At 36.6% G+C, this 62,785-nt stretch overlaps 4 protein-coding genes across 6 annotated transcripts; 1 reads left to right on the forward strand and 3 right to left on the reverse strand.

Moving 5' to 3' along the window:
• Nucleotides 1-3,817: 3,817 nt before the first annotated feature.
• LOC137393519 (alpha-centractin-like) lies at nucleotides 3,818-12,184 on the reverse strand. The gene is made up of 9 exons (XM_068080103.1): nucleotides 11,988-12,184; nucleotides 11,314-11,378; nucleotides 9,856-10,057; nucleotides 9,402-9,526; nucleotides 7,368-7,584; nucleotides 7,034-7,126; nucleotides 5,743-5,917; nucleotides 5,132-5,193; nucleotides 3,818-4,579 (listed from the first exon to the last, which is right to left on the reverse strand). Exons 1-9 carry the CDS (start codon nucleotides 12,036-12,038, stop codon nucleotides 4,436-4,438), a joined length of 1,134 nt encoding a protein of 377 aa, XP_067936204.1. The 5' UTR covers nucleotides 12,039-12,184; the 3' UTR covers nucleotides 3,818-4,435.
• A 1,512-nt stretch (nucleotides 12,185-13,696) lies between these two features.
• On the reverse strand, nucleotides 13,697-15,736 carry LOC137406317 (protein CFAP276-like). The gene is made up of 4 exons (XM_068092881.1): nucleotides 15,522-15,736; nucleotides 15,032-15,264; nucleotides 14,580-14,698; nucleotides 13,697-14,103 (listed from the first exon to the last, which is right to left on the reverse strand). Exons 1-4 carry the CDS (start codon nucleotides 15,597-15,599, stop codon nucleotides 14,033-14,035), a joined length of 501 nt encoding a protein of 166 aa, XP_067948982.1. The 5' UTR covers nucleotides 15,600-15,736; the 3' UTR covers nucleotides 13,697-14,032.
• A 320-nt stretch (nucleotides 15,737-16,056) lies between these two features.
• On the forward strand, nucleotides 16,057-55,860 carry LOC137385863 (endosome/lysosome-associated apoptosis and autophagy regulator family member 2-like). 3 transcript variants are annotated; one of them, XM_068072441.1, is made up of 21 exons: nucleotides 16,057-16,171; nucleotides 17,061-17,187; nucleotides 20,943-21,141; nucleotides 22,189-22,336; nucleotides 23,308-23,403; nucleotides 23,492-23,594; nucleotides 23,809-23,922; nucleotides 24,083-24,204; nucleotides 26,607-26,742; nucleotides 27,942-28,097; nucleotides 30,164-30,184; nucleotides 36,898-37,112; nucleotides 40,074-40,312; nucleotides 40,718-40,936; nucleotides 41,138-41,285; nucleotides 44,344-44,512; nucleotides 49,137-49,250; nucleotides 49,469-49,637; nucleotides 49,860-50,012; nucleotides 53,164-53,335; nucleotides 55,358-55,860. In XM_068072441.1, the coding sequence occupies exons 1-21, from the start codon at nucleotides 16,094-16,096 to the stop codon at nucleotides 55,409-55,411; spliced, it is 2,952 nt and encodes a 983-aa protein (XP_067928542.1). In that variant the 5' UTR covers nucleotides 16,057-16,093; the 3' UTR covers nucleotides 55,412-55,860. The 3 variants fall into 3 exon arrangements, with proteins under 3 accessions (XP_067928542.1, XP_067928540.1, XP_067928541.1); XM_068072439.1 differs by lacking the exon at nucleotides 41,138-41,285 and adding an exon at nucleotides 42,505-42,688; XM_068072440.1 differs by lacking the exons at nucleotides 30,164-30,184; nucleotides 41,138-41,285 and adding an exon at nucleotides 42,505-42,688.
• On the reverse strand, nucleotides 55,795-60,530 carry LOC137401523 (uncharacterized). The gene is made up of 7 exons (XM_068087921.1): nucleotides 60,375-60,530; nucleotides 60,108-60,267; nucleotides 57,961-58,217; nucleotides 57,241-57,475; nucleotides 56,926-57,114; nucleotides 56,536-56,701; nucleotides 55,795-56,287 (listed from the first exon to the last, which is right to left on the reverse strand). Exons 1-7 carry the CDS (start codon nucleotides 60,470-60,472, stop codon nucleotides 56,061-56,063), a joined length of 1,332 nt encoding a protein of 443 aa, XP_067944022.1. The 5' UTR covers nucleotides 60,473-60,530; the 3' UTR covers nucleotides 55,795-56,060.
• Between the last annotated feature and the right edge of the window lie 2,255 nt (nucleotides 60,531-62,785).

The raw sequence follows: 62,785 nt of genomic DNA on the forward strand, positions 1-62,785 counted from the left end.
GAAATAAAGGGTACTTACACGCAATGGGAAATAAAGGGTACTTACACGCAATGGGAAATAAAGGCTACTTACACTCAATGAGAAATAAAGGGTACTTACACACAATGAGAAAGAGAAGTGGAACGAAGAGAGCCGAAAATAGCACAGTCAATGCCGGGCTAACTATTGCCATATTATTCAGAATCACCTGCAGCAGAGAAACCCTAAGTTTGTATGTACTGTATATCAAATGTAGCCAGTGAAACTGTCACAATGAAGTCAAATATTAGCACTTACTGGTACGACATCATCAAGGTTAGTCAAATCTAGCGTCATAGCCTGTGGATCATCGATATGCAGCAAGCCGTAAATATAACCTGAAACATTCAATAAAATCAACTATGACCAATGTGCCAAAACACTCTAGAATGCTGAAAAGAAGCAATGCCTCGCATTTAAATGATGCTGCTACTTACCCCATGGAAACAGTTCAGCATTGACATCCACCACAAAAAAGTTGGCAACATGACTAAATAGCGGCAAGTTGCTATAGTTGCGAGGTAAATCGTATCTGTCCCTTTTGTTCCAAAACTCTCGAAGGTCATAGGAGAAATCGGTGAAGCTCGTATTATACTCTGCTATCGCCTCGTTCAAGCTTTTGCCAGTTAGTGCCTCGTCCATCTTGTTTCTGTAACAATATAATTTTTAAATTTAAAATTCGAATAAATTTTAAATTCAAATAATTTCATTGCCTAGCCATCAATGGTATAATTACAAATTATCACTGTTACATTTACAAGCGTACATGTCTTATGTACGTATATTATAAGTGGTAAGAGTTATTTTTTCCTTAATATTCTATACATTGAGAGGGCAACTCTGTAGGTAATGAAATAGTTCTATATTCACAAAACAGTGTACGTGTACATGTAGAACATCTACAAGGCCAACTCAAAAAATGACTTTTGACCAAGACAAGACTCCTTTAAAAAGTAAAACTCCAAGACTGCTCCACATTATGGTAATCATCACCACTGGTCAATTAGGATTATGTACTACCTATTATGCCTGGATGTTTGTATATGCCTTCATCTACAAACTTTTTTATCTAGATCTTTATAGATGCATGTATCTATGAACTCTTTTACGTAGATCTTTATAGATGCATGTATTTATGAATGCTTACACAAAGATGTTTGTAGATGCATTCATCTACATGTATATCATTGATTTATGCCTATACCTATGCACTTATGTACGAATACACATGACAAGAAAGTTTAATAGATTCACATTTATAATGATACAATACAGTGGTATATATAAACAGATACATAACGCGTAGAACAAGGTAGAATGTGCAGAATAGGAGATGGGCTATGGAGAACAGATGGAGTACCCCTGAGCCACAGAACGACTACTCAATGCAGTCGTTGGAACAGGTTAATGAGACTAAAACTAATATGTGAAACATTTCCTACAGCTTACATGACAATCCACCAACTACTTTACAACAGTTTATAAGTAAAAATAATTTTTCATTATTATTTGTAGTAAATCATTATGCTTTGTAATACAACTAGCCCAAATATCCAATAACCACATCAACATCTTGTTTGTACATTTTTACATTGCCATTTAAAATAATGAAAATGATTAAGCCAGAGTCAAATGGCATAGAGATGATACATGGGAAGAATGACTGACACACAGCAAACTGATGTCACCTAGTACTTACCAGGCTGCATAGGAAACTGCTGTCACCTAGTTCTTACCAGGCTGCATAGGAAACTGATGTCACCTAGTACTTACCAGGCTGCATAGGAAACTGATGTCACCTAGTACTAACCAGGCTGCATAGGAAACTGATGTCACCTAGTACTTTCCAGGCTGCATAGGAAACTGATGTCACCTAATACTTACCAGGCTGCATAGGAAACTGATGTCACCTAATACTTACCAGGCTGCATAGGAAACTGCTGTCACCTAGTACTTACTAGGCTGCATAGGAAACTGATGTCACCTAGTACTTACCAGGCTGCATAGGAAACTGATGTCACCTAGTACTTACCAGGCTGCATAGGAAACTGATGTCACCTAGTACTAACCAGGCTGCACAGGAAACTGATGTCACCTAGTACTTACCAGGCTGCATAGGAAACTGATGTCACCTAATACTTACCAGGCTGCATAGGAAACTGATGTCACCTAATACTTACCAGGCTGCATAGGAAACTGCTGTCACCTAGTACTTACCAGGCTGCATAGGAAACTGATGTCACCTAGTACTTACCAGGCTGCATAGGAAACTGATGTCACCTAGTACTTACCAGGCTGCATAGGAAACTGATGTCACCTAATACTTACCAGGCTGCATAGGAAACTGCTGTCACCTAGTACTTACCAGGCTGCATAGGAAACTGCTGTCACCTAGTACTTACCAGGCTGAATAGGAAACTGCTGTCACCTAGTACTTACCAGGCTGCATAGGAAACTGATGTCACCTAGTACTAACCAGGCTGCATAGGAAACTGATGTCACCTAGTACTTTCCAGGCTGCATAGGAAACTGATGTCACCTAGTACTTACCAGGCTGCATAGGAAACTGCTGTCACCTAGTACTTACCAGGCTGCATAGGAAACTGATGTCACCTAGTACTTACCAGGCTGCATAGGAAACTGATGTCACCTAGTACTAACCAGGCTGCATAGGAAACTGATGTCACCTAGTACTTTCCAGGCTGCATAGGAAACTGATGTCACCTAGTACTTACCAGGCTGCATAGGAAACTGCTGTCACCTAGTACTTACCAGGCTGCATAGGAAACTGATGTCACCTAGTACTTACTAGGCTGCATAGGAAACTGATGTCACCTATTACTTACCAGGCTGCATAGGAAACTGCTGTCACCTAGTACTTACCAGGCTGCATAGGAAACTGCTGTCACCTAATACTTACCAGGCTGCACAGGAAACTGATGTCACCTAGTACTTACCAGGCTGCATAGGAAACTGATGTCACCTAGTACTTACCAGGCTGCATAGGAAACTGCTGTCACCTAGTACTTACCAGGCTGCATAGGAAACTGCTGTCACCTAATACTTACCAGGCTGCACAGGAAACTGATGTCACTTAGTACTTACCAGGCTGTATAGGAAACTGATGTCACCTAGTACTTACCAGGCTGCATAGGAAACTGATGTCACCTAGTACTTACCAGGCTGCATAGGAAACTGATGTCACCTAGTACTTACCAGGCTGCATAGGAAACTGATAACACCTAGTACTTACCAGGCTGCATAGGAAACTGATGTCACCTAGTACTTACCAGGCTGCATAGGAAACTGATGTCACCTAGTACTTACCAGGCTGCATAGGAAACTGATGTCACCTAGTACTTACCAGGCTGCATAGGAAACTGATAACACCTAGTACTTACCAGGCTGCATAGGAAACTGATGTCACCTAGTACTTACCAGGCTGCATAGGAAACTGAAGTAATTCTTGCCAACAAATTTAATTATTTCAATGGGAACGGTGAAAAGAATAAGAATAGTTTTTGGCCAACGTATCAAGTACCCGTGCTTACATCCCTATCCCTATGCGAAGATGATTCGCTACAGCTCTAGCCTAGGTGAACTGGATAGCTCTGTCATCGCTATAAATCTCAGCATATAAACACTAGATCTCGGCATTGCTTACCTTCTGTCTCTGGCAAATTCATGACTTTCCGCTAACAATTCAAAAATTTAACAATCCACAGAAATGCTACAAGTGAGGAAAAACTAGTCAACAAACAAGTGCACTGAAAAAGAAACTATATGCAAACGTCTTCTTGTCTGACTTTATTAAATTTTGACCTAGATTTTGTTAAGACATAAATGGTGGTAGAATACCTTAACAAAATCGTCTAGGTATTTGAGAAAAAACAAGTCGTCTAGCCTGAAACAGACGTTGAAATAAAGTCATCTCAGATTCTAAATGCTGGGAAGTGCCAAATTCTCTTTAAACATACAACAGCTAAATGACTTGAGATAAAAAATTGTTATAATAGATGCACAACACACTTCAACCACATACAAATTGATAGAGCTACCTGTCCATCCAAAGCCTGAGCAAACAACTCTAACAGGACACCAAAACTGAAATGTTTGTATAAAGTGTTTAGAATGTAATGCAAGCGGGAGTCGCCGTTTAGCTCTAGCACAAAAATAACTGATGCAGAATTGCGGGGCATCCGCAATACAACCCATTAAAATACATCTACCATCTATAAAATCCGACTGCGTCTTGGTAAAAATTGTGTCCTCAACTTGTTCAAAAAGAGACAGCAATGGCATTGGTGAAACTGGGAGATGCTTCCAGAAGAAATCGAGCGGTACAAGCTGATTGAGTGCGACTTGAAGACGGTCAATAGCACTGACTAGTGTACAGAGTGAATACCAAATATCCTGATCACAGAGTTTTCCTATGTATAGCCTTAGAACCACCTTCATCATATTCTCGCTTCGATACCCACATACGCTTGAATGTGTCTAGAGATGCTAATATGGACCCTCCTATCCATGTTGAGTACATCCTCTCCTGAGGAGCCGAAATCTATAGAACAGGAAAAGGATTGTTTCGGCGACCCGCAAGATAAATTATTACATCGACAGTAAACTATAATCGAATTTATCACCATCTATCTCTATCTCACACTATTAACTAAAAACAAATTTGTGTGGTGGACAGACATTCAGCCAACAGCTAGTATATTGAGAACTGACAACCTATAATAATGGCGTAAGAGGATTATATATTTTGTATTTGCAATGCACTGTGAGCGAATACACACATCCTCACACCACGCGCTCACACCACGCGCTCACACCATGCGCTCACACTACGAGCTCACACTACGAGCTAACACCACGGGTTCACACCACGCGCTGTCACACCACTAGCTCACACCACGCGCTCACACCACGCACTCACACTACGCACTCACACTACGAGCTCACAGTACGAGCTCACACCCCACGCTCACACAACGCGCTCGCAGTACGAGCTCACAGTACGAGCTCACACTCCGTGCTCACACCATGCACTCACACTACGAGCTCACACTACACGCTACATTTGCTAAATCATATTACTAACTATACTGACCTTAATCTTAACATCCTTTGGAGCCCCCTTCTTTATTTCGCTTACTAGCCTGTCTCCAAACCCTGCAAATGAAATTATGCGTAATCTTAATAATGTCATCTTCGGAGGTCAAGGTTACCATAGGCACTCTTAGCAATAAGTAATGGAATGCTAAGGCAATAATGTAAAAAGTAACCAGAAAGCATTGTTTTTCAAATTGATTACAGTTTGAGGTTAAATGTTTAGAATACTGACAGAGCTCAGCTGTCCTGACCCGTCATGAAGTTAAAAATAAATGTTGAAATAAAATTAATTTGTCAATTTACTTTTCAACTATGCCAGAGCAAATCGTCGCAGAGAAAAAACGATTCCATAATTTACAAATTTACACAATTCCTCCATTTTTGGCTCATACCCACATGACCAGTAAAGATGGTTTGCATCAAACTCTCAACATCGCTAGAAAAACAATACAAGCTGTTTGTAGAAACATGAGGTAGAGCTGTGAATGCTCTCAAGAACCTAACCAGCTGGTAATTTACCAAGTAAAGCATGACGTGAGCATTTCCTGACGCTAGTTGCACTAACGACTACGTGTAATCAATGTCAAGGACCAGTCATACAGATCAGACCTTTGAACAAGGTGGAGCCACCGGAAAGGACTATATTCTGGTAAAGGGTTCTCCGAAGGTCTGTGTCAGACTTAGCAATCGAGTATCCTAGTACATTGTGCACCCCCTCGGACTCATCACCGATCATCGCTGGATTGAAGAGCAATTCTGGAGCCCTGAACCTGCTCTGTCCCACCTAGAGTACAGAACTTACTGTAGATGGTAAAACACGATGGTACATCTCAATTAGCAACAGAGCAAGATGGTTGCTCCTTCTTTTACAGCTTGCTTACAGAGTTTGTAGGAAGTTATAGGCTATTCAAACTCTGATGTCTAGGCATGAAAATAGCTCAAGAGCTTTTTGAAAAGAAAATATGAGCCAGTGTCAGTAGAATCTTGCCAAGTCAATCAGATTTATTTTCAAACAACAATCACCAGCAAGATCAGATGAACAAAATCAGTAAATAATCCAAGGTCGGCGCTAGCATCATTTCTAAGCAATTCTCGAGACACTAACTAGAGCATGTAGTAGTAGTAGTAGCTAGCTGCCTCGCCATGTTCATCCCGACATGTATCAACGTATCACGCATTTGAAATATCATATGGGTGTTCAACTGAACACTGAATAAAACTGGCAGGACTTGAGTACGAACATCGGCGTAATAGTCATGAGCCAGTCATATTGGCATAACAGACATACATTTGTCTTGGTCAAGCTTTCGCATCCCTCTTGATCATTATAAATCTACACAGCACCTTAATTAGATGAGTTACATAGTAGTTGCCATTTTAAAATAGACTTTAAATGTCCCAAATGCTTTAAAATAACATGTATGTGCGTACCCTAGCTAGCCAATTATGCAAACATTTTCACAGCAAAATATCACATTTATAAGAAACGCATTTAGTCAATTAATATTCATGGTATCACAAATATACCTAAAACATGTTCCTCTCTGACTCTGATATATATATATATATATATATATATATATAAATATATATATATATATGATATTATATATATATGATATTATATATCATAACTGAGTATATTGAATAATGTTGACCGTGCAGCTGTCTGTTCTGCCATACAGACTGCACACAAAGTTTACACACCTAACTTGAAAAAAACTTGAACCATCATGGACACCTTAACCCAAGAGAACACAACACAGACTTTGTCATTATAGGCAAAGTCTGGCATAGTGTTAAGACCAGGTGCTCAGTGATAAGCATAACTTCTTAATGGTTTCCAGCAGAAAATGGGCTGAAAAATGTGATCATAGTCTGTATATTTAATGAGATCTACCTCGATCACACTGCCATCTGGCAGCATGTAGGAAGCATTTTCTGTTTTAGCATTTTCCTCCTTGGCAGGATTCATGGCAACATAGCATGTTCTCTGTAAGAAACAGAACAAATCTAGTTAGTTTGCTTCTACCATAGACAAGCAAGCCAAGTGACAAAACGCTGAAGTTTGTCTCACCTTTGAGACAAATTATCCCCATCACTGAAACACATCTGCACAAACTAGTAACAATATGTTAACTCAGGTTGGTAAACTAAACAATCTTTACAAAGGGTTGATTTAATACCATCTCTGTTAGACAAGAGAGCGACACATATTCTGGTGTTCAACTCACTTCCTTAATGGCTTTGATAATTTCAAACTCGGCGGTAGTTTTAAAGATCTTTCCTTCTCTGCGCAAGAGCAGCTTCATAAACTGTGTAACATCCCTGCCAGCGATGTCAGTTCTGCCAATGCTGTGCTGCAAGGCGAAGCCTTCGTAAATGGGCACGGCATGGCTGACTCCATCTCCGATGTCTAAGACGACTCCAGTAGTGCGGCCTGTTGCATATCTGCAAAGCGGTCACTGGCTCAGGCTGGGTGCATGATAACATGAAATGATGACTATGATGTAAATATATCCACAGAGTACTTAAAGAGAGGAGAGTATTAGTCACTAATACACTGTGAATATGCTAAATGAGCCTAACAGTGACTAAAAAAAAAGTAAGTCTACTTTATAAATTGTAAGTCTGTAGAATGCGAGCAAGGACGAACCAAGTTGGCACTTGTTAGAAATTGGATTAAAACTATAATCACATGTGACCTATGTGTACATATGTGTAATACATATGTACATATGTGACCTACATGTACATATGTGTGATACATACATCGTAAATAATGTTGCAGCGCATTGAGCGCTGGATCCCAACTCGGCTGCACTAGAGAAGCATGTTTTGAGGTTACATTCACCATCGTGTAATATGAAAGTTTTGTAAAAATATCAATACGAAACGTAGTTCCTGCCAATACGCTGCTATAATATCTCCTCACAAGTACTGATGTGACCATAGTAAAACTCACCAATTACTTTTGAAAAGTAAAGTTTCACATCACATTTATTGAAAGAAAAAAGGTAGAAAAAGGTCCATCATAAAACTAAGAGCTAAAAAAACAAAGAATGAAGGCTATCAGTAAAAACCGCTAACTTTCATTATTGGAGTTTTCTTACCTTCTCTCACAATTTCAACTTATTACTTAGACAACTCTATTGTTCTGAAATGCATTGAGCATTTATGACCTAATTGGCGAGTTCAAATGCTACACTAAAAGTCAAGCCTATTATCTGCGGTTCAGCAGTTTCAAACAGATTGTTTATAAACCATTAGCAAGCAGTGTGCTAGATTACTAGCTTATGTGAAATATGTATTGCCATTATTACACTGCTAATGTACAGTGCAACAAAATTTGTCGTTACCTCAACTTAAATGATGTTGCAAAATTGAAGCCGCTAGCTGAAATAACCATGCGGCAAGATATGTAGCTAGCAGTACTACAAGTTACGGTGACAAAAAAACTGCTTGAGAAATTAAGAAGTCATAAAACCACTTATGATAAAAGTTATTTAATGTATTTATTTTTATATTCATTATATTTAAATTATTTTAATAGTTATTTAATGTAGTTGAAATTTTATTCATTTGTTTCATAAATTTAAATACGTAGATCAGGCAGAGTTTCTAGATCTCAAGACTCTATAATTGCATTGATCAGGAAAACTTGAAGACTAATTTACAGGAGTTGCTTACACCTAAGTTAGAGTTCCCTAAACAATGTATACACACAGCAGTATTTTAGAGCAAAAATGGAGAATGAAACAACTAAATCATTTACTGCAAACTTTTCTACCCTAGGAAAGCCTTAGTACTATAAACTGCATAGCTTTTTAAATTGTTAGGCATTCAATGTAAACACTAATAGCACGAAACACAGATACTCCAAATGTATTTGTACTTGGGTAGTTATTGTACGCCAGTCAGCGCTATATATCTGTAATTGGTTTATATAATAAATTTTCTTCATGAAAAAAACTCAGTTTAATGTTCTAGAGAAAAGATAGCTGTAACATGGAACATTTATTCGCACTTTTAAGACAGCGAATTAATGGTATACAAGTAACATCCAAAAGAATATCTACATTTACACTAAAGAATATGGAAATTACTATTAGCTGATCTGAAAACGTCTTAAACTGAACATGCCTTTTAAAACGACCTGATGACAAGACAATTTCCAATATAAACAGTTAAGATAAGAAATCTTGATAATTTGTAAAGAGTATCAGAGTGTCAAACAGAGGAATATGAGATGAGAAAAAAGTACATACAGGCTCAGCACTGCTTGTGTTGAAATATAGAGTGCCGGAACATTGAATGTCTCAAAGAACAGTTCAGCTGCTTTCTCTTGGTTTCTTCGAGGATTCAAGGGAGCTTCAGTGAGCAGAACAGGATGCTATAGAACAGGGTACAAAACATACAACTAACCAAAATATAAAAATTCTAAACAACTCATTCAACAACCACATCAAAAAGTAGCCACAAAGAAATAACATATTAAAATGATTTAAGAAAAAGCACAACAAATGCACACCAAATAACAAACTGAAGTAAGCAGTCTGTATTATCATTTGATAGGTTTATGGTTCCACCAGCTGTACATAATTATTTTAAACCATAATGCACATTGTAATGGTATGGTGCAGCAACTGGATCACTCTATTAAATACAAATGTATCAGCAGCTCATCCCTTCATACTTAGACCCACACATCAAGGTTCATACCTCTTCTGAAAATGTCTGTAGCTGGTCCTTTGAGTATATATACTGCCATATCCTTTCCATATCATTCCAGTCTGTTACAATACCATGTTCCATCGGATATTTTATATTCAGCAGACCCCTGTATTCCTCTGCCTTCGGACCAATGAATATATCACCCTCTAATGCTCCTGCCATAACGCGGGTGTGCTTTGGCCGCCCAACACTAAACATATATTGTATGGCCTTAAACTATAGACATACCTTAGGGTTAAAAACCATGCTTTCCTTAAATGTGTTTAAAATCTGATCAACGAGAAGTAATGCAGACAATATTAATCTGCTTTTTCTCCAAGTAATTTGTCATGTTTCTTTTACCAACAAGTTGATATTTCAGTAAAATACATATTTAGACAACAGAACAATTCATATAAACTCCATTAAAATAATGATAAATTTTAAATCCTTGGGTAGCTGCAATAGCGAAAGACTCTTTTTTAAAACATGCCAATTTTTGTTTATGATTATACAGTTTGAACCAGCAATCTGTGTCTGCAAGAAAAATGACAAAAATTTTGCTGACTATGATGATGATCTATGCTTTAGACATGGAGGAAACTGAAATATTTTAAGAAACTGTAAAACTAAGGATAGTGAAGTACCGCCCAAACAAATTAATTAAAAATGTAAGTTCAATACAATGCAGCGGAATGCAATACCCACTTTCTTGTTTATCCCTATAATTCCTTTCAAATTTCATTAGTGCAAAATCAAGTTTTCTATTTATTTGCAGTTATTATTAAATGAACTATTAAAAAGTAAATCTTTCATTACTTTATGCTAGCAGACGTTTGTAAATTTGTTTAATGCTCAGGTCTGTGATCTCAGTTTGTGTTTCATTCCAAAATATTCTAAAACTCAAGACAGTTTTCACTCAAACATTTGGGACAAAGTTCGATGTGCTCACCAGTTGGAACAATCAAATGGAAAAACTGTGCCTCATTTAATAAAAAATAATAACTTTGACATGGTTAAGCGCAGAATTCATCCAAAGACATTTAGATTCTGCAAACTAATATACATGATTGTATGTCTCTTTCATGGATAGGATCATCTGATTAGTAGAAAGATTTGATTTTATAATCCTTGATATATCAGCAAATAAATTTTGTAACAGCGTTTAGAAACAGAAAAAATGATTGGAGATAAAAAGACAAAATCTTTTTGATAGATCCCTTTAAAAAATCTAATAACCATCAATAAAACACTCCCGCAAAACTCAGCTGTAACATTTCTATGTGCTTCCCAAGTCATCAGTCCTAATTTCCTAAAGATATTGAGCACTAAACACCTGTAATTGTTCTAGTTAGTTTTGACAGTCGCAATGTTGGGGTAACAAAAAAACAAAAACAAAGTGAATTTGCCAGTCTCTCACTTCATTTTTAATTGCATGAAACAATTTTAACTAAATTTGGAACTTACTAGTTTGCAAAGCAATGTTTAGGCACCTGATCACCAGCAAAACCTGCCTTTATGATTCCAGATCCCTGCAAAGTATAACTACTATAAAATGAGAAAATATAACATGACAAATCATAATAAAATGACAAAATATGTATTACATAGAGGTTACTACAGCCATGTCATCCGCTGTTAAACATAGGTGAAAACAGTCAGCACTGACAGAATGTCTCATCCACGCCTGAATTATGCACTGTTTTGTTTAATTGTTTTTAATCTTCTGTACGTCAATCATAAGAAATCTTAAATCCGACCTACAATCTGGAGGCTGATATTTAAAAGTGCTAACTACGATATGAAGCATGGCTAAAATATGCTTTCTTATTACCGATGAGTCACTGAAAAGTATCTAACATTGTTACACAAACCAGAGAAACACAGAAGACAGAGAGGCCACACAGACTTAGATTGATGACCGTGTTCCCAGCTTCAGACTCGATATTCAATACCTCATGCTTATGGCTACTGAGCTTAGTTGAGTGTCTAATAGACGCTACATCTAGATTATCAACAATACAAAATTAATAAGTAAATGGTAAACTAAATATAAACTAACAAAACGAGCTACAAAAATAATCATTAAACTGCTTTGTAAGCGATCTTGTTAGTGAAAGAACGGATTGGGACGGACTTACATTATCAATGACTATCGGTTGATTAGCTATAACATGGTCATAGCTATCCATTATTTCCTATCACAGTAAGTCGGCTTGTCGTTCAGCTATCCTCATACACAATGCAGCGATTCAACAGCACCGAGCAGTTGACTTTATTGTTGTAACAAGAAGTTATTAAAAACTAGTTTTCACTTTGAATTGAGTTGGCAGTGATTTCTAACTAAGTCGGGGCCCAATTTAAACCCGTCATGTAAACGACTATAGGAACTAGAGCTGTGTTCTACATTACCGTTTCCGGTTAACGAGCATGCGCAAAGATAATATTATGTGAACGACAGAAGTTATTTACTCTTGATAAAGTAGAGAGATAACTCCGACGCAATACTTTGATCTAATTCCATGCTAACATGTGAAATCGAAACCGGATTAGCTGTTAAGTACCAAAGTTAGCCACACAAATACACTTCTTTACCTATTTTAAACTTACTCCAATTTTTTCCAGCAATCCTTTAAATCTGATATGGCTGTTTACATGAGATTTTACATACATCTTAGAGAATCGGGAGAGAATCATCATTAAGAAATAGATTGGCAAGCAACAATTTAACTAAAATTGTAACTAACAACTGTAAAAAAATAATACAAAATGACATAAAAATTGCTAAATAATCTATAAACAAATAATATTAAACATTCTTATAGATGCAAAACTTTCAGCAATGCATAGCAAGAGAAGCAAGAGAGAGGGTCAGAAACAAAAAAATTAGGGATGGGAATAATTCTGTACAAACTTTATGGTACAACATCGGTTGTTATGAGAGTTTTTCCCAAGTTTTCTTGTAGTGATAAGGGTGTATGACTCTATTTATCTACTTGAGATTATCCACCCAAGACAAACCAATCCTAAAAAGCAGTTCACTTCTGCCTCGCCAGTATGTATAAGATTGCTTGAAATGCCACTTCTTGGCTAAATTGCAATTATGCGAACTACTGTAACTCTGTTTACTAGCACTAGCTATGATAGGCTAAACTGGTTTGTAAGCATGAGACAAAGTCATTGATACAGAAACTGCAACAACATACTATCCACTTCTGTTCTGCTGCTTCCACAACTAGCAATTTTGTTTATTATTGTACAAGCAATTGCAAGCACAGGCTACACACATGGAAGTTTTATAATGCTAAAATTAGGTGCGATAGCCATTACCACTTATGAAACCAAAAAGGGGATAAAAAAGGTGCTCAGTCTCTTACCAGTATTCATATCTAATCATGATTATATTACGTATGCTAGCGCTTTCACAAACTGAATTCTGCCACAGAATTGTAGCAACGCTGAAGATTCATCATGCATTGTTTAGTATGGCTTGTGCATTGATGACTTGTAAGTATATTCATTTTCTGGTGGTTTTGATTATCATCAGCATGAGCAAAACTATTCATAGAAATGAATCAATGAACTTTTTCATGTGATGGAATATACCATACACTGTAAAATAGGTTATGGTATAAGGACTGGTGAGCCTTTATTTCTCCTTTAATCTTGCACCAATAAATCTTGCTAAATGCTTTCATTGCAGAGCAATAAGAACATTTAGCATTGCTCAGGCTCAGCATAGGGAGAATGACTGATTTTAAAACAAAGACAGCTAAAACTAATTATATTCGTGATGGAGAACTCCTCAAACATGATTGAATTATCTAAATACATGTAGGTTAAAAGAATATATTGTCTATAGTCAGCACGAAAATACAACAATGAATTATTTAAATAATGAAAAATATTTCTTTGGCATTTAATAAAAAATATGCTCTGCTTGTTAAACGAAATTTACAGTAACTGCAGGGGAACTTTTAAATTTATTTTAGAAGTGTACGCACGAGTCGCCTGATGTATAAACCTACAGCAACAATTGAAACTTGTTCACATTTTCTGTCCCGTTCTTCACCACTCAAATTTGCTACCACTAGAAGACACATGATAGCGTGCTTTAGTCACAAGTGGCTACAAGTTGTAAACACACCAAGTTTATGCATGAAATCATTGCATATTTAAAAATAAGTTATATAGTGAAGTATCCTCCATCTGGTTTTCTAGAATATCCCCTGTTGGTTGTTTCAGCATGATGTCCGGCTAAAATAATGAAATAAAATGATGACTCTCAATACTATGGTTAACATTTGAAGTATTTTTACACCTTGCATTTTTGTTTGGTTTGTTATCACAGTTAAAAGTTTAAAGTATATCAGTGTTAAAAGTTCTAAGTAAAACCTTGATGAAAAGCAATTCTGGGTATAGAGCTAGGAACCAAGTAATACACCATAAGGAAATAATGATAGAACCAAATAAGTGTTCTATTCAGCAGTGAAGCATTCTTAAAATCACTCTACCAACCGAGCTTTTGTTGACAAAATTAAGATGAAAAGATGTTTTGGTGAAATGTTTATATTTTACTCACTAATAGTTAAAAGCCTGTTAACAGGTCATTACGCTTATTATCTGAATCCTGATATGTCTTTAACAAAAAAGGGATTTACCATTTTATTCAATAGCTAATTATATTCTGAGAGCCAATTGTATACATTGTAAAACACATATTATATACGTACAAATAGCTCCTTTGGCTTGGTTTAGGGATTTCTTTTCTTTTTGTTCACATTTCTGTAAAGGGTGACCCAGTGCCGGAGGTGGTACAACAACCTCCACTACTCTGTTTTTCAAAACTCGTCTGGAAAAAGAATATTTATAGCCTAATTACTTGATGCAGATTTAACCGCCAATGAACAATTGACTAAGGACTTCGAACACATAATAGCAAACTAAATCGGTGTAATCAAATGATGTAGTCAAACAACTTTACAAATAGTAATAATATACATGTAAATTTCTAAAATTTACATTTTAATTCCTTTGCTGTGCTAAAATGTCTACTCAAACCTTTCTACATAAAAAGGAAATGTGAGAAACAAATACATTGGCGATCTATTTTGAGATTGTTTCTGACTCAACAAGTATACTTGTCTGTTTTACAAGTAAATAGTAGAACTGTTTTAGCTCTCACCCCTCTGGGTTGCCCTGAGTTTCCTTTTGCATGTAAACATCAGCAGGACCACAGAGAAAATCGCCATGTTGATTATAAGTTGATTTTATGACAAAGTCAAGACTGTTTCTAGGGGCTTGCGGATCAAAATGAAATACTTCTCGCCTAGCACTGCTCAGGGTTGGTGTTTTGTGGAGTCGTACCCATGGATCTTTTTGACCTATAAGATGTTCTCCTGTGCCATACGGTTCTTTCTGAAACATGTACATAATTCAAATTGAATTAAACTTGCAAATCATGATAGTCACTACAACAAAATCTCAAATGATTGCTGTTAGTACAAATGTGGCTTTACCTAGACTCATATAGAGTGCTCTAGAGACTAGCCCATGGGCAAACACTGCTATAATTGCATAAGACATAATGATGAAATATCATCACAAAATTAGCAATTTATAGATTTCAACGTGATTCAAATTGACTAAAGTATAACGAAAAATCTCAAACTCACCCGCTCAAAAACTCCTCCTTGAAAGGTGTTGTCATTTTCATACAAGGGGTAAGGATAAGGGTCTCTTGTCGAAGCCATTTTACTGTGCACTGCCGGGAAACTGCAATGTATTTATAGTCAGTTGACACTAATTTTTTTGCTTCCTGTCAGAAAGGCATACAAATACAAAAACTCCTAAGAGTGTGAAGGCAGACAGATAACGTGCTCTGAATAAAACGTTTACTGTTGCACTCTCACAACACCGACAGTAGTTTGATGTTACCTAGCAACCAAAACTCCCTGACATTCGAACAACGAAAATACATCTTATTTCGTTTAAAAAAATTTGAAAATTGTGGGCAAATTTTTGTAAATTGATTAAAAAAAGATATATAATTAGATGTTGTGAAGTTAGGCAGAGAACAGTACTGTACATCATGCCGAATTCACGATTATCGATGGCTATTTGTCGGAATGCGTCTCAAACTCTGTTTCCGGTTTGATGCTTTTTTTCTAGAGTTTTTAACGATCTTAGCATAGGCTAGTACTGAATACAAACAACGGAAACGATTAACCCCTACACGAGTCACATAATGTGTCGTTGTGGTGTTAGCTTGCTTGTTCTTACAATATGTGCTTTTGGAAGTTATGGGATACCAAACTGTTCAGAGGTACGTCAGCTTCGTGCCTATGTAATACTTTGTTGGATATATGAAGTGACAGCGGTAGACACCGTAAGCCTATCGTACTAAGCAAAATGTAATAGAAAATTAGAAAGTTAAATGAATATAATTTACTGAAGTATTAGTAGCGGGTTTTTTCGTAATGATAACCAGTAGGCTACTGATCTCTTTCGTGCATAGGCTGAGCCTTTTTGTAACTAATACAATACTACTGTGGAAACTCTAGGACGATCTGTAATGAATGTTTTTTGAGCTACAAACACACACCTTATATACGTATACGCTGGCATAGCTGCGCATTTTTGTATTATTTATGTATTTTTTAAAGTAATTCCCCGACCAGTTTAGGTATGAAAAAGATAAATTGTTACTGGGAGGCTCTGTCAGGCATTATTTAGTTAGCACTGTTAACTATGATTTGTTTTGTTTAATCATCCATTTAGATTAATAGCAGCATGACTTGTCATATTTTACTGAATATTTGACTATTGATGCTTTTCGCTTAAAAGAGAATTAATGTTGAAGCATGGATCTCATCACAAACGAATAGATAAGGAATAAATCTTTTGCAATAACCCTGCAACGTTTGTTTTCTGTATCTTGAATATTCTTTTTTACAAATATTTTCTTGATTAGTCACTTTCTAATTAATATTATGTATCAATCTATTCTTTTTAGTGTTCTAACTTGTCAGAAAGCCATTTTCTGGCTAATTACCTTTCATTTAGCAGCATAATTTTTCATTTGAATGGTGTCACTATTTTTTATTATTTCAAGTTTGTCCAACTCAAAAATACATTGTATATAAAAATTAAGTGGTGATAGCTCAGCTAAAACCACCCTTTTCCTTCAAATATTAAAATGGATAATATTGCAGGAACAACTTCACTATAGATACACGGAGTGTGAAGCAGACAACTCTCGTTGGAGAGTGTCAGTTCCCAAACCCACTGAGCACTGTTCTGTTGCCAACTCCAATGTACCCGTGCCTGGACCTAAGTGTGGTGAATATAACGCCCCATACGTACTACAATATTGACAATTTTTTTGAGATATAGATAATACTAGCTGTACTATGCGGTGTTGCCCGGGTGATAAAAAGTCTTTGGACAGAAAAATTATTTGTAGGCTATTTAACATTAAACAACGTTTGCTATTCTAACTTTCAAACTACATATCATGAGAAAAGGGTTTCGTGTAATTGAAATAAATTAAGAGAGAAAATAAAAACAACTGTAAAGGTTTTCAAACATTGTCAAACAACTGGACCTTTTCGAACTTCATATCATGAAGAAAATGTTTCGTGCAGGTCAAATAAATTAAAAAAATAAAATGACTATAAAAGGGTTTAAATGTAGCCTAAATGTGAAATAATTAGCAAGTAATAGTTAAATTAAGTCCGTCTTGCTTTGATTGCAACAAGAGATGATTCGGTAATGATACAATTAATACGAACTGAGAAAACAAAATAAAAATTCTGAATATGTTGAATTAATAATAACAATTTTTGCATAGAAGTGTGTGTATAAAAAAGGTTACTGTTCCACCAGAAGCTATCCATGAAAACTCCGAATCCGGCGATGCTGGTACCTCTTGATACTGGTACAAATGTAAAATTGAAATATCTGTCTTTGTCTGACGGAACGGTGAGAGAGTGTAGAGACCATTCCTACTCGAGATAATACAATTGTTCACGTGAAAAGTATTGACCTTCACCGTGATTTAGCAAATAAACCTCACGATAAACCAAAAATAAAAGTTCACAAAAAAGCATCGGGTTTCATAGAGTTAATAGAATTCATAGAGTTTCAAATAATACGTCATTTAGCATGTGCATACGCTATACAGTATATAGTAATGTTTTTGATCAATACGCCATTCGTAGCTCAGCGGTAGAGCTCGTGGTTAAAAAAACTTGTAAACGAAATCTCCGTGAGATCAAATTCATCAGGATGCGAAATGTGAATTCTAAGATTATAATAGCAATAGCTGGACATACCGAAAGACAGACGACAGAAAACAGACGAAAAATTTGGAGAAAAAAATATATAGATGCTTGAAAAGAGTCATGGTTTTTAAAACAAAGTTATTTGAAAAAAATTTTTCAAATTTTTCGAATTTTTCATTTAAAAGTCTATCTTTTGATGTCTATGATTTTTTTGATAAATTGGATTTTTTCGCCCACTTTTGCTCATGTAATTTGTTTGTATTGTGCAATGCACATCAGAATGTTGGTGAACCAAATTTTCAGTATTGTGACCTACTGGTTGACTTGCAACAAAATTCACATTACCGTTATTTGATATGAAAAGATTCACCATGTCTTACTCTGTTGTGTTGTAGGTGCAAAATATGTGGAAAGGTGATTACATGCTCTTAAAAGCTCATAAACGAACAGAAAATCGCAGCCACACGAGACCGCCGTAGTTTGGATTCCCTTTCCAAAACGGCTCAAATGTGACACAGTTGTGAGAGATGGTTTCTGTTTACACTTTCATGCAATCTTACTCGTCGAAATATTTTCACAATTATACTTCACGCATTCAATAAAACCATGTCTGTTAACCATGTGTAATGCTGTCACTTTTAGCAGTGATATCTTATAACTTACCGTAAAAATTTGTTAAACAATTTAACCTTACCCCGAAGGTGTACATCTCATTGTCTGATAATCATGACGAGCCTGTTGGTCAGCTGTGATAATTGAAAAGTGCTGCAAAAATTATTTGCGAAGTATTGGGTCACATGGTCAGAGAACGACTTTACGATTGAATAATGCCGAACCAAAACTGTAAAGTAGCGAGCATCTCTTTTTGATACGGGTCTTCGATAAAACCCGAAGTGTTTGTCATAAACCATTACTACGATAAGTTTTATATTGAGCTTTGTATTGGCCTTTCAATTCACGTGAGAACATACGTGACAAGACGATAACCAAATTTTGTGGTTACGTCATCGAAATAAAGAGATTCCAATCTACGGCGGCATTTCGTTTTTGAGCTTTTAAGAGCTTGTAATCACATTTCCACATATTTGGCACTTACAACACAACAGAGTAAGACATGGTGAATCTTTTGATAGCAAATAACTGTAATGTGAATTTTGTTGCAAGTCAACCTTTAAATGTGACAAATTCTTATATATTGCTTGCATTCAACAGTCATATAGAATTATAATGTGCAAACTACGTGTAGGTTATTGGAGTAGAGTAACTAGTGGTTTCACACAAACTATGTGTAGGTTATTGGAGTAGAGTTACTAGTGGTTTCACACAAACTATGTGTAGGTTATTGGAGTAGAGTTACTAGTGGTTTCACGCAAACTATGTGTAGGTTATTGGAGTAGAGTTACTAGTGGTTTCACACAAACTATGTGTAGGTTATTGGAGTAGAGTTACTAGTGGTTTCACACAAACTATGTGTAGGTTATTGGAGTAGAGTTACTAGTGGCTTCACACAAACTATGTGTAGGTTATTGGAGTAGAGTTACTAGTGGTTTCACACAAACTATGTGTAGGTTATTGGAGTAGAGTTACTAGTGGTTTCACACAAACTATGTGTAGGTTATTGGAGTAGAGTTACTAGTGGTTTCACACAAACTATGTGTAGGTTATTGGAGTAGAGTTACTAGTGGTTTCACACAAATTATGTGTAGGTTATTGGAGTAGAGTTACTAGTGGTTTCACACAAACTATGTGTAGGTTATTGGAGTAGAGTTACTAGTGGTTTCACACAAACTATGTGTAGGTTATTGGAGTAGAGTTACTAGTGGTTTCACACAAACTATGTGTAGGTTATTGGAGTAGAGTTACTAGTGGTTTCACACAAACTATGTGTAGGTTATTGGAGTAGAGTTACTAGTGGTTTCACACAAACTATGTGTAGGTTATTGGAGTAGAGTTACTAGTAGTTTCACACAAACTATGAATGAGAGCCAAAGACAAAAGGCAGTGAGGTAGTGGGGGAAAACTGTGCCTGTTCCAGTTGCTACCTCACAATTAATCCTGCTTTAAGGTTTACTAAATAAACTTACAGGTTCTAACTTCAACGGTCTTTCTGTAGCATTAGGCTATATATGTAGTCAGTTATCCTTATCACACTTGCCAATTCATGTTAGAAGAGTGTTCACAGATTTGTTACATGAAGATCAAATCAAGATTGTTTGTCAAGAAACGCTGATCTTTGCAAATTTATGAAATAAATTGTGATGCTTTCAGAAAAAAATCATGGTTTAGATCAATAATTTAAATCTTTTGATTTTTTTGGCCAACTTTGATAGATAATAGTTTTATTTAGATTAAAGTTTTAGTGGCATTCATCTTGCTGAAGAATATGAACAAGTGTACCATTCAAATCATTCAGAAACCTGCTGGTACCACTATTTTGTGCCCGACCAATGTTATATTTGTGCTTGCCTATGTATCAACAGCTTCCATTTGCTTGCTCATTACAGCAGTTGGCGCTTGCGTTTAACTGATCGCATACTTTGCTTCATATGTGCAATTCTGGCATTGTTAAAGCTTTTGTCTTGCTATGAATCTACTCCAACAGAATTTAATAGCTTTGAGTTTTTAAAGTATTTGTTTTACTCTGTTAGACTGGAGTGCCTTGCTTTTATATTAAGCTCTCTTATCTACCTTTTGTAAACTTTGAGTATTGTTTTATTTTGTTGTTTTTGTTTTTTACCTCGAGTATGAAATGGCATCCTATTTGTTATAAAGGAGTAGGTAGACGTGGTCTTAACTGTAATAATGTTACAGGATCTTCCTGTCCAGTTGGTCAATACCTGAATATATCTGGTGACCAGACATGCAAGAATTGTCCAGCTGGTAGCTACTCGGTAGGCAATGGCATCAGGTATGATCAGTGGGAAACACTACCCGAGGACTTCTCCGTCTCTCCCTCTGATTCAATCTCTTCCCAGCATGAAGGCTTCAACTGTAGTATATCTTCTGCGGTGTGAGTATTTGTTAGCATATTGCTGGTACATGCATCAGAAATATTTGTAGTGAGTGATTGGCGGTGGTCTTTGCATCGAGTGTTGTGATAAAAACATGATTTGTAGCAGTTAGTAAATGTAGTAGTGGTCAATATATAGTTGACAGTAGTCAGTATATGGTTAGTATTAGCAATGATATACAGCCCCCCAAGGATAGCCGACGGCTATCATAAGGGCGGGGTTTATTGATGGAGCCCTGTTAGGATTGTGCTAGCCTGGGTTTCGGAGCAAACACGACTCTCGCGGGGCGGTCGCGTTGCCTTGTTAGGTTTTGGAAAACACGACTCGCTGTTATCGTTTCATTATCTCATTCAGTCAGTAGACCCCGCGGTTCACAATAGCAAACCCTGAATTTCTACAATGTAGGGGTGATACCTAACCAAAATAATGGAACCATGCAAAATAAAACATTTCAAATTACCTACTTTTAGTAATTTTAAAATTGTTAAAGGTCGTAGTATATGCTTATAGTTGAATATAATTTACGCGAAATTATCCGAACAACGGCCTTTTTTCCTAGTTTTTGATTAATATTTTGCTACCCCTAATATAAAATGACAATCTCTTTCATCGTTGTCACATTGTTTTACCTGGCCAATAAGATGGGACAGCAGGCAAAGCTGTGCAGTGTAGTTTTTATACTCAAAATCTACATGTAAATACAAAACCGAATTTGTGCTATTTTACCATTGTGACTAGTAATATCACGAATGCTTGCGAATGGCGACTGACTGATCGTAATGGTGACAATATTGGGATACTATATTTATTTGGCAACAAAATGAATTCAACAGACAAGTAAAATAACCACTATAGTTCATAATATTTATAAATTTACAAGGGGCTTTATTCAGTATATTTGTTTGTTCGGGTGCCATGTTTGGGTTCATCCCAACAGAGCTCCATCATTAAACCCCGCCCATATGAGAGCCGTCGGCTATCCTTGGGGGCTGTATATCATTGGTATTAGTTAGCACAGAGTTTATAGTATTGTTTATTGTTTGTAGTAAGACATGGGTGCCAAAGGGTACTTATTTGGAAGGTTTGCCCGAGACCTGCAATGAGGCTCTCCATCTCACCGTTGAGCTGATCACAGATGGGGAGTTCAGCATACAATACTTTCACACATACATAGGTGTTGTTGCCATGGCTCGGGTACGCGAATCTTACAATACGTTCACATGTACATTCATGTAAATATTGTTATTATGACTCAGGTAAACAAACCCTGGATTGGTGTCTCATCGCCCTGCTTCTTGTGTTCTATGACTCACTCATTGACATGCCGTCTTTATCTCATGCAGTAGATGACTTTCTCATTGCTATGTTACATGTTTGATACCAAGTAGACTCCCACTCGGTATATTGAGTGTTTGCAAAGGTATGGCTATATATCTCTTTACACACCCAGCTGTCACCAAGTCTGACACCATACATACATTTGTGATATTTGCTACACGGCAGTGAACAAATTTTAGTTCTATATAACAGTGCTTGAGAACATCGGAGACACCAATTTAGATGGTTTGTTGGCTTTATTGCAAACATATTCTATTAATGACACTCAGGGGAACTCCATTGAGTACTCTGATATAACCTAGCAAAGCAGCTGATAACATGATGTGTGACTATTGGCTAACTGAACTGACAAGTGCTATCATAACAAGCTAGAAGCTAGAAAATCATTGAATCGAAGTACTTGTTATAAGTGTTTTATTGGTTTTAGTTTAAAACAAGTAAGTATGTTTATCATAAAGTCTTAGATGCCAATGCTAATTCTTCAGTATATATGTACATCTACTAGTAACGACTAGCATTTGGATGGTGATTAGAATGATTATTCCCAATGGCCAATGCAGATATTTGTCTGTTTGTTCAGTTTATATATTGACACATAAATTAGGTAATATTCAGCTCATTGTCTGACAGTTGTATCGAAAGTTTTTACAAAAATTGACAGAACAGTTTTTTTTGCAAAAACCCATAAACAAGGTATTATTGTATTGGTGGAGATTTGTCCGCTGTTGATTGGCTTATGCAGAAACAAGTTTCTCTGTTTGTTGTGACAAATTCTTTTTGAAAAGCTTCATCACTTCAAGCAAAGCAACTGCTGCTTTTGTTGATAGGTGGAGAGCATGTGCCAGGCTGATAAGGCTGACCATGGCCTAGACAATTTCAAAGTTCTCCCTCCTTCTAAAGATGAGACTGCTAAAACTGTGATGGTACGTTCTCAGGTTTCTCATCTGGGTGTTACTTATCAGAATCTTCCCACATTTTACCAGCCACCATATTGGATTACCATATTTGTAGCTTAAGTTAACACCTGGGAAGAAGAGGCTGATCATATCTATAATGGGGTATCCAGGATCAGCACCCGGGGCTCGCTTCGCTATCAAGGCTATAGAAGTTAGAGGTAAGGACTCATCTTCCGCATCTGACATTGTGTGTTTGTGTGTAATGTTGGGGACCATTGATTTCTCATTCTTGAAACTATGTCGTGAGGTGTAATATGTTTGCTATTTATCGTTGTGTGCATTGTCCAATATAGCGGTGATATTGTATATTACACATGTATGTAGGAATGTGCACGCTTGTTCACATCAATTTCTTGGTTTTGTTTGTTGCAGGAATGCCGTTTGCTACCGAGTGCACCCTTTGTCGGCCGGGATACTATTCTAGTGCTGGTTCTGGTTTTTGTACCCATTGTCCAGAGAATACATACACCGCGAGTCAGGGTTCCAGTGAGTATTATCATCAGTTCAATAATTGCTGTCAGCTAGACAGATAAATGGTTTGTCTCGCTCATCTTCCTACAATGTTTAATGTTCGATTCACTCGTTTACTGGAGTTACTTGCTCTTGTTTGCTTCAGGCAATTCTTATTAAAGATTGTCTTATTTAGGTGGGTGCCTTCCATGCGATGCAAAGGATTTTGCTCCACCGGCCTCAGCAGGTTGTAAGCCACGGCCGGCATGCAAAATGAGTGATTACTACAAATCTATTGCTCCTTGTGAGAATGGAACTGTGAGTGTCTCATCTTTGGTCTCTGTGGCAAAGCCTTCTCTCTTTTCGAATCCATTTTTAGTGGTTTTTATTTTTTCGTAATCAGAACTTCCTGTTTATTAATATGGCTGTGTGAAAAAGTGTATGACACTATATTTTTCTTTAGATGCAAATTTGGTCAGAGTTTATTGACATGTACAATAGAAGCTCCTATAATGTAAAAAACCTTCTTATGATATAAATGTCACTTAAAAGAGAGAATTTATGTGAAATTTTTTATTCGTATTTTGCAAGAGATTCCATGTAATGTAAAGCATTAAGTCGCTGCGAATTCCCAGATTTGATCTGAATAATGACGGTCCCATAGATAGCCTTAAAAATATCGTTTTCCAACTTATCGCACTTGGGTTAGAAAAAGGCGTGCAGGGGTATCTCTATTATATATACTAGTACCTGGCACTCTAGTGTGTCGTGAGGGATCATCAGGTGTGTCGATAAAACGCAAAGAATGAGTAATTGTACAATTATTCAGAATAACCTATAGGCAGTTGATTGATGCAGATGTTAAAGTATCGGTCTACCAAACTGACTGTCACGAGTTAGTCTCTTTAAAATCTATCTTTTATTGTAACCTCTAACTCTGACACCCCTCGAACAGACACCTGTCTTATTATACTAAATATATAGTTTTCTTTTACTTTATTTTAGACACATGCAATATTTTCAGAGTCGACTTTCTTGTGTGAAAAAGAGAAAACTTGATTCAAATTGACCTTGAAGGCATGCCCTCCCCTTAATTTAACGTAAAATGATCGTAATCATGGATACTAAACCAAGTGAAAAAATGAGAAAAAAGGAGAAAAGTTGTCGATACAAACCACTAATACCACAGTTACTGTACAGTCATTGAATCAAAAAGTTACATTCAGTTTTTTTCCTTTTTGAAGAGCCAAAGGGGTACCTGTTCATAAATTTTGGAACAGATTAGGCTATTTACAATTATTTTACTGTTCGTATAATGCAAAATCCTTATAATGTAAACATTCCAGGAATTGATTATTTACATTGTAGGAGCGCCTACTGTACATTTATTTTTTTTACTTATTGGGATAGAGGGATGAGTGTGCAGTTGCGTCATCACATCTAGTGGATGACAACTTCATTATTTCAGTCGCACTATTTATTATAGACTTTATTGTGCCAGTGATTAATTTCTATTGACAACTAAACGATTCTTTGAACAGTAGATTTGTCAAGTCTGAGGGTTCTGATTTATCGGATGATCTTACCAGTCAAAGGCAACTTTTAAACCAATTATGTAAAGTTAGTCGTTAGAGTTACATGTGCAGGCGGGCGGATCTTACTTATAACTGCGATTTTTCATTGGTTCCTATTAAGTTTTCAAATGCAGATTTCATATATGTCTGATTTTTTCCCGGAGTCATTAAGTGACATTTTTTATAAAATCAATTGTTTGACTAGCCTTTAGGCATTGAATTTTTTTGTATTGATCAAAAGTTCTGTGTTTGTGTTCACTACAAACAAGGTTTGTAGTAAACACAAACGGTAAAAGTATTTGTAATTACAACAACGTTGGTAATAGGATTCAATTTAGTAATGAGTGTTTGTTGCTACTATATTAACATACAGAAATACTAAAGCACATGTTTTCAGTGAGTTTGTCATTGTTTCGATATAAAATGTATACATTGTTTATCAAAAGCTGGAATAATATAGAAAACAAATATTTTAGCAGTAGTTAACTAGGTCAAAGAACTGCTGTTACATTTAGTTGTTTTTAGTGTTTCATAAAGTTGTTACATTGTCTACATGAAACTTAGGCTAAATAATAGCTGTTTATAAAAAAGAAACACTTTACTAGTTCCTAATGATTAGATTTCTTTTCCGATTTCAATGAAGGCATCAGCGTATGATCTGTAATAGCTGGTTATTGCTCACTGAAATCTGATCATCAAACGATTGAAGACTCGCCTTCTAAACTTTCATCTGCCATACAGCTAAATATCATTCAGTCATATAGAAAAAATTGTTTGAAAACAATTTTAAGATAAAATATTAACGGATGAGAAACCAAAGGCTAAATTGTGTGATCGTACCCTTTGATTTACGATTTGATAGACTCGTATAGTAACAATAATTACAATTGTCAAACTTGGATGTTACTAGTGTGAATAATTATGGTGAGCAAATAGTGAAAGATAGATAGATAATTATGGCAACAAATAGTTTGGCTAGTCAATTATTTTGATACTCCAAGGAGTAAGATCGTGAAGCAGTACTCTTCTGTCTAGAACTAAAGTCTGTGCCTGTCTGAAGCTGTCTAAAAGTTCTCTGTTGATTTTCTTTTAAATTAAACTGGCTGAATAACCTTGTTTACTACTACAAATGTGTGCTTACTGCAGACCCATGTGAAGTTCAGTTGGCTTTCTCCTCAATACTGCAATGCTGACCATCCGGACAGCGTGGATCTTCCAGTGCCAGGTGCTGTTGAGGATTGTCCTCCTTGTAACCCTGGTCAGGAGCTGAATGAGACTACAGGTACGCTTTTGGGTTCTAGTCAATTTTGAGTTATGTTAGCTTTTGATGTATGTTAACAATGGTAGCCAGAGGTGATTCACTGTATATGTTAACAATGGATGTTAGCAATGGTACCCAGAGCTAGTACATTGTATGTTAACAATGAATGTTAGCAATGTTAGCCAGATCTGATACACTCTATGTGTTATCAATGGTACCCAAAGCTGGTACATTGTATATGTTAACAATGTTACCCAGAGCTGATACACTATATGTTAACAATAGTACCCAGAGCTGATACACTCTATATGTTAACAATGGTACTCAAAGCTAATACACTGTATCTGTTAACAATGGTACTCAGAGCTGATACACTCTGTACGTTAACAATGGTACCCAGAGCTGATACACTGTATATGTTAACAATAGTACCCAGAGCTGATACACTGTATATGTTAACAATGGTACCCAGAGCTGATACACTGTATCTGTTAACAATGGTACCCAGAGCTAATACACTGTATCTGTTAACAAGGGTACCCAGAGCTGATACACTGTATCTGTTAACAATGGTACTCAGAGCTGATACACTGTATATGTTAACAATGGTACCCAGAGCTGATACACTGTATATGTTAACAATGGTACCCAGAGCTGATACACTGTATCTGTTAACAATGGTACCCAGAGCTGATACACTGTATCTGTTAACAATGGTACTCAGAGCTAATACACTGTATATGTTAACAATGGTGTTACTATGTTAGCACGATCAACTTGTTTGTGTGTGAAACCAGCTGATCTTTTTGAGAGAAGTTTGATAGTTTGAGATTATTTACTTTACCTAGTTGAGATTATTTACTTGTTTCATGTCATCTGATACCTCAGTTTGTATTTTTACAAAACTAACTGCTTTTAATTTTGCTGTTGTGCTACGCTTTATCTCTGAACAATGGACACAACATCAAGGCATTTAATTATTGCAAAGTTTATTCAGCTTAAGATTAGGCCAAATGAGGTGTACATTTAGGCTTCCTCACAGCTGTAGGTTACACATATGGCATCTTCATGATTGCCCGAAGTTTCAGCATCATAAACCACCTGCTAATGGACCTTTGAAACTTAAATTAACTCAAAAAATATGCATAGGCAAAGTATCTATAAATGTCGTTTGTTAACAATGTAAAGCCAAAGGCTGTTATGAACCCCTTTTCTTACAGGCCAGTGTAGTTACTGTCTCGCCGGCACTTTTTCGGATGGTTCACAGTCTTGTGAGGTGTGTCCCCTTCATACGGAGGCCAGACGCTCGTTGGTATTCAACAAGTTTAATACACTCCCTGATCGCCTCACTACAAGCTGCGTCTTGGTTACTGATGGTATGCATTTGGCATCAGCTGTTTTCAGTAAGGCCTTTAAACTACAAGAATGGCAGGTGGCTGTCTATATAGAATATTTTGAGGGTTCCTCTGTATCACTGACTTAAAACGGTTTGTTCAATTAAGGTGTGTATTGCTTGAGGTTGACTCATTTCTTGTTCAGGTTAATGCTGACTGTCAACTACAACTTAAATCAGTGTTCTTCCATGCTTATGACTATAATTCTGGCAGCTTTTTCTGGTTGATTCACTTAGAGATTAGGGATTGTGCTGGTATGTGTGTATGCAGTCGTGTCAGAAATTATGAGGCTACCTCACATGTTGCGATACATTTGCTGGTAGCGATGATTTACTGCCTTAATTTTGCTAGAAACGACCACACCAATATAGATGCAGAATTTTATAATGATTACTATGGAGTGGATTTCTAATAAGCAGCAGTTTCTAAATAATTTTGTTTAATGAAAATGCGTAAGCAATTTACCTTGACAAAAATCAAAAGTTTGTTTAGTTACTTATTGCATTTTCAGCTAACTAATTTGGTTACACCGGCACAACATAGTTGGAAAAAACTCTTGTAATAATTGATGGCCGTGAATGGGCACTCAGGGTGTGTAAAAATGTCTAAGGATTGAGCTGGACGGGCTATATAGGAGGGTCTGAGGATTGAGCTGGACGTGTTATATAGAAAGTTTCAAGAATTGAGCTGGACGTGTTATATAGAAAGTTTCAAGAATTGAGCGGGACGTGTTATATAGAAAGTTTCAAGAATTGAACTGGACGTGTTATATAGAAAGTTTCAAGAATTGAACTGGATGTGTTATATAGAAAGTTTCAAGAATTGAACTGGACGTGTTATATAGAAAGTTTCAAGAATTGAACTGGATGTGTTATATAGAAAGTTTCAAGAATTGAACTGGACGTGTTATATAGAAAGTTTCAAGAATTGAACTGGACGCGTTATATAGAAGGATCTGAAGATTGAGCTGGACGTGTTATACTTGTTTTCCAGTTGGCAATATGCACTGAGGGTTGAATTTTTGAACTACCTCTTCTAGCTCATTCTCCAACAACTTTCTTTGTTCTGTTGAAGCAGCCACATTCACATCAGCTGACTTTTTTCACTCCCTACAGGCGTCAGTACTTGTTAAACGTCGGTTTTCGATGGACAGGCGTACCCAAGTTCGATGCTGGTATTCAGTGTTGGCTCACTTTTGTCCTCTTACAGATCTCTCTTTAAGGCTCATGGAATAAACCCATGAACAAACTGCATAACGCTGTGTGATGACAGAATGTACAACATAAAGTGATGGCCATGCGTTATCTCTAACACGAAGTATTGTAACACTAACAAGATTTGGGATCCGGCACTGAAGGTATATCATGATGACACAAATTCCATCACCTCCGCTATAAAATAAGATGAAAGGCTGTTTTGCTGGAACAAGGATAAATCTCTGCATCCAAGGAATTATGTTCTAGTAATTACATTGTAAATGGCTTAATATGCACTGTTTTCATGATGCACAAACTTGAGCCAATCTGTAAGTTAATTGCATCATGGAAACTTCATAAATCTGCAAGCTAAGTGAGTTTTGTGATTCGCAAAACTTTATCGATTCCATCACGCTTGCGATTAATGGAAACAGCACCTGCGAATGATGCGCATTAAACTACCGCGCCGGCTATTCGATTTTAGCTACGTTTGATACTTCCGTTTGTCCTCGTTGACGTTGTTGTGTCGCTAACACGTGCGTCGCTAATTAATAATTTACAGCGTACAAGTTCTTACCTATTTTCAACAAGGTGCCGTAGTCAATTTCTTCATGCGAATGTCCATAGAACCACTTATTCACACATTAAACAACTCCAAATCCTGGAGTTGTTTAATGTGAATGGGAACAATCATGGGAACATCGTGATGGCTCCAGCAAGGGTGCCAATATGAATAAAGGCGTGAATTATTGGCTGGTTTCATTTCTGACAACACTGCAGGAACGAAATTACATGTCTGACCAAAAATGTACATGTACCCTTGGTGGTTATTTGATTTCCTATTTCCTTTAGTTCATTTACCAATGATGAATAGTAAGTATGCTTCGTAGATTCATGGCTACAAGAGTATGTTGTAGCAGGTGATTGTTTAGGCATAGGTACTATTTAAAGAGTGGTTGTCTTGGTTTAGGAACAGGTGGTGGTTATGGTTCATATATGTAAGTGCATCTTGTCAGGTTTAATATTGGGATATACATGTATAAGGTGGTTGGTGAAGGGCATGGGCGGGTGTTGATAGGTTGGTGATCAACATCTAAAATAGTTTAATATATTTTGTATTATGTAGCTTATTGGCTCTAATAGGCCACCAGTATTAAATGAACACTTGAATCTGGTCTCAAGCATTTATGCTGACAGTTTCTAGATTCGTAATCAAATATGAATTATTATAAACCAATATTTAACTTGATGAATTACTGAAGCATTTAGCGCTGAGTGACTTATATGGTGGTAGAATAGTTTACCGGTGTTATTAAGGTTACCGGGCTGCTTGTAAGATCAAGTCTGTCTCATCTAGACATCGAGAGACTAGAATAGCAGAGTGCAATATGTTGAAAGAGACACCCATAATTGGAACTAGCAAAGTATTAGGGTTGGGAGTCCTTCTGATACAAAGTTTCAATTGGACTTGTCAGCTACCTCGGTTTGGGCTTAAATGTGACTGGAAGAGGGTGGTAGCGTTAGTGAATGAGATGCTGCTTTTTCATATACCTCATCTATGAGTGGCATTTACGGATAGACAAAATAATACATAATTGTATTTTTCTCAATCTTACAAATGAACAGAGTGCATAATAGGCTGAAAGCGTTGCAATAGAGAGGATGTAAAATAATTTTCAAATTGTTAAAAACAATGATTTAGAGCTAAAAAAAAGAGTGCAATTTATTTAGGTGTAAAAACCTACAAGTTTGTCGTACCTCTCACTCGAATGATAATATCGGCTGTGTGGCTATATATATATATCTGACTGTAAACTTGTGAAAAAGCCATTGAGTTGGCGCTAACTTGAAATATTTTTGTTTTGTATGCGGAATAGTCAGTATTAGCAAAAGGTACATACGCGTCTGATGTATGTGTTTACTATAAAGGTTATACTTACCAAATTGGTTTGTTATGGGGATATTGAATACTTAACACAGCAACTAGTGATTAGTATATTTTAAGACACAACAGACAACAGTCAAGGACCACTGCTTATGACATAGATCTTCATTTCATAATCCTGGGTCAAGTGCTGTTTTGGGCCTACTCTCGTATAGCTTCTCTGCAGTTGGCTCCAATAGCAGAAGCCACCCTTATGCAACAGGCTCGGAGTCTACTTGCCAGACATTAGGTATACATGTACTGCGTTGCTCCATTGAATAAACCTAGTCAGCGGCAAGTAAACAAACATATTCTTTTAGCCAAATTGAACCAACAGTAAAATGGTCTTTCGCAACTCATGCACAAACATCATCCTCCTTTCCAATTTCAATGTTGTGTTGTTGCCAGATCCCCACTGATACAGACTCAGTTTTCTGTGCAATGTCTCTATAAGTCCTTCAAAACTTTTCCCTGACGATACCAGCCCTTTTTAAAACTGACAAGAGATTGCCCAGACAGATCTTGACAGTCAACCTCAACTGCACAAACAGCATATTGCCATTCTTCTATTTTAGTCTGAGCACGAATTCTCTGACGAATGTTTTCAACTTTTTCTCATGTCCCTACTGCTTGTTTTCTTCCCATGGAACTGTTAGCTTTGTCATGATAACTTCTTTGTATGCCTCTCAGCAAAGGATTTGGTCTGGTCATTGTTTTTTTAAAGCCACATATAGAAGGACTTGTAGCCACACGCTTGTAGCTGCCGATCAAGGCCAGCTAGCATAATCTACTTCCCTTTAGGCTTAAGACCAATCTCTTTTTACCTAACATCATTGGCTCATACATATTAGTTTTGTTCACTTCAATGGCTTCTCTAAACAAAAGCCGGAGAATCTATATAGCACTTGATTACGGTGTCATTTTAACATGGATGGTGGATGCTCTTAAAATGTGCTTCAATATGCATATGGGCTCACTGCAGCACTGATGGCATCTTTCATCTCAAGCTACCTTCTATCCATTAAGGTTTGTAGGGCTTGGCAGCTGATCATATACTGAATTAAACAATAAACATCTTAATTGATTCAAGACTCCAAATGTCAGACTATTTGAGTGCCCAACTTTCTACTCCTTCCCATGTTGTTCAGCGACATTGGCGTGATGACAAAATAGCTTGTGCTTGTCATTAATCTTCAACACATCTAGCGTCATCTATCGCCATATTCCTTTTTGTTTTTAGGTACCTTGTAAAAATCCCCATGCTTTTGCCATCTCAAACCATGTTTTCCTGATGTAATGACCCACCTATTTCTCTGATCTGTAATTTCAAAAGAGCATCCCTGACCTTGCTACCAACATCCCACTCGACATCATTGGGCAGTTCTGATTGGTTGGATATTTAGGTTTTCTTGACATAATGGATAGCGTGATTTCATCAATTTTATATTCTTCCTCTAAATACCTCATTGAAAGTGAGATGGCGAGTTCTGCTACATATAAAGCATTTGTGTTGATATTTTGAGACACCTCTAGCCACTTTTTAACTTTAACAGTCATCATTTGTTCTTTTTACGATAGCGGTACACCATAAATTTGAATATTTAAAATAACAGACGCATATTTTAATTTGTGTTTCTTTAGTGAGGGAAAGTCATTGGAGGTAATGCAGTGTTTGTAGAAATTGATTAATGGGAGATTGCTGTACCTTGCTTTCAATTCATCATTGCTTTGGCTTGATGAATCATTGGATTACTTTAAGTAGCAACTTTTCAAAAGCATCGGCTGGTTTCACACTGAATGATATGGCAAAGACATTCAACTTTCCTTGCTTAGCTTTCACGTTCTGAAATCTTCGCTCAAATTCATTGAGCGTGCTGCACACTCATCAGCATATTTATATGTGCTTTTAGGAGTTTGATGTCGCATAGTCAGAAAATGTGCGGTGTTGTCTACTTTCAATTGCACTTACCACAGTTTTAGTTTAGCTTCAAAAGCTTTCACATATGACAGGAAAATACTAAAAAGTTTATTCGGCCCTTGTAGTTTTCGGTTCAACTAGAATAAGTGGTTTGTAATGTCAACCGTGAGGCAAGATCAATTGACCACTTGCTGTCACCTAGTTCCAAAAAAGCTTGCCTTTCATCTCCATAAATTCTTTGGTTTCTTACCTCGGCTTGTAAAAGCGATTCAGCATGCTTGTGCGACTCAACCATCTTATTTCACAATAATAAATAATGTCACTGTACTGTGACTCCAAATTATTGAGAAACTGTGCAAACTGGTGGTTAGTGAGGCCTCTACTTTTAATGAAATTTATGCAAGATAGTATTTTTGAGATACCATTGGTCATTTCTAGTGACTGAGTCCACAGATTCTCCTGATGTATAATGCAGTGGCACAATACTAAACCGTTTGGTTCCAGAATGAGATGAGATAGTTCTTTTTTTACATAAACAGTTAATCATTTCTGTTTTGTGACCTTTGCTGAAGCTCTATCCGTGGTAAGTCCACATAGTTTCTCCAATTAAGCTCAAATTTATTCATAGCAGCGACAAGCTTTTCAAAGATGTCCTCACCTTTCGCAGTACCAACAACTACTCGAATATTTTTAACTCATCAGTAATGCCACGAACAAATATAGCTAATTGAGCAGTATTTGTTGTCTGTTTTCTCATCGCAAGTCTGAGAATAAAATTAGAATTTCTTCATTGACTTGTCTAATGTTCTTTTAATATTATCTGCTGTATCAGTAATCCGATCTGAGCTGAGATTGTTCTTCCGAATAGGCTGATGTTCTTGAACAAATTTAATTTGTCTGGTGCCAGCAGTTCTGCAGCAGCGATAATGCACTTCTTCAAAAATTCTCCTTCACTGTGAGGTCTCAGCTTTTTTACAATTAACCCACTAATTGCATAACTAGTTTGAAGACAACTTTTATTCTCAATAAGAGGTCTAGTAAATGCAGCTTGTTGCGACTTCAAATGCTGTTTAAGAGCGTTGATCTTGTCCACTCATTGTTGTCTAGTCAGTTCAAAGAGTTTACTATGAGTTGTTTGGTAATGGCATTCCAGATTTACTTCTTCCATCAATACCATAATATCTCTACATACCAGGCAAAAAAGAATTTTGTTGTGTTCCACAAAAAAGTCATTAGTTCATTGTTGTAGAAACACTTGATGCTCTGCATCTACTTTTATTCATTTGGTTAAGGTAACCATTTTTTGCACACAGTCACATGATTTATAAATAGTGCAAGATCCAACAAAGATGACCGCTTCCATGTTTGGTCATCAATAACAGTAGCTTAATCACAGTTTTTTCTCATTCATCACGGATATACTGCATCTGGTTTCTTGATAGCCAGCAGTGTGAGTCAGTAAGTTAATAGTAATAGGTAAATATTATTATATTACTAGACTTTATCGTTTATCTTTCACTTATTATTTGCTTCTGTTACTACTGATTTTTTTCCTGCATGCTAAAGGGCTTGATAAATTAGCCTGAAGAGCCTGATTTGGCCCGTGGGCTGTAGGTTCCTCACCCCTGCTTTAAAGGCAATGAGGATTCCACCTTCTTGCCTCCTACTAGCATGTATTGGTTGTTGATTAACCTTGCTCTTCACACCTGAACCAAACTTTTCCAAACAACTAATGCAGTAACTTTGGTAAATACTGTGAAATACAGATCAATTTGTAGCACTGAATTGCTCAGCAATTTATTTGTTTCAGTTTCCTGATGCATAGTTGGTATGAGTGTTGATTGCATACCCAGTATGGTCTCCATTGTGGTGTATCAAATCATCTGCTTTACATGCTGTTGCACTTCAGTGCTCAACCACTTACAGGCACCCTCTCTTTGTTCTATGTATTCTCGTTCAGTTGTGAACTGTCGCTGACACACACAAGTTCATAAGCGTTCCAAGTCATCAACTGTAAAATCAGTCTGATCAGGACTATTGTTCTCTGCATGGTTCTAAAAATCCTGGGGTATTTTTCCTTTGTAAACCCTGTTAACTACAGTATTTAGAGGGTGATCTTGCAATAAGATCATTGGTAAGCAGGTTGCGAGCCCCCCACTCCCAGTGCGGTCTTTTCAAACTGTCAACTGCGAGACATAACATAGAGACAATAACATAACAAGAGACATAACATACATCAGTCAAGGACCACTGCTCATAACATTGGTCTACAGCTAGAGACTGTGGGTTGGATGCAGTTTTAAGTTCAACTCCGGGTCAGCTTCTCCATTAGTGACCCCAGCAGTAGAAACCATTCCCATGCAACTGGCTTCAGAGTCTACTTGTTAGATCTCAGTTGTACTGCATTGTTCATAACACATAGCTGACCGGCACAAGATGAGCAGGCAGATCCTCATGGCCAAACTGAACCAACAACAATATTACCTCTCACAACTCATGCACAAACCTCAACCCCCCTTTCACTTTTGAACAAATTTTGCTGCCAAATTCACACTGATGCAGCCTCAGCTTCCTGAGCGACTTGCATGTACCATAGCAATGAGTGGTCAAGATATTGAATACTTACCTATATTGAATACTGCCAATCACTAACTGCATTAGGATAATGAATACTTATCATAATAGTTAGTTATCAAGATATCAAGTTTCCTCAAGTGTGCAATGCCAGTTTTGCATCATTTACAAGTGTTATTGAGTATAAGACACAGTCTAGTATTCTACTACGAAGTTAGTAGCTGTGCTACCCGGCGTTGCCCGGGTAATAAAAAAGTCTTTGGTCAGAAAATTGATTTGTATTTAACATATAACAACATTTTCCATTCCAACTTTCAAACTACATATCATGAGAAAAGTGTTTTGTGTAGTTGAAATAGTTTAAGAGAGAAAATAAAAACAACTGTAAAGGTTTCCAAACTTTGTCAAAGAACTTTTAAACTTCATATCATGAGGAAAATGTTTCGTAACAGGTCAAATAAGTTGAAAAAAATAAAATAACTATAAAAAGGTTTAGATGTAATTGTGAAATAATTAGCAAGTAATAGCTAAATTAAGTCGGTTTTGCTACATATACAATAAACGATGATTTGGTAATGATACAATTAATACTGGGAAAACAAAATAAAAATCCTGAATATGTAGAATTAATAATAACATTTCTTGCATAGAAGTGTGTGTATAAAAAGGTTCTTGTTACACCAGAAGCTATCCATCAAAAATTTGAATACAATGATACTGGTACCTTTCGACACTGGTACAAATGTAAAAGTGAGATATTAGACTGTCTTTGTCTGATTGAATGGTGAGAGAATGTAGAGGCTCTTTCCACGGAGACGATATAATTGTCTGTGTGAAAATAATTGGCCTTGACCCCAGATATAGTAATTGAACCTCACAAAAATATTTCTTAACAGGGTCATCGTAAGGCGTGGCCGCATCAGTAAAATAATCAGTGTGCACTATAGCTATAGCCGGAATGACAGATCCACGGACACGCATACTTTGAGATATATATATATACGAATATATATGTAGTTTTGCAGTTCGAGTAACTGGCAATAATGAAGTATTTATACATTTATCTGTATCATGACAGTCGACTACGCTTTGCAAACTCGCTAAAATAATCTTTGTCTAACATGAAAACTTCAAAAATGAGCAACCATATCTGTCTAGCAATGTTTTTAGACCGTGACTTCTGCGACAGCCAGAGCTCATGGGTCCCACATGACAGCTATATGCAGGTGTCAGATACTGTCGATGATGACGCGTTTGCTGTTCTGCATGTGAATGTGTCTGGGTTCTCAAAGAGGAGCATAGATGGCCGAGTGTATGGCAGCCTGAAGTTTAGCTTTGAAATGGAATGTGAAGCTGAAGGCCTCTGCATTCTCTACGTCATGCAGGTGAGACTACGTAATAATCGTATTCTTGAGTGTCTGGTTATTAAACAGTACTTCTAATGCAACTATCATGAAATCAACATTAACATATGTTTTAAGTTAAAGTTTCCATGAAGATATGTTCCAAACTTGAAATCTTCATATAGTTTTTATCTGAAGATATATATATATATATATATTTGACTGTACATATATATATATATATACAGTCAAACATGGATAACTCGCCCACGGATAGCTCGAACACATGATTAACTCGAACGGTTTCTTTGGTCCGTTCCCACGTAATGATAAATTGCTATAGATAACTCGACCTCAACTCTGTTAACTCGAACAGTTTTTTGCCCAACGGCTACCGAGACAGTTGTTATCGCTTTAGAAAATCACTTTATTCCAAGTCATAGAGGTAAACCTCAACTTTTCGTAAATCATAGGCGTCGTTATTACCACCATCGGCAAAATATTTTTGTCAACGACTTTTCTAAAGGTTTGGTGAATGTTGATTTTTACCAAATATCCGCTTAGCAATCGCCTTTCGGAAGCATGGAAAAGTGAGGTGACCTTCGCATAAACTTCAAGAAAAATTGGCAAAATTGATCTCGGTTAAAACGTTCAAAAGAAAAAGATGTCTTTTCTTCTGAGCATTTCAACAACGATCAAGTTTTGCCAATTTTAATCTACAAATGTCCTGGCAATAACATCCCCTCAAACAGCAAAACAATCTCAAGTGATAGAAAAATCTCCTATACTTTTTGATAAAAAAGTTTTAAAATTTACATTAGAAGCATTTAATTTGAAACAAGCCATTTATGCTTTTGATTTCTATTATAGTTTGTATATGTGCATGTATCTACTAATAAATAAATAAATAAATACATGGACTTGTGACAGTGTTCTGATAACTTGAACGCTCTGATAACTCGAACACTTTCGCTCGGTCCCGTGAAGTTTGAGTTATCCATGTTTGACTGTATATATATATAGTTAGATATATATATATATATATATATAGATAACAATAATAGATAGTTATAACACTCCGCACTTTTTAGAGCGTAGAGTGTTGTTAGCAGTAGGCCTGACCACTTATCTATTATATATATAGATATATACTTTTATAATTGTCACAATTTATGTTCCTTTCCATTTTTTTTACCTTTTTAACGAAATCTGACAACTTAGTTGGAATCCAATACTCTGAAAAAGGGATATTTATGTCAAATATTCGATAGTACTCTGTAGACTCAAATAAAATATATTTGATCATGCATCCCTTGTAACAAATATTAAATACTCTTTTTGCGTCTGTTCACCATGCTTTATGTACAAAAGGCTTTGCAACAGGAGGGCAAATTAACTTTCAAAGTTATCAGCTTTTGCAGACTAGCCTTTGTGCTCTTACAACTTATTGCCCGAACCCTTTGAATAGCTTGAAGATATATTTCCGTTAAACGCTGATTTTTTCAGTAAATGGCTGCTTTCTCTGGGTTCGCCAATCATTGATGCTGCTCAAAAACAAAACATTTATTAACTTTCCACAAATTTACCCTCGCATGCCATGACTAGTATCGACTATCTATTAAAGACTTGGGGGTCATAAGGTCGGTTAGTTTAGCTAGTTATCTTGATTCCTCTCTGCATGGGTAAAGCATATCTTGAGTTTGCAGCTAGCCAATCATATCACTGATAGAGGTTCTTTGGTAATTATTTAGCCCTGAGTGTTATTTAATCCACACCCATATTTTGTTGCATGGATTTGGAAAGTTATATTTGTGAGAGGTCATGTGTTGCAGATACAAGATTTAGCATAGTTTTGTACAATACATATGTGCATGACGAAAATCTAAGACTATTGAAACGTTTTTTAAAGAGTTTATGTCATAGATTTTAGGACCAAAAAGGTCACCATATAAAAGAGGATAACTTCAAAAGTTAATTTGTCCCCTTTTGCGAAACTTGTATATTTTGGCATCAATATTTTTATTTTTGATATAGCAAAATAGTACATTTTCCGCAGAAGTATTATTCAGAACACATGCGCATAGAGAACTGCATATAAGTTTATTATAATTATAGCATTTGGTAACCATCAACTTCAGATTTAGCTCAAGTGATTAAAGTGTTGGCTATAATGCTTTTTTCTAACTAATAATTTCAAACTCGCACTGATACCGCAACTCAGTTGTGGTTCTTGCAGTACGCAGCATCTAAGTCAATGTCTTCAGCCAATTGCATCTTGGTGACTTACAACTGCTATAATAAAATTCCAGCATTCCGTAGACAGTGAAAATAAAAAGCATCGTGGTGTTAGACAAGGAGGTAAATTTGTCAACTGAGTACGCTGACCTTTATGATGGTCGTCTATGGACAGAAAAATCTCTCTTTATTATAAATATTCTCAACATTGAATTATTTTAAAATATGGATCCAACACTCATAGCTCCATTTGGCGGTGAGTCTGTAACATTAAGGTGATTTTTACTTAAATCAAACGCCTATTTTTTGCCAGTATCTAGTTTTCCGGCCAGGGTCTATAATGCGGAAATACTACTTGACATATTGTACAGGTTGGTGCAAGGAATCAAAACCATCCTATAGCAATGAGTCAAGTTGCTCGCAACTATCATGTTGGTTCAGGGTTATTACTGGTTTTGTCATGGTGTATTGTCAACCTTCTCAGTAAAGTCCTATCCTTGCATGACTATTTTATCATTGCTCATCCCTTCATGTTTGTAGGCAGCACTAAATCCACCTCCAGTTGTGCTGACTAGAATCAAGTCATAGAACTTCATATATAAACATACATGTATCTAAATTATGACAGAAAATGTGATTAGCGTCGGTGCGATGTCGGGGAGGTAACAACTGCAACTTGCAAATTCTGACTACTATAATCACAGGCTAGCCTCTAGTTCACTTATTATGGGACATGCACATGGTATTATCTCTGCGTATCTTTTGTAGTCGCCTTTTAAAGATGCGTCGTTATACAGTTGGAATAAGACAACTCCATACACTACATTTCTCTACAACTTCACTGACCCAAACGTGCAAGCAATTAATATTGCATATAGGAACGCCTTTAAGCGTGGAGATATACCGTCTAAGAGCACAGCTAAAGTTTATCAAATCGAGCTGTCCAACACAAAGGAAGGTGGTGCTTATGAGTGTGTTGATTGCATGCTCGGGGGAACTAAGGATGGGTAAGTAGCATGTCTTTCTTCAATATATAGTTTGCACAGCCAGTAGTTGCTTCATTTAGCTTTCATATAATAATTTAATTGCAAAATAGAATTGAATGGCTGTTGATTGTCACGCTGAAGAAAATGCCTATATTTTACTACGGGTCAGTGTTGTTACGATTTCACATCTTTAATGATTCTTTTTAGCGATTATTCTCTCTTTGATTATGTATACCGCTTCGATTGTATTTGAAAATTTGACTGAATATATTCATTTTAAATTTGATTAATAATTTAGCTAGAATTGCGTACTGGTAATTTATTCACAACGATTCATATTATCGCTCAACTCTGTCACGGACAGTCAGTAGTTTTGGCATTTCTGTTGCTCCAAGTTGTCCTAACAATAGATTTCTTTTATTTTAGTTGTCACAGCTGTGCAGCAGGTCAGATTATTGTAACAAACAATGTCACCAATGAGAAGTCTTGCAAGAAATGTCCAGCCAATCATATAAAAGTGGACAGTTTTACATGCGAGCCATGCGGCGAGGGTCTTGTAAGCAGTCCTGATTGGACAGAGTGCATAAGTAATTGCAGTTATACATCTCCTGATGGCATGCAGTTTGATTTCTCTAGCCTAGCTGGGTGAGTGTATATTTTCGTGCTTTTTCTTCTGTGGTGTCAACACATCTTCCTCTACTCGCAACATTGAGTTACCTCATCAACTACGCAGATAATAATATCTAATATAACATGTTTGAGTTACTTTCTGAAACAGCAAGTCCTTCTTTACACTGAATATTACTTGGGTACCTTAACTCTGCCCTATTTCCTCATGTGTTTCAGTTCTGAAGCTTTTAACAGTGCTGATATGTTTACTGCGGATGGGACGGTGTATCATCATACCTTTAATGCTGTGCTCTGTACATCTGGCTCCAAGGCTAACATTGCTTTCGCTACATGTGTTAACAATGCCACTGATTCATTCTACTGGGTAAGATCTGTATTTATGCTGCATGGATGGGATTAGTGTTGTGAGTGTGGCTGTAGTACTCCATAGCACTTTATAGCACTGCTGTTGTAGTTGGTGTTACCGCAGCTTTGATAGTCACTGTTATAGAGGGTGTTACAGCGGTGTTGATAGTAATCGTTACGGTGGATGTTATTGCAATGTTGGGACTATGCTACGGTTTAGGTTGCTTTTGGCTTGTATGATAAATATTCTAGAAGTTTTTTATTGTTCATAACAACATTGAAGAAGATGTGACATTAGCGTTTTAAGCTGTACAGCAATAGATTTTTCATGCTTGTATTTATAGGTAAACCAATTAGAGTTTTCCTCCCTTGGTCTGCCATTTTGTGTGCTGTTTTTGGAATAATCAAGTTTGCTCAAACGTAACAAAAGTTTAACAGCAATAAAATATGCTGATTTCAGCGTTTATTCGGTAGTTGTATAATATTGTTTGTGTTGGTAGACAGCAGCATATGCTAAACATAGATTCTCTAGCGATGAATATCCAAAAAAATTAAGTAGAATGACTATCAACGATAGGATTTGCAAGTTTGACATTTGTCAGGCTATCCTAAACGTGACAACCGAACGTGGCAGCAATGACGCGATGTCTAGAGCATTAGCGTTTTGAGTTAGCCGAATAAATAGTAATCTACATAGCTTCAATGACAGGACTTTCTGTTTGCCATTGACCTGTGCTACGCCTCATGAGCAGGCGTTATGAACAAATATAAATCGTTTTATGAGAGGATAATCTTAACCAAGGTTGTCTGCCCGTAACGGTTTTCACAAAACTCGCATACAGTACTTTGCTGCAGTCACATCTCCTGTAAGATTTCTTAATTGTGAAAAACCGCAACATCCAAGTGCAATTTTTGAGAGTAGTAAAATTATATAAGAAATAGTATTGGGATTTCTATTCACCTTGCATGTTTGTGGCTTCCTTTCTGTCATACATTGCGGGCTGGGGTTGACACCTGGCGCTTCGTGGCCTGATTAGCGCATCAGGTTGAAGATATTCTAGTTTAAATGTATCTTGTTATATGCATGCTTGGTTATAACTCACCGGTTGCCTTACCTGTAAAAATCGCATCCAATGTCGTAGATGGTCGCTACATGTTAACCTTAGCCCCTATTAGTTGTAGCCATTGCTCCTTCATTTTCACTTGTTGTGTTCTGTTGTTATCGTGTTGTGTTGCAGTATTCACAACTACAAACCTACCAAGTGCGACTTCGGCTACCTCTCTATCAATTTTACACTTTGCTCTCTCAACCTTGCTAGCGCTCTAAAACCTATCTGTGGCAGCAGTAGTGGCAGCCTTTTTAGCTCTGTTCACAATCTGCAGCGTAGTGAGAATATGAAGCTCTTCACTTCAACGGTGCAGGTGAAGGTTACTGCCGCTAGTGCTTATTTCATCAAAATTAGTTCACTTTGTTACAAGTAGGGTAGTAGGATGCATATAAATTTATCTTATTGTAGTTAGTTCACTTTGTTACAAGTAGGTACATATAAATTTATCTTATGGCAGTTAGTTCACTTTGTTACAAGTAGGGTACATATAAATTTATCTTATGGCAGTTAGTTCACTTTGTTACAAGTAGGGTACATATAAATTTATCTTATGGCAGTTAGTTCACTTTGTTACAAGTAGGTACATATAAATTTATCTTATGGCAGTTAGTTCACTTTGTTACAAGTAGGGTACATATAAATTTATCTTATGGCAGTTAGTTCACTTTGTTACAAGTAGGGTACATATAAATTTATCTTATGGCAGTTAGTTCACTTTGTTACAAGTAGGGTACATATAAATTTATCTTATGGCAGTTAGTTCACTTTGTTACAAGTAGGGTACATATAAATTTATCTTATGACAGTTAGTTCACTTTGTTACAAGTAGGGTACATATAAATTTATCTTATGGCAGTTAGTTCACTTTGTTACAAGTAGGGTACATATAAATTTATCTTATGACAGTTAGTTCACTTTGTTACAAGTAGGGTACATATAAATTTATCTTATGGTAGTTAGTTCATTTTGTTACAAGTAGGGTACATATAAATTTATCTTATGGCAGTTAGTTCACTTTGTTACAAGTAGGTACATATAAATTTATCTTATGGCAGTTAGTTCACTTTGTTACAAGTAGGTACATATAAATTTATCTTATGGCAGTTAGTTCACTTTGTTACAAGTAGGGTACATATAAATTTATCTTATGACAGTTAGTTCACTTTGTTACAAGTAGGGTACATATAAATTTATCTTATGGCAGTTAGTTCACTTTGTTACAAGTAGGGTACATATAAATTTATCTTATGACAGTTAGTTCACTTTGTTACAAGTAGGGTACATATAAATTTATCTTATGGTAGTTAGTTCATTTTGTTACAAGTAGGGTACATATAAATTTATCTTATGGCAGTTAGTTCACTTTGTTACAAGTAGGTACATATAAATTTATCTTATGGCAGTTAGTTCACTTTGTTACAAGTAGGTACATATAAATTTATCTTATGGCAGTTAGTTCACTTTGTTACAAGTAGGGTACATATAAATTTATCTTATGGTAGTTAGTTCACTTTGTTACAAGTAGGGTACATATGTATATATTTATCTTATGGAAGTTCATTTTGTTTTAGGAAGACCACATATCAAGTTCAATTGATATGAATACGTGGCACAGCAGAACTCTGTTTAATTTTTTTACCAATTCTAACAAATAATGCAAAGCTGCCTTAACAGTTGGCTTTTGTATAATTATTTTATGTTGTATTTAATTATAATGGATGACCTTCATACCAATGGTAGTCTAGAAATGTAGGGAGCCGTTATGTTGGCCAGTCCACTTTCTTTTCTCTTTGACATTTGTTTAAGCTTTCAAGTTTTATTTCACTAGCTGTTTCTTGTTCAGACTTTCATTTTACTGTCGTTGTTTCTCACCAACTGTTGTGGAGTCATACTGAAGTTGTTGTAGAAGGTCTTTGATTCAGTTAATGGTAAACTGATTGTCCCATCATGTTTAAATGTTTCTCCTAGGAAGATGAGCAATCAGTCAGCTCTCTCATCTGCAGAGAGACTATTCTTCCTGGTGACTCAACTATCTCACTTCAGCCAATGAACCTTGGTGACTCACTCTCCTCTATCACTACCAACAGCCGAGTGGACAGAATGCGACTCTCCCAAAAGGGTGGTGTGCAGCTCACAGGTTAGTAGCTCTATGAGTAATTATGCTCTCATCTTGTTAGCTCTATGGCTCAATGTACTGCATTCTGGTATTCTAATAGCTTTTTGAGGGCAAGGCCATTTTTGGCATGATTGTGACGCGCTGGACATTTGAATGCTTCGTCACATATTTTTCAGCCCAGATGTGAAAATTTGCTGTCATGTATGCTGTTTTAGGCAGCACTTGACACCAACTATTACTGAATGAGATTTTATCCTTGTCATGCAATGGATTGAAGAATTATTAAATATTAAAGCTGGTGTGACGCGCGGGACCATAATTTGACATTTAAAAACTACTCTGTGATCTATTGCAAAAAGCTTCTGAAGTTTTTGACTCATGACATTATTGTTCGACAAGCTAATATCTCTACTATCCTTCTACTAGAAATATGTACTGTTTTGTTTTCAGGCCCAAGTTGAATGATTTGTGAGGTTTAAACGAAGGCAACCACCTGTGACTCGCAGGACAAAAAACATGAAAAATCCAGCATTTTTCTACATTTTGCAATTGTTAGACAATAAATTGTCATGATTTGGAGTTACAGCATCCATATACATCGATATACATGTGGTAAACCAACCAATAATTTAAAATTAAGCTTACATGTATATTATACTTATTTTATTTAAGCATGAAACAGAACACATACAATTCAAAGATTGTCAGACTTTCAAGTGGTAAACCATTTTTTCTTAAAATCGTCATATTCTGCCATTATTAATTCCTCATTTTCTAGTAAAAAGTACCTCAGTGACCTAATAGTTCTCGCTGGTGCAATAATTGGAGATGTTTTAAGAAGACAGTTCCTGTAGGTGGTTGTTTTATTGTTGGGGTTTGGCTACATGAACCTCTTGCTTGCACGATGCATGCACTTTATAGTGTAGCTACTGTCATTGGCTTCCCCAGTGAAAATTTCTTCAATGGTGACTTCAGAGTCATAGGCCAATGTGACCAACTTTTGTGGGGAAAACTGTGTCAGTGTTTGTGAAATATTTTCTGTGGTTACCTCTTGATTTGGTTTGCTGCTCTCTGTGTGTGCAGAATTGGCTGCTAAAGGGAAGGACACCATTCCATCAGAACAACATCACTATCTTCTTTAATTACTATGTGATGGCACTATTGATGAATTAGAGGCACGGTGGACAAGCATTCTTTGCAGATCCACACAGTTTTCAGTAATCATATCTTCTGAGATGTAGAATATCTTTATTGGCTTCGCTGATTTGAAAGTTATTGTTATTGCAGCTTCTGCAAATGACATTGGCGAGTTTACGACATGCCTTTTCCCGTATACTGTCATTAAAGCCTGTTGTTTGATGCTTTCCCTCAATACCATCTATTGCACCTTTACCATGCGATGTATTTTTTGTAACCGTACTTAAAAACACACACACACACACCTGGTTCAAAGATTACCTCTTGATTTTATGGCATCACACTAGGTGTGTGTATCAGTAGAGTAATCTTGACTAATTCATGTTTTGAGTTACAAAACATTGCAAATTAATTCCAATCTTCATTTCTCTAAAAGAACCGGCTTTTTTGACTTGGAATATCCAGCATTGCTAGGAAGGATATCATTGCATGTAAGGATATCAAAGTGAAATCCCAAACAAAAAGCAGACATCATATTGTTAGAAATGTCCTGCGCGTCACAAATACTTCCACACGCCTATCAAACAGAGATGTGCTGTATTTTCAGCAAATTGTAGAGTTTGGCCAAGGCATAGCAGCCCAAAATCGAGTTGAAGATAAGATTTTTTTACCTCAGATAGCTTAGGAAGACCAGGCTGCAACTAAATGCACTAAAATTTTGATGCTCAGGACAAATTATTCTTTGCTCATCTGAATGGTAAGGAAAAACTGCATTTGCTAGGGAAAAACACCTGGGTTAAAAATCTACTTTTGTATTGATTATAAAATATTAGCAAGATTTATTTCAGAATGAATAGCACAGTTTGAGAGAACATGACCTATTGTCCGCGCGTCAAGTACCATACCCTAAAAATCTACTTGCATGCCCCATATCCTCATGAGAGAAGATCCCATTATAAAAATTTGCATCTCTGTATTTCTGAATATGTTTACTTACTAATTGACAGAAAATTATGATCGCAAAAGGTAGAAAAAAGTTGCCTATGTGTGTGACACTATGCTTGGCCTTGCTCAGTAGTGGTATAGTATTCAGGTAGCTCTAAAGTTAGTGATGAGGTGTTGAGGTAGCTCTATTTACTGTGTTATCGAATTATGACAGCTCAAAGGCCAGGTCTGTCCTCTCTCTGATAGCTTGTGACTAGCATTTGTAATAATCTTACTACTTTTTCAGCTCTACTTATTTGGTTACAATGTGGTTAATTGTGTGCATTCGTTCTGCTCATTAGTTTGATTGAAGTAGATATTAAAAACGGAAAACCTCAAAGGCCTGGCTAAGCACTCCGACCAAAAGCGTTGTTCGTCCAGCTGACACGTTGGCGACGTGTCGGCGATGCGTTGTCAATGCATTGTTGAACATATCAGCACTGTTAAAAGTTTCGTAATTAAAACCCATGAGGAAATGGATAGTAGGTAAGGTACCCAAGTAGTATTCAGTGTAAAGCATGACTTGCTGTTTCAAGGAACGTAACTTACATATGCTATATAATGTACCAGCATCTGCGCAGTTAATGAAGTAACTCTTTGTCGGTAGCGCATTGTCGATACGTAGTCTCAACGACCAGTATGTTCTTTAATGTGGGATTTTATGCAACCGTGATTAGTTGAAGTAGTTGATTTTAACAATGCCGATTCCATTTTTTTTCTTTCCAACAAGTTGCATTCACGAATGGCTTTTGACAATGACAACATTGCTTCACGCAAACAACTCTTTACACATGTAGAAAGATACCCTTTTTTAAAAGCTATATGGATGGCAGCTGTTGCAAATTAAAACGTTTCATAAAACATTTCAGATAACTCCTTTGGTAATTAAATAGGTTAAAATCATTTTTGTAATTTACTGTACGTCATAAGCATAGAGTATTTTTGCGCTCAGCAGTTCTGTCATTAACATATAACGTTCTTTTTTTCTTCAGCAAAATATAGCCATACAAATAATTGCACAAATGTTATTGCTTTCACAAATCTTCAATAATCCATATAAGATAATGAATACCTTGATGATGCTTAAATAATTTTGAGGGAAAATCCAGTAAGGGCGCCATTGACTTCACACGAATGAGGTTAATTCTCATTGGTCATTCTGTTTGTCAACACTTAGTAGCACCAGTGTGTGTATGTAGCCACAATAAATGTCAGCTCTTCACGGCAGCGATGCATTTTGCTGGTGTCTAGCCAGGCCTTAAAATTATTCTTTGTGTCTTAAGCATTCTCCTCTCTTATTGTTGCTATGCTACCACCCTCTTGGCAGTCATGACATAACTAGATGAATGCTCGGCGTAGTTTAGGTAATAAAAAAGTCTTGCGCAGAAAACGTATGTTTGTTTATCATATACAGCATTTACTTTTAAACTTTGTATCAAGAGAAAAGAGTTTTTGTGCAGTTCCAATAAATTGAGAGAAAAATAAACAATGAGTACGTGGAAGTGTGTTTATAAAAAAGTTACAGTTGCAGCAGAAGCTCGTTGTATTCAAAGTTTTAATGGACGATACTGGTACCTCTCGATACTGGTACAAACTTAAAATGAGATATCGGACTTTCTTTTCTGATACTTTGTCTGAGTAAATGGAGAGAGACTGTAGAGGCAATTCTTACTCCGTGTAATACAATTGTCCATGTGAAAAGCATTCAGCTTTTACAAATTTACTCAAAGTGGAAATATAAGTGTAACGGCACATTTAAAAATTAAAAAAATAGGTAATGGTAAAAAAATTAGCTTTCAAAAAATTTCAAAAAGTAACAAATGTAAAAGGTAATACTAATTGATATTACAAGTGCATGTTTTGAGTGTGCAATCGCTAAAAGGATATATTTAGTATGGGGTAAGATCGAGGGAAATAATATGTACGGCTGAGCCTTGTAATTACGCGTGCTGGTTAGTAGACTCGTTAGTAGACTCGATAGTAGACTCGTCAGTAGACTCGTCAGTCGACTCGTCAGTAAACTCGTCAGTAGACTCGTCAGTAGACTCGTCAGTAGACTCGTCAGTAGACCCGTCAGTAGACTCGTCAGTAGACTCGTCAGTAGACTCGCCAGTAGACTCATCAGTAGACTGGTTAGTAGACTCGTTAGTAGACTCGTTAGTAGACTGGTTAGTAGACTTGTTAGTAGAACAGTGATTTGAATGTCACGAGTTCAAATTCAGTATTCCAGTACGAAGTTGATTTTTCGCTGCTAAAACTTTATCGCCACAGCTGGACAGATCACATGACTGGAGAATTACATATATAGATATATTGTTTGCTAGTATTTATCTTTAAAAAAGGTGTTAATTTAAATTTTGACTAAGGTGTTTGTGAAAAGAAAACAAATTGTAGCTTTACCAACTTTTTGGATGCATGCTAGAATTGGCTTCCTACATTCATCACCATACCTTGGCCTAGACCATAGTGTTACTTTGTGTCCATTCTTCCTAAAGGTACTTATGTTAGGCTTTCTCATTCACAGACAATGATTTGACAATACACTACCACTATAAAACTTCCCAATCCACGGAGAATTGTCTCCATGGTCTAAATACAACCGTAACGCTGATATGTGACCCAAGAGAGAGCTTAAATGGTGAGCAAACTCTCTCTTATTATACAAATATGTAGTCTTTCTGACTGAGTATTCTTGGTTGCATATGCTAAGTCAAGTACCGTTATGATTTGAACTCTCAAGAAATTAGCTCTATTCAAACAATTTTAGCTTCTCTTCTTCAAGACCTGTATAAGCCTCTGTATACATTGGTGATGATGGTATATCAATATCTGGTTGAGTTTGGGTTGCTTCTGCAGGTACGAAATCCATACCAGCACTTTGTGTTAGTGGAACCTGTGATGGGTGTACATATGACCTTATATGGAAGACTATTGCTGCGTGTCCCAAATGTGAGCTCGCAGACTACGATAGGATAGTAGGAGAGTGTGTGGGTGGCTCCCAAACTGTGCACTATATTCCTCACAAGTAAGTTTGCAATGATTAATCTCTAGTTGGACATACCCTTTTCTCTGATGCGCCTATTATGTGAACTTGATGTAGCATTTCCAATGCTACATGAAAATGTCCAGCAATGAAAGATATAATGAAAGCCCTACTGTGTTAATAAGTAGTTCTACATCGAGGCTTGACAACAGCATGACTGGTTATTTATGAACAACTGTTTTGAGTTGTAATGTTTTATTCCAGATTTTGTCCTATGACCGATAAACTGAGGGCAATGAAGACAACTCAAGAATGCAGCATACTAACTCTTGAAATAAAGATTGCAGTTGGGGTCGCTTCTATAGTAGCTGTTTCGTTGTTAGCCTGTGTCATCTGTTGTTGGAAACGCAGCAAAAAGTGAGTCAAACTCTTGTGATTCCTTTGCTAATCCACCTTATTTACAACTGTGTACTACTCTATCATATTTACTACTATGTACGAGTCTATCATATTTACTACTGTGTAGTAGTCTATTGTATTTACTACCATGTACGAGTCTATCATATTTACTACTGTATACTAGTCTATCATATTTACTACTATGTACGAGTTTATCATATTTACTACTGGGTACTAGGCTATCATATTTAGTACTGTGTACTAGTCTATCATATTTACTACTGTGTACTAGTCTATCATATTTACTACTATGTACTAGTCTATCATATTTACTACTGTATACTAGTCTATCATATTTACTACTGTGTACTAGTCTATCATATTTACTACTGTGTACTAGTCTATCATATTTACTACTGTGTATGAGTCTATCATATTTACTACTGTGTACTAGTCTATCATATTTACTACTATGTACTAGTCTATCATATTTACTACTGGGTACTAGTCTATCGTATTTACTACTATGTACGAGTCTAGCATATTTACTACTGGGTACGAGTCTATCATATTTACTACTGGGTACTAGTCTATCATATTTACTACTGTGTACTAGTCTATCATATTTACTACTATGTACTAGTCTATCATATTTACTACTATGTACGAGTCTATCATATTTACTACTATGTACTAGTCTATTATATTTACTACTATGTACGAGTCTATCATATTTACTACTATGTACTAGTCTATCATATTTACTACTGTGTACTAGTCTATCATATTTACTACTGTATACTAGTCTATCATATTTACTACTGTGTACTAGTCTATCATATTTACTCATATGTACTACTCTATCATATTTACTACTGGGTACGAGTCTATCATATTTACTACTGGGTACTAGTCTATCATATTTACTACTGTGTACGAGTCTATCATATTTACTACTGGGTACTAGTCTATCGTATTTACTGCTGTATACTAGTCTGTCATATTTACTACTGTATACTAGTCTATCATATTTACTACTATGTACGAGTCTATCATATTTACTACTGGGTACTAGGCTATCATATTTACTACTGGGTACTAGTCTATCATATTTACTACTGTGTACTAGTCTATCATATTTACTACTGTGTATGAGTCTATCATATTTACTACTGGGTACTAGGCTATCATATTTAGTACTGTGTACTAGTCTATCATATTTACTACTGGGTACTAGTCTATCATATTTACTACTGTGTACGAGTCTATCATATTTACTACTGGGTACTAGTCTATCGTATTTACTGCTGTATACTAGTCTGTCATATTTACTACTGTATACTAGTCTATCATATTTACTACTGTATACTAGTCTAGCATATTTACTACTGTGTACTAGTCTATCATATTTGCTACTGTATACTAGTCTAGCATATTTACTACTATGTACTAATCTATTATATTTACTACTATGTATGAGTCTATCATATTTACTACTGTGTAGTAGTCTATCGTATTTACTACCATGTACGAGTCTATCATGTTTACTACTATGTACTAGTCTATCATATTTACTCATATGTACTACTCTATCATATTTACTACTGGGTACGAGTCTATCATATTTACTACTGGGTACTAGTCTATCATATTTACTACTGTGTACGAGTCTATCATATTTACTACTGGGTACTAGTCTATCGTATTTACTGCTGTATACTAGTCTGTCATATTTACTACTGTATACTAGTCTATCATATTTACTACTGTATACTAGTCTAGCATATTTACTACTGTGTACTAGTCTATCATATTTGCTACTGTATACTAGTCTAGCATATTTACTACTATGTACTAATCTATCATATTTACTACTATGTACGAGTCTATCATATTTACTACTGTGTAGTAGTCTATCGTATTTACTACCATGTACGAGTCTATCATGTTTACTACTATGTACTAGTCTATCATATTTACTACTGGGTACTAGGCTATCATATTTACTACTGTATACTAGTCTATCATATTTACTACTGTGTACTAGTCTATCATATTTACTACTGTATACTAGTCTATCATATTTACTACTATGTACGAGTCTATCATATTTACTACTGGGTACTAGGCTATCATATTTACTACTGTGTACTAGTCTATCATATTTACTACTGTGTACTAGTCTATCATATTTACTACTGCGTACTAGTCTATCATATTTACTACTATGTACTAGTCTATCATGTTTACTACTGTATACTAGTCTATCATATTTACTAGGTACTAGGCTATCTTATTTACTACTGTGTACTAGCCTATCATATTTACTACTGTATACTAGTCTATCATATTTACTACTATGTACGAGTCTATCATATTTACTACTGGGTACTAGGCTATCTTATTTACTACTGTGTACTAGCCTATCATATTTACTACTGTATACTAGTCTATCATATTTACTACTGTGTACTAGTCTATCATATTTACTACTATGTACGAGTCTATCATATTTACTACTGGGTACTAGGCTATCTTATTTACTACTGTGTACTAGCCTATCATATTTACTACTGTATACTAGTCTATCATATTTACTACTATGTACGAGTCTATCATATTTACTACTGGGTACTAGGCTATCTTATTTACTACTGTGTACTAGCCTATCATATTTACTACTGTATACTAGTCTATCATATTTACTACTGTGTACTAGTCTATCATATTTACTACTATGTACTAGTCTATCATATTTACTACTGTATACTAGTCTATCATATTTACTACTATGTACGAGTCTAGCATATTTACTACTGGGTACGAGTATCATATTTACTACTGGGTACTAGTCTATCATATTTACTACTGTGTACTAGTCTATCATATTTACTACTGCGTACTAGTCTATCATATTTACTACTATGTACTAGTCTATCATATTTACTACCGTGTACTAGTCTATCATATTTACTACTGGGTACGAGTCTATCATATTTACTACTGGGTACTAGTCTATCGTATTCACTACTGTATACTAGTCTCATATTTACTATTATGTACGAGTCTATCATATTTACTACTGGGTACTAGTCTATCATATTTACTACTATGTACGAGTCTATCATATTTACTACTGGGTACTAGTTTATTGTGCCGATTTGTGTAGGCTTGAATACAAATACATGAGGTTGGTGGAAGGAGCTCAAGGTAAGACTGGGGAGCTTCCAGCAGCGCAAACGTGTGCCTGGAGTGATGACGATGAGGAGGAAGGAGACCAAGTTGCCTTCAAAACAAAGGGAGATCAGCTGTTTGGCAAGCTTGGAAACAGAAAAGGAAAGGTAGCCAACTATTTGTTATACCTACAAGTATGAATTCATTAATATCTACCACATGACAGTTTTATGTCAATAATCTTTTGTGGTTATGCTAATTCTTTCATCTTCTTGGTTTTCTGGAACACAAGTTTATTTTTTAAACTTATACAATGACTAGCTGTGCTACCTGGCGTTGCCCAGCTAATAGAAAAGTCTTTGGACAGAAAATTGATTTGTATTCAACATATAACAGCATTTGCCATTCTAACTATCAAACTACATATCATGAGAAAACCGTTTTGTCTTATAAACAATGAGAAGTAGTGAGAGTTTTTGCTATTGGCCTGCGCGCTCTTAGCCAATATGTTTACTAATGTGAGCGAACAGCTTATCGTGACATTATGCTATGACCCGCGTTGTACGCAAAGCAGTTAGGTCTTTGCTCTCATGTAATGACTTATATTGACTAGCTAGCAATTCGATTTTTATAGTTTAGTGGGTAGGGTGTTCAGGGTCTAGTTCAGTACGGAAACTTTATTCCAAAATTTTAAGATCTATAGCCGAACAATCAATCCTCTAAATACACATACAACGACAAACTTTGAAAAATATACAGTCAAACATGGATAACTCGTCCACGGATAGCTCGAACACATGGTTAATTCGAACATTTCCTTTGGTCCGTTCCCACGTAATGATAAATTGCTATAGATAACTCGAACTCAACACTGTTAATTCGAACTGTTTTTTGCCCAACAGCTACCGAAACGGTTGTTTTCGCTTTAGAAAATCACTTTATTCAAAGCCATAGAGGTAAACTTCATCTTTTCGTAATTCATAAGCGTCGTTATTACCACCATCGGCAAAATATTTTTGTCAACGACTTTTCTAAAAGTTTGGTGAAATTTGATTTATACTGCGATACAATGAATAGCACGGGCTAGCCGGGTCACGCGCGCAAGAATTTTCGCCACGCACATACAAAACAAAAATCGCATGTTGTTTTGTATGTGCGTGGCGAAAATCCTTGAGTGCGTGACTCGGCTAACCCGTGATGAAAAGTTTTCCGACGTTGATTCCGTGTTGAATCAACGTCGGAATGTTGAATGTTTAAAACGTCTTAAAAAATGTTGTAATTAAACGTATACGTTGTCTGAGCTACAAAAAACTATTCATCGTTTGACCTAAACACAGAATACGTGTGTACATTCAATAAGTATCTATTAAAAAAGCGTGAGTGATATAGAATGTACCGTAAAACCTCGTAAAACTTCTAATTGAACTGCCTCGGAGTGTTGCTCTTAACGAATCCCAGGTAAAGTAAGGTAATCTGCATAAACTTCAAGAAAAAACGACAAAATTGATCGTGGGTAAAACCCCAAAAGAAAAAAATGTCTTTTCTTTTGAGCATTTCAACAACGATCAAGTTTTGCCAATGTCAATCTGAAAAACGTCCTGGCAATAACATCACCTCAAACAACAAACCAATCTCAAGTGATAGAAAAATCTCTATACTTTTTCATGAAAACGTTTTAAACTTTACATTATAAGCATTTAATTTGAAACAAGCCATTTGTGCTTTTGATTTATATTATAGTTTGTATATGTACATGTATCTACTAATAAATAAGTAAATATATGGACTTGTGACAGTGCTCTGATAACTTGAATGCTCTGATAATTCGAACACTTTTGCTCGGTCCCTTGAAGTTCGAGTTATCCATGTTTGACTGTATATAGATAATGTGTCTGGTAGTTGCTATGATCGGTTAACAATGCTTTATACCTCCTGCAATTATGATCATTTCTGCTTTAGACTGATAATTTTATATCTCCTATAGTTATGATCATTTCTGATTTAGACTGATGACTTTATATCTCCTTTAGTTATGATCATTTCTGATTTAGACTGATGGCTTTATATCTCATACAGTTATGATCATTTCTGATTTAGACTGAGGGCTTTATATCTCATACAGTTATGATCATTTCTGATTTAGACTGATGACTTTATATCCCCTACAGTTATGATCATTTCTGATTTAGACCGATGGCTTTGAGAAGATGAAGCTCGTAGGGAGCAGTTTGCCTGAGCTTTGACTCCTCCCTGTATACAATATCCATGGCTCCTTGTTACTGAAGTGCACCCTATGGCTGTTCGCCATCACTAAATGATAGGAGGGCTACAGCCATCCAGTGGCATAACACACAACATTACCACAACATGGCTACACTATTACCATGTCATCATTTCCAGGATCATCATTTGTACAATTAATTTTGATCTCAGTTATTTTATGTATTCTATAATGACTATATATATATATGTTATGTTGCTTCATGTATCACTGTAATCTCTATCAATGGATATTACATAAAATACTCCCAGAAAAATTGTGTGTAACGTGTGCATATTCTTTAGCTTTCTATCAATCATCGCTTAGCTATCGGCCCATGCTTTGCATACCAATCTTCTAGTCATAATGTATTCATGTTTTATTGGCGATATCCAGCTTTGTCTAATCCTAAATATAAATATTTGAGTAAACCATATTGTATATCACTCGATTGCACAAATGTGTACCAGACCAAAAAGTGTTGTGCCATCATACTGGGGAAAGTCTCAAGTATTGATAGCCGTAGACCGATGATAGCGAATTTCACTACATCTTGGTTTCAAACTGACGAGATGTAGCTCACCACTATACGGCAGCAAATATAATCTAAAAGTGTTGTACACCAGATTCTACTATAGCTCATTAGAGATTCTGTAGGCTCTGAGAATGTCACTGATTGGTGCCCTGCAGACCGGACAATTGCCATTGGCACTTCTCATACGCAGAGCACACGAGTAGCAGATACAGATGTGTCCACACCGGTATAAGACAGCATCGGCATCATCCTCTATGCACACAATGCACTTGCTGTCGTTAGCTCTCTGGCTGCGCAGCTGTGTAGTTGGAACGGTTGCTGCATCTGAAACATGACGATGATCACACTATTCAAATATGGTAATAATTAGAGTTAATTAGTGAACCTGCAGCAGATTCGAAAAGAAAAGAGCTTTTTTCCGTATCCAAAACCAAAACTTGGAAATGCAAACAACAACGTTTTAATGACAACGTGGAATTTTAGTGACAAGGTCTCAGACAATGTGAAAGATTATTCATACAGTTGGTGGCTCAAAGAAATGGCGCAAGAAAGGCATATTATGTCTGACTCACTCGTGACTGTGTTTGACACCGAGGCTTGGGAGACAGCGGCAGCCACTTCTTGTCTAATGGATCGCTGAATGTCCATCTGCAGGTCAAGGCTCATTTTGAGCATGTTCGACAGTTGGGCGATCTGTGCCTTCATAGCACTCATCTCGCGCTGCACAGCAGCATTGCTCTGTAATATTGACAATAACTATTAGTTACCATATGTACATTCAGAGCATGCTGAGTGGGTCAGCATTCATAAAAATACAGATTTCCTTGGCACCTAACTAGTATTTTCATATTTGTAATGTTGCACTCAGAATTTTGTGAAACAAGAATATCGACAGGCGAACTGAATAACTCACAAATGAACTATTCCATGATCATTAGTAACTAGCAGCAGTTGGCACATACCTGTGCATAAGGAATAGTGGCACTAGCAGTAGCACTGATGACTGACACTGCATCATCAATCTGCTGTTGATCATGAGGAGCTGGAATACCAAGGTGTGAAAAGTCATTTCGGATGATTCCACTAGGGGGTAATCGGAGAATCTGCTCTTGCACAGCGTGACCGTCCCGCCCGCTTTCTGCGATGCGTCTCTGTATAACAAGGTAGCTTTGCGCTATAGATTAAAACTAGCGTATTATTATATACTAAAAATATTTAATATATATTTAATACGAGAGTTAATTAATTGTTTTATTTTTATCTAAAGGTAAACCTACCCCAACATGTCGTTCTAGTCTGTCCCTGAAGTCTCCACGAAGTGTTGATGAGACGATCTGCCTATGAACGAGCTCGCTGATCTCCATTACAAAATTATCATGGTTCAGCTGCCTCATCAGTACCTCAGCGTCCCCTGATGACTGCTGTGCATTCACTGGCTGTGCATTTACGGGCTGTGCGTTTACTGGTTGTGCGTTTACTGGCTGTCTGCTAAATGGTTGTGCAGCCTCATGTCTACAATTTGAACCATTTTATACACACTCTGTGAGCCCCAAGTTTATGTATATTGTTAGACTCATATAGGAATTTCTATGCTGAGTGGCAGCCATGATGTCCCATGTTTGTATGCAGTGCTGAATAGAAGGTTAAAGTAAATTTAGGCCCATTCGCAATATTACAAGTTCTGTCCATGGATAGATACAGTTGAACAGTACTACGATACTGGTTTACATTAAATAGGTTTACATTACCACAGACAAATCGGTATAACGCAAAAATGCGTTATCAATATCAGCTGAATTTGCTATTTTAAATGATATTGCAATATTTCCTCGTATGACAGTAAAACAACACCAAAAATAAACCGAACTGATCTTCAAAGCAGCACACTTCCAGAAAAATGATATTCGTTCACACAAATATATTAACGCTAAGATAAGGCGACTGGGCCAGGCAATGCTTGAGAAAGTTTGGCAAGGTGCTGGGCACATGGTTTATACCTGGCAATTGCTGAGACTGCTGGCTCTTCATTCACTACACTTGGAGGACTTCCTGAAGGAGGTATTGGAACTGTGCTGTTTAATTGTGCTGTTGCTGTCGCCTGTTCAGCTGGTCTGACGGTTTCTCTAGGTCTCCTACTTGCTGAGCCACCGAGGTGGCTTCTGACAGCATTCTCAAGTGAACGTCGGAACTGCACACTTTGCAGCATGGATGATACAGATCTGGTTTGTAGGAGGCCTTGCACCTCAATGGTTACCTGTGAGAAAAAAAACTTAATTGCCAGTCTACCCTAAAATTGGTTCATCAGTCAAACATTAATTTGCTCATTGAGCCTAGTAAAACTTCGACTTGGTCGATCACCTTGAAACATAAATATGCTGACAAAATGATATGAAATTTGTGTAAATATTCGACTGAATACCAAAAACATTCCCTCATAACGCATTTGAATTTACTCAAAAGTCAATACCGTTTTGTAAATCAGTAGATATGCACGTAGTTCTTTTTTTACATAAGTCGGTTTCATATGACTCAATATTAAACTGTGCTGTGAACCTTCCGTTTATGGTTTTAAAATAACGAAAAACATGGATCCCAAGAAAGCTAGTGCAAGTGGTAGTAGTGAAAAAGGAAGTGATGGATGAAAATGGACAAAAACATCAAGTTTATGTAAGCTAATGTTAGACTAGCTCTATCATCATCTCTAGCTATGCGCCTTCAGTCTTCTTTTCTTGTCTTTAATTTAAAGCACAGAAACAAAACCTTTTTTCATTGGTGATTATGTCATAAGTTGATTTTTTTTACAAAAAATTAGATTCATACATTTATTTTCTGAGCTGTTGAATGAATTTCATAGAGTACAGTGTATTTTTACAATGATATTTGTTTCAACATGTCATTGTAAAAACAAACCAAGATTTTGTTTTGACATGCAAACAAAATCTTGGAACAAATTAGATTTGTATATCAAGGCTTGACAGTGCATACTTTCCAATCTGAAGGCTAGCGAGTGAATCTAACTACAGCGCCTACATTGCTAGTACAGGCAATGATGCCAGAGAACACCACTGCGTGAGGAGTAAAACCGTGTAAATGCATACTTCTGCCATGCCACAGAGAAATGTGAATGAATTCCCGGTGATGAAACGGAATGATTCACTTTCAAAAGGAAATATAATGAGTTGTTTTTATACACCGAGTCGAGGAACTGAAGCAAACATGGTGAATATTGAGCTTTGGCATACTACAGTAATCAGTTGATTTCAACATGCCTGTAGTTTGATATGATTAGCTCACTTGACCGTAGAACAAAACTATTCATTATTATGTCGCAACCCGCTTTCCTATCAAGCTACGATAAGCTTTGACTAATTGTCAATAAACTAAGTCAAGCGTAGCTTAGCAACGATGAATCATTGCTGCTCCATGACCAATTGCACAATTAATGCCTGTTACGTCATAATGTGAGTGTGTTTGCAGAGCAAACCGGAGAGAGTACCTTTGCATTAAAACTCTCAATCGCAGCGCAGACATGCCCAACAGGTCTAGAACTAGTCATTAATTTGTAATTTTAACTGAACATAATAGCCTCAAATATATAAACACTCTAGCTGGTTGTGATTGATGAAACGTTCTATGGCTAAGTACGCCTATCCTTGACAATATTATTGGTATATCGGGTAGCCTAGATATAATTTTACTACATGTTTACTGGCTATTGTGACCAGTGTATTTTACTTAATGATACCAAAAACAAATCAACAAAAATCGTAGGGTTGTTCCCTCATGGATTTAACCAATACACATATACTGCGAATGTGACACTTTGGAATAAGCACAGACTTGCCTGCATGTCAGATAGTGGTGGATATAGATTTATACAGATAGGTTAAGAGCAAGGGTACTGAAAGCTCACAATGTGTTGGTCTGTTTACGCTCACCACAACGCATGTAGTGCTTGCGGACAAGAGGTAAATATTTGGCATGGACAAGACATACATGTAGGTAAATTATTACATCTAGTGAACATCTTAGAGGATGTTTTTATTTCGTTTACTGCTTTGGCGCAGGTGATTGCAAGCCATAGGATGCGACAATGAATGACATTAGCAATAGTTCAGCTGCCAACAGCAGCAACTTATCTAACCTGCTGTGGCCTGTGTTCCTCAACATCGTCTACATTAGCTACGGGTGAGTCTTGTGGCTGTACTCGCTTAGAGAAGAAGCTGCCGACCTTTTCTCTGGAATCTGACCCAGTCACAGGCCGTTCTCCATGCTGTATCTTCTTGAGCTCATACATCAGCTCACTAAATACAAAGAAACTTTAGCTATTAACAGCTTTGCCTTCGCTCCAAACGTGTTCTTTCCGCTAACTCACCGTATGACAGTAGAGTAAAACTTGCTAACAACTTACCACTTGCGACGTTGTAGCAGCGCATCTACGGAATTGACTCCACCTGTTTGATTGAGATCCTCGGAAGAAGAACTTGAACTGCTTGCGATACCAGCCATTCTATATTTTATTTAGTTTGTCCTACTAGCTCAACAGATAAAGGAATCTTGCCTAGTGAATAGCAAATAATCTTGATGGTTGGACGCTCACGCGTTATAAAGGTCTCACAAGCATGAGTCAGCATGACTAATTTAATCAATGGTGTGTAAAGACGCTTATCCAATAGAATGCTTCAGAGATTATTCCTTCATGCTGATTGGTGGTCATATCGCTAAATATAACCTACCGGTATATAGTGGAATGGACGCTGATATTTTACACCAAACTAAGAGGCAGTCTTTTATCATACCTCATGGTGTACTCCTCACATTATCTCTGCTCACTCATATCATTATGTACATAGGCCTATCTATGAGTTAATAAATGATACCATGCTGGAGGAACGTTGATAGCTACGTGACCATGTGATGCAGGGAAAAAGGAAGAAGGTGTCCCACTTGGCTTAAATTTTAAAAACATCTTTTTGCTCTAATCAATGAATGTATGAGGCGAGTGTAGGCAATGTAGGAAAACTGAAGATTGCTTCTCGTAGACTAACAAGCCATCAGTTGATTGAGCAAGAGCTCCTCATTTTTCCAGAGACAGTCATGAAATAGGTGACCACACCTGCGATATGAAGCAATGAATATGTGCGCAAACCTGCCACACCGATCGTTGAAAATGTAAGCACACCTGCCACACAACCAGTGATTGAAGTGTGAGGGTTGTTATGGGGGTACTCTATGGTGACAGGTAGGCGAGGCGACTCTCGGGCCAACGGCCCGCCCAAGCCGCGTAGCGGCGTGGGAGAGTCCGAGAGGGGTGCTAGACCGCCCCTCTCTGACTAACAATTAAAGTTAGTCAAAACTAAATTTAATGGCCTAAAACTTAAATTTAATGGCCTCAAACTTTTATCATTCCTAATCATCTAAGATAAAGCTTAGGTTTGATGTAGTATTAGCATAGTTTAGGTAATGAGTCAGTCAGTTATACATAATAAATTAATTTACAAGCTTTGCCTTGCATGATATTAAATATTTGGAGCTGTGTGATACACATACATTCCTCATCAGATACTCTGGAAAAAGCTTTGCGATTAATTGATGTTTCATAATAACCTGTGCACCTGATGTGAAAATACTACCCCTTCCACTTGAAAGCTATTTGGGGTACACCTTTAAATAAACTGAGAGATTCAAGTTGGCATCACAATGAAGGTAAATGGTCCTACTATTTCTTTGCCATAATTCCATCATTTTTAGTAGCAGGGCTGTAATCAGCTATCATTTCTAGTTCAGGTCATGATAAGTAAGGGATTTATAAGTTTCTAGTTGGTAAGGTAAATAAATCATCATATACTCTCACCAATGATATACAGCCCCCATCAGGGGGGCTGTATATCATTGCTCTCACTCACCTTCGAAATAGCTATCAATTGGTCAATGACGTTTCATTATTAATCAAATAAAATAAGAATGATAATGTAGAAACAATTTGCTTTAGAACTTAAATTAGATAAATTTTCTGTGAAAGTTTACTTCGATTAGCAAAAGACCAAAACATGCCCGCACATGAAATAATCTCAAGCTATTTGATGATATCTTTGGACAGGTGACAAGGACGCCTGTTGATTGTGTTGCTTGAAAAAAAGTTGAAGGAATTAATGTTTTTCACAAAGTAGCATAGTTGATCCGTTGATGCAAAAAACTTGCTCAATGATGGGTAGCACAAACGCAGTGTCACCCTTCCCCCCCCCCCCCCCCGATTGAGCTTACTGTTTTACTGTTTTCGGTTTGAGAGAGATTCGAGCTAAAAGAGTGAAAAGTTATGTGAATATTTGTTGACTTCATAGCGATTTTATTGCATTTTAATAATATATGAGCAAACTAATGTTAGGGGATACGCTTTCCAGAGAGTACCCCCATAATTTCTTCTTAGGGATACGCCGTATCCCTGCGTACCCCCATATTTCGAACGCTGCACACAACCATTGAAAATGTGAGCACACCTGCCACACGAACCATTGAAAATGTGAGCACACCTGCCACACGAACCAATGAAAATGTGAGCACACCTGCCACACGAACCATTGAAAATGTGAGCACACCTGCCACACGAACCAGTGAAAATGTGAGCAAACCTGCCACATAAATCATTGAAGAGAAGAGATTTTAATAGCATCAACTAAAGGAAACTGATGATGTCTATGCATTACATATGGAAGTCAATTTATCCAAACCAACTATCCTTACTATACTCGTATCTGCCGTCTTCCTTTACCTTTCTGCTATCCTGTTCTAAGTGATCTGCTAACATCGATTGCATGTCTAACT

This window comes from Watersipora subatra, chromosome 1, assembly GCF_963576615.1.
Source record: "Watersipora subatra chromosome 1, tzWatSuba1.1, whole genome shotgun sequence".
NCBI lineage: Eukaryota > Metazoa > Bryozoa > Gymnolaemata > Cheilostomatida > Watersiporidae > Watersipora > Watersipora subatra.

Excerpts from the sequence above, each read along its gene's own strand:
- LOC137393519 (XM_068080103.1), bottom strand. The coding sequence starts at position 12,038 with ATGGATAGCTATGACCATGTTATAGCTAATCAACCGATAGTCATTGAT. Across the intron at positions 7,585-9,401 it reads ACACAAGCAGTGCTGAGCCT|ATATGCAACAGGCCGCACTA; the intron begins GTATGTACTTTT and ends ACCGCTTTGCAG. Across the intron at positions 5,194-5,742 it reads TGGCTCCACCTTGTTCAAAG|GGTTTGGAGACAGGCTAGTA; the intron begins GTCTGATCTGTA and ends TTTCATTTGCAG.
- LOC137406317 (XM_068092881.1), bottom strand. The coding sequence starts at position 15,599 with ATGGCTTCGACAAGAGACCCTTATCCTTACCCCTTGTATGAAAATGAC. Across the intron at positions 15,265-15,521 it reads AAGGAGGAGTTTTTGAGCGG|AAAGAACCGTATGGCACAGG; the intron begins GTGAGTTTGAGA and ends TACATGTTTCAG. Across the intron at positions 14,699-15,031 it reads ACTCAGGGCAACCCAGAGGG|ACGAGTTTTGAAAAACAGAG; the intron begins GTGAGAGCTAAA and ends TTCTTTTTCCAG.
- LOC137385863 (XM_068072439.1), top strand. The coding sequence starts at position 16,094 with ATGTGTCGTTGTGGTGTTAGCTTGCTTGTTCTTACAATATGTGCTTTT. Across the intron at positions 24,205-26,606 it reads CTCCTTGTGAGAATGGAACT|ACCCATGTGAAGTTCAGTTG; the intron begins GTGAGTGTCTCA and ends TGCTTACTGCAG. Across the intron at positions 53,336-55,357 it reads TTGGAAACAGAAAAGGAAAG|ACCGATGGCTTTGAGAAGAT; the intron begins GTAGCCAACTAT and ends TTTCTGATTTAG.
- LOC137401523 (XM_068087921.1), bottom strand. The coding sequence starts at position 60,472 with ATGGCTGGTATCGCAAGCAGTTCAAGTTCTTCTTCCGAGGATCTCAAT. Across the intron at positions 58,218-60,107 it reads AGGAACACAGGCCACAGCAG|GTAACCATTGAGGTGCAAGG; the intron begins GTTAGATAAGTT and ends TTTTTCTCACAG. Across the intron at positions 57,476-57,960 it reads GCAGTCTCAGCAATTGCCAG|ACATGAGGCTGCACAACCAT; the intron begins GTATAAACCATG and ends TTCAAATTGTAG.